Source organism: Archocentrus centrarchus, unplaced genomic scaffold, assembly GCF_007364275.1.
Source record: "Archocentrus centrarchus isolate MPI-CPG fArcCen1 unplaced genomic scaffold, fArcCen1 scaffold_105_ctg1, whole genome shotgun sequence".
Classification (NCBI taxonomy): domain Eukaryota; kingdom Metazoa; phylum Chordata; class Actinopteri; order Cichliformes; family Cichlidae; genus Archocentrus; species Archocentrus centrarchus.
Window position 1 is genome coordinate 205,013 of NW_022060150.1, and position 70,504 is coordinate 275,516.

Here is a 70,504-nt window from a genome sequence, read left to right on the forward strand (position 1 = left end):
ATATCCTGTCCTCTTTTCCTGCCTGCTTTGGATTTCTCTTTGATGGACTTTGTGTTTCCTCATTTTGGACTTTTGCATTTGGCCCAATAAACGCTCCTTTTTCTCACTTCCTTCCTGCCTCTGGATCTGCACCTGGCTCCTCTCTAAATGCACTGATTTATTGCATTGTTGTCACTTCCATTATTATAAAGTGTGTGTTGGCTTTTCAAAGCACAATGTGACCTTTGTCTCTGACAGAAATGCATTTGTGCAGGGCTGCTGCCTTTAAATGAAAACATCTCCCTGTAGCTGTCAGCTTCTACCACAGCTCTGATTAGAAAACTGTGATCAGTTTGTTCTTCTTTGGATCAAGCTAGGCTAACAGTTTCCTGCTTCCAGTGTTTGTAGGAAGCAAGGATCAATATGTCCTCGGCCTCTCTGTGCACACATTCATCTGATCTGAATCAGGCTCAGAGGGAAAAATGAGTTTTCCCAAAATCCTGCACTGTTAAATATCCTGAGATATCTACAACTTGTTCCTGGAGACGTTCTCTTTGGAGACCCCCTACATTAATATCCCTTATTGTTCACTTCCAAGAGTGTTTTTGTTGTGAGCAAAGGAAAAATGTTCCTGCATGTGTGATTGTTGATGTCACATGTGCATGAAACAAACAGGAAGTGAGTGAAGGACACAGGAAATGCTTCCAGCTCTTCCTCCTCTGTCAGACATCCTCTCCATACCTGAGAGTGTCCAGTCTCCAGCGTGGATCCTTCAGTGCGGCCGACAGCAGCTTCATTCCTGAGTCTCCTGGATGATTGTAGCTCAGGTCCAGCTCTCTCAGATGGGAGGGGTTGGAGCTCAGAGCTGAGGCCAGAGACGTACAGCCTTCCTCTGTGATCAGACAGCCTGACAGACTGCAGACACACAAAACAACAATCCATCTGTGAGCAATCATTTCCTGTTTGTCACATACAATAACATCTATCCATTTCCATCCATTCAATTTCATGGAGCTTTATTTACACATTAAATGCGTGATGTATAAATGTAACTTTTCTGGATTATATGCAAAAATGATCATTCTATCGATCTAATAAGGCCTGATTTAGAGTTCTGCATTGATCCTTTGTGTATAACTGAAAATCCTCTCTGAACCAAACCTGACACCTAAATAAATGTAACTACACGTCCAAAAAAACTGATTACTGCTTTCTGGTTATGTCTTAGGCCCCATCACTCAATTAACAAGTGGGAGCGGCATTTAGTGGTTAGTATTAGCTTACTAATTAGCATTAGCGTTAGTGCTGGGGTGAGAAATATTTCTTGCTAGAACCCTGAAGTTACCATGGCCACCACCAATGGTAACAGCAGAGAAGTAAGTAAGTTGTTTCTCCGCCATTAGTACATTGAGCTAGTGGTGGGCAGATTGATCCTGATATCGATAATATGGATGCCAACGTTGGTATTGGTATTGATCAATATCAGTGTAATGAGATCGATACTTTGGCTTCAGTTTCTTTCCTGTATGCAGTGCTGCGGTTTCATCAAAGATGCGAGCTGACTGTCTAAGTGTCGCTCCTGTCACAGCACAGAGCACTTTGCTCCTCCCCTCCCCACAGTGTTTTGTTATACTGTCATGTGATGCATAACATATTTTATTTGGGAAAAAAAAGGATTTTGCTATGAAACATTTAAATCAAATTTAAATGTAAATTTGTAGAAAATTAGTGAATGAAGGAACATTTTTTATTAATTTTTTTTATTATACTTTCTGAAAAATCTACCTGGAAAAAAGTTTGCATTTGTTCTTGAGTGATGATTTTGTACACTTAATTTATGAAAAAAAATTCCAGACATCAATGTATGGGGAAAATTGTTTTATTCTATTGTTTCAGAACAATAACTTTTATTTTGATAAAGTATTTTCTACTTGCATATAAACTTTGCCCAATTCTATTCTGGGTTTTAACTAATTAATGATCCAAAGGAAAAAAATCTCTAACCAGTTAAACTTCATGGAAATTCTTCATAATTATTAAAAAGTATTGGTATCAGTATCGGTGATAATGGCCCTGTGTTTACTTGGCATAGGATCGATACCAAATCTTGAAGTGTTGCACACAACTACATTGAGCAGCATACACCAGGAGTGATTGACAGTGCTAAGACCCTCCTCCTGGCTCTGACTGGTTGTTTTTGACTGGGAGCTTTTCAGAATCAGAATCAGAATCAGAATCTTTATTGTCATTGTACACAGAAGTTGCACAACGAAATTTAAAATGCATTCCTTTCTAGGTGCCTCAGACAATAAATAATAAAATAATAAAAATATGAGTGATAAAAATGATTACTAAAATACAGTGCACAATAGTAAATTAAGACGAATCTAGCCCCAATACACACACCAACGCACGCACACAGTCAGCACTACCACCCCACATCACTGTCCAAACCACACAGAGTTCAGTTCAATGATAGCCCTGGCATAAAAGCTGTTCCTCAGTCTGTTTGTTCTGGCCTTCATTGTCCTGAAACGTCTGCCTGATGGCAGTAGCTGAAACAAGGAGTGTCCAGGGTGTGAGGGGTCCTGGAGGATGTTCTGTGCCCTCCTCTGGCAGCGGGCATTGAACAGTTCCTGGAGGGAGGGCAGGGGACAGCCTATGATCTTTTGAGCCGTGTTGATGATTCGCTGGAGTGTTTTCCTGTCTGCTGCTGTGCAGCTGTTGAACCACACGCACAGACAGTAGGTCAGGATGCTCTCTACACAGCAACGGTAGAAGGACACCAGCAGATTCTGGGTCAGATAGTTGCTCCTAAGAACCCTCAGGAAATGCAGTCTCTGTTGGGCCTTCCTGACAATGCTGGTCGTATTGATACTCCAGGTCAAATCATCCTGCAGATGTACTCCCAGGAACCTAAAATCTGAAACCAGCTCCACTTCATCCCCCTCGATGAACAGAGGTTGAATGACATGTGTTGTCCTCCTAAAGTCTACTACCATCTCCTTTGTCTTAGTGGTGTTCAGGATCAAGTTATTCTCACTGCACCACCTTGACAGCCGCTGCACCTCGTCCCGGTATGCTGACTCATCCCCGCCTGATATGAGCCCCACCACAGTGGTGTCATCCGCAAACTTAATGATGCAGTTACTGGCATGTATGGAGGTGCAGTCATGTGTGTAGAGGGTGAAGAGTAGGGGACTCAGCACACAGCCCTGTGGAGAGCCGGTGCTGAGGCTGATGGCTGAAGAGAGGTGGGGACCTACTCTTACCCTCTGGGAACGGTCTGTCAGGAAGTCCTTGATCCAAAGACAGGTGGAGCGTGGTATCCCCAGATCTGACAGTTTAGTCACCAGTCTGCCAGGAAGGATGGTGTTAAACGCCGAGCTGAAGTCCACAAAGAGCAGCCGAGCGTAGTTCCCCCCCTGCTCCAGGTGAGAGAAGGCAGAGTGGAGGGCCGTGGCAATGGCGTCCTCTGTGGACCGGTTGGCTCTGTAGGCAAACTGGTGGGGGTCTAGTCTGGGAGAGAGACTGGAGATGACGTGAGCCCGGACAAGCTTTTCAAAGCACTTCATAACAATTGGTGTTAGTGCTACTGGCCTGTAGTCATTCAAACCTCTGATAGTGTTCTTCTTGGGGATGGGGACGATAATGGAGGACTTCAGGCAGGAAGGGACAGCAGCCTGGCTCAGGGACTGGTTAAAAATGCTGGTAAAAATACCAGCCAGCTGAGCCGCACAGACCTTCAGTATCCGTCCAGAGACACCATCGGGCCCCACAGCTTTCCTGGGGTTCACAGTTTCCAGCATACGCCTCACCTCTTGCTCTTGCAGCCTGAGGATGCTGCTGCTGCCTGCTGAGGGATGTTGGATGGCTGTCTCTGATTGCTGTACCTCAAAGCGTGCAAAGAAGCTGTTCAGCTCCTCTGCCAGATTGATGTTACGCTGATCAACTAACAGGCTGGGTTTGTAGTTCAAAATATGCCGAACCCCTTGCCACACCTGCCTGAAGTCGTGGCTCTGGAAACAGTCCTCAATCCTCCTCTTATACACAGCCTTGGCCTCCCTGATGCCCCTCTTCAGGTTGGCTCTGGCAGCGCTGTAAAGCGCCCCATCACCAGCTCTGAAGGCGATGTTCCTCTCTCTGAGTAAGCTCTGCACCTTTCCATTCATCCATGGCTTTCTATTTGGAAAAACCCGGATATTCTTGTCCACAGTTACAGTGTCGGTGCAGAACTTGATGTAGTCCAGAACAGCCGAGGTGTACTGCTCCAGGTCCTGGTGCTTGAATACGTCCCAGTCAGTTGTTTCAAAGCAGTCCTGCAGCTGTTGAGAGGCACCTTCAGGCCAGGTCTGAACAGTCTTAGATGTAGAAAGAGCAGTTTTGCTGAGGGGGGTGTATGCTGGAATCATAAGCAGGGACAGATGGTCTGACTGGCCCAGATGTGGCAGTGGCACAGCCCTGAAACCCAGCTTGATGTTAGAGTAGACTTTATCCAGTGTGCTGTTCCCTCTTGTAGGGCATTTAACATGCTGATGGAACTTGGGTAGAACAGTCTTTAAATCGACATGGTTAAAGTCTCCTGCAATGATGTGTACAGCCTCAGGATATCTGCTCTGTTGACTGCAAACCGTGTCATGTAAGAGACTAACAGCCGAGTTAGCATTAGCATCAGGGGGAAGATAAACAACAGTGATCAAAACAGCTGTAAACTCACGGGGCAGATAGATGGGCCTGCATTTAACAGTCATGTACTCCAGGTCCGGAGAGCAGTGGCTGTTCACAGTCATACTGTCTGTACACCAGCTGTTGTTTACATACAAGCACACACCCCCTCCTCTGCTCTTACCGGAGGTCCGCATTCTGTCATGCCGGTGCGTTGTCCTGCCGGCTAGCTCGATGGCTGCATCAGGAATGGATGAATGAAGCCAGGTCTCAGTGAAGAGCAAAACGCAGCAGTCCTTCACGGTCCTGTTTGTAGCCACCAGCAGTCTCAACTCATCCATTTTATTCGGGAGTGATCTTACATTGGCGAGGAAAACACTGGGTAACGGAGGTCTATGAGGCCGTTTACGTAGCCTCTCCAAAACGCCAGCTCTGCCGCCTCTTTTCTGCCTCCTTTCTCTGCGCCGTCTCCGTCTGCGACCCCCCCTCACAGGGATGATGAACCACAAAGAGCCAGGTGGTCTGGCGATGTCCACCGGGATGTTGTGAGAGTGGAGGAAGTCAGCCATAACCGCCTGCTCACTTTGTGCTCCTATATGTAGGAGTTCGTGCCGTCTGTATGTTATAATGTCCGCCCGACATAATGGTGATGTGTTGAGCCACAGTTGAAGCACACATAACAACATACACAATTTCACAGAGCACCAAAAAGGAGAGCACTGAGCCGCTGCGACTATGCGCGCCGCCATCTTGAATGAGCTTTTCAGGGAGGAGGTGGAGGAGCTCCATATTTTTCGCAGATTATCGGTCTCATACTGTTTGACATGGTGACAGTTTTAACAAATATGTAAAAACCAGATTTTTTATAAAAGTTACATCCTGCAGCTTTAATCTGTATAAGATTAAAGGCTTTAGTTCTTACTGTTGATGAGTGTTTGCCATTTTTTCAGTTTTACACATTTAGCTATGTGGTTTTGAAAAAGCACCCATTTTTACAAAGGTTGTTGGTTTAAAAACAACACAACTTTATGCATAGTTTATGAAAGGCAGAGAAAAGTTAAGACTATTGTGATGAACTATGAATAATTGTTTTACATTCTGTGATAAATGATGGAAGTCACCCAGGAGTATTAAATAAAGATGGTTATATTTATTTGAGCTGTGAGTTTTTAATATCAGGGTAATTTTATGGGAATGCGGATCTTTCAGATCAATTTGAGAAGTGATTTTGATCATGTTTCACATTTTATTGTGTCATGTAGTGTCAGGCACTGGTCTTGGTCTTGTCTCGGTCTCGCCCCCCCTCGGTCTTGGTCTCGACTGGTCTCGGACCCTAAAAGTCTTGGTCTTGTCTCGGTCTCGATACCCTCTGGTCTTGGTCTTGTCTCGATCTCGGGTTAGGTGGTCTTGACTACAACACTACCTCAACCTGATAAAAACACCTTTGGGATGGATTAGAGCGATGAGTGTGAGCTGGGCCTTCTCTGCAACATCAGTGTCTGACCTCACAGATGTGTGAATGGTCAGAAATTCCCATAAACACTCCTAAACCTGTGGAAAGCCTTAATAGAAGAGTTGCAGCTGTGGGCTGACATCATATTAAACCCTATGCATTGATAATGGCATGTTACTCAAGTTCATATGTGTGTGAAGGCAGACGAGTGAATACATTTGGAAATATAGTGTATCATTCAGATTTTGAATGATCATCAGAAAAAAAAAAAAAGAATCCTGACCTGAGAATTTCCAGTTCACAGTGTGGACTCTTCACTCCAACAGACAGGAGCCTCACTCCTGAGTCCTTCAGTTCATTTTTACTCAGGTCCAGCTCTCTCAGACTAGAGGACTGAGAGCTGAGAACTGAGGCCAGAGCTTCACAGCTTCTCTCTGTGAGATCACAGCCACTCAGTCTGAAAAATCATAAACAAGACCATTAATACAGGTATTAAAGTGTGTTCATGATGCAGTGAGGAGTAACTATTTTACAATATTTAACCTTGTTTTCAAAGGAATACTCAGTGCCTTCTGTAAACAGGCTAGAAATGTAGGTAACACTTTATAAAAATCACACACTGCTAAGCATTAGTAAGGTATTAGTAAATAATTAATCTATAAAGTATTACTCCTTCTTAGTATGAGATTTATAAGCACACACACAGACACACACAGTTTATTCTTCATTAATAACCTCATAACATGTTTAGTGACAGTATTTTTATGGTTTCTAAATGATGGTGAACTCAGCTGGAATGAGAAAAGTGAAAACTTTGAATGACTGGATTGAGGGGCTGTTGGGATTTATTTTTATCACCCAATACTGACATTTAAAGTTATTATTCTTACTTCTGTTTATTTGAGACTAAACTGCTTTCTACACTGTAATAAATGCATATTGTGTGTCTAAAAGTAGCAGGAAGATTTGAGGCCTGTTTGAATTGCTCTTATTTGTGTTCAGGGCCCCAGAAGCTCTGCTACCCCTCCCTAACAGTCTGCTGTGGCCAAGCAGGCCCTCTCAGATCATACTCAAAGCATACTCATCTTCTGCTTTAGCCCCGTGATGAACCTGTTGCTCATTCAAATTCATGCTTAGGGGTCTCAGCTCATAAAACTGCCCTTTTTGGGTTCGTGTATAGGACACCAGTCATCCTGTTTGCCCATTTTTTGATTTATACTGGATATAGGGATAAATCTGTCCAGTGGACATAGCCATAGGCTAACTTGCTGATGTAGCACAGCCAAAGATTTTGGAAATGCAAATCAAGAAAGTATAAATCTGTCCATGCAACAAGTCCGGGGACAAAATGGGCCCCACTTTCTCCCTCATATCTGGTCAGTATAAGTGTGGGCAGTGTAAATCCTTCTCCAAGAGTACCATAGGATGGCCTCAAGGAGGTCGTTACTGTCAATTATTGTGATGAATTTGTCTTACTGTCTTGTTGATGGATTGAAAATGCCCCGGGATGTTTGTGCCTTTTCAGACTATGACAGTGGAATTAATGACAGTTTTTAATGAATGTTTGTAAATCGCTGACTGTGCACAAAACCCTAGACAAAGAAAGGGAAAGAGTATAAATACCACGGTTAGAAGAGGAGAGAGGAGAGAAGATGTAGCGACTGTCTTTGTCCGTGTTGTCCGTTTTTCCAGCAACTACTAAGGCACAACCCCCCGGGAGGGCTTCTTGCTTTTACTTTTTGTTTTTTGTCCTTTGTTTTTTGTGTTTGTATATTTCTAAGTACTAGTAACTTTTTGCAACAGAGCTTGCTCATCGCCATGGATCATTTGGACAGTTTGATTTTATTTGGACTCATACTTAATCTCTGCACGGGAGAGAGTGATGAGGAAGCCGGGGCATGATCAACAGGTTCTTTCTTCTTTTCTGTTTCTCTGTGTGTGTATCTCAGTCTTCACTATGCTACTGTCTGTCTTTTTAACTATTTGTGTGCCACTAAGATGTCTAATAAACAGCCTGCATCAGAACCTGCTCAACCCTGTGATTTGTTGGTAACTATGGTTTTAATTGGGTTTTAATTTGTGGTCAAAAAGGAACATGGAGACCCCTAAAATGTATCCTACAGGGCGCCTGGCCACGGTGACCTGACTTCTTTATTTAATTCAGGAGCACTTTGGAAATGAACCTGATTCGATGGTGGCTTATTTGACTAAAGCTAGCTAACTGGCTACAGAGGAAACGGGAACTTGAGGATCAAACTAAAGAAATTACAAACTCTTACACCCCAGTATATTATCAGTTTAATGTGGTAGAACATTTACTAAGTTCACACCTGTTTGTGATGCTGTGTGGAACATTCATTATTGTCTTGTTGCATTATTCATGTTTTATTTTCAGTGAAGAAGCTTCAGCATATTTAAGCTAAGTTCCCTCCAGCTGCTCAGTGCGTATTTTTCTCTCTTCCTACAAACTTAAACGCAGAGTTATGTTTCCATTTTGAGGTCAATATTTGTATGTTCTTCATCACTTTGTGTTGTTTTTCTGTTGTGAAGACAGGTGAAACTAGTGTGTGTGTGTGTGTGTGTGTGTGTGTGTGTGTGTGTGTGTGTGTGTGTGTGTGTGTGTGTGTGTGTGTGTGTGTGTGTGTGTGTGTGTGTCGAGGTCCTGCTGACTTTTCAGTTTCATTTGTAAATATTTTCTAACTCCTAGATGGTCCTCACTACAGATGACATCACACAAAATGCTTAACTAACAACTAGTAACATCCTGAAATAGCCATCAAATAAAATATGAAATAAGGATTTATAAAACCTGTATTAAACTCACAGACAACTAGCTCTTACATAATCTTAATATGTGTAAATGTGCATCTAAATACTTTTGTTAATCATTTGCTTAGACTTCCTAAATGATAGCAGGAAGCTTTACCAGCTGCTAAATAACTAGCTTGTACTTCATGTAACCATTTATTTAGAAATGGTCAGTCCAACATTTATATATGAGCTTTGTAATTATATAAAATATTTGGGGCAACATTTGAACCACATATTTATGTTTATAAATAACATAATAAGGTGGAATATGGCTTTATAAAAGGTTGATACATTTACAAATACCTTCCTGATACCCAATTAATAGTGTGTAATTATTATTAAATGGTCACCAAAATGTAGTAATTAACTGTGACTTAGAAATAATGAAACATGCTAAGATAGAACACTAACAGGATAAAGCTGAACTTCATTAGGTAAATATTGAATTGGGTACTTTTACCAAAAGAGAAAACATAAAATGTTTTTTGATGTGACCTGAGATTTTCCAGTTTACAATGTGGACTCTTCCCTCCAGCAGACAGAAGCTTCACTCCTGCATCCTCCAGGTTGTTGTTACTCAGGTCCAGCTCTCTCAGACTAGAGGACTGGGAGCTGAGAACTGAGGACAGAACTTTACAGCTTCTCTTTGAAAGGTTACAGCCACTCAGTCTGAAAAAGTATAAATACAAAGATCGATAATGTTACTGTGTGTTCATGATGCAATGAGAGCTTACTAGATTTTAGTTTGTGAAGGAATCCTCAATGACTTCTGTTAAACGGTTTTAAAAATTTACCCATATACTCTAACTTGGAGGTAATTTAAATTACAAATATACAGGAATAAAAATGGTAAATTATACTTTTATTATATAATTTTTAATTAAAAAGACAAAGCCACTTGATCTGACCTGAGAGCTTCCAGTGTACAATGTGGACTCTTCCCTCCAGCAGACAGAAGCTTCAGTCCTGAATCCTGCAGGCTGTTGTTACTCAGGTCCAGCTCTCTCAGACTAGAGGACTGGGAGCTGAGAACTGAGGACAGAGCTTCACAGCTTCTCTCTGATAGGTTACAGAAATTCAGTCTGGAAAAAAATATTTGTGATAAAAATGTCACGTTTGAACTTAGACAATAAAAATATATACAGTACTGCTGCAAAGAAAATCAGAAACAATTGCTGTGATTTTTAAAACAAATGCAAATATACATAAAATACAGTACATTAGGGCTGCAACTATTGATTATTTTAACAATCAAGTATTCTATCGATTATTCCATCAATTACCTGAGTAATTTACAAATTACAAATTTACAAATCCGACCTTTTTTGTATTATTATTTTTTAAAAATGTTTTTAAATGCCTGGATCAATTTTACATAAGTCAACAGTCTCTCACACAACAAAATCAAAATCTATTAGTTGTCCCACATAGAAGACTAAGGACCGGGGGGGCAGAGCTTTTCAGGCAGTGGTGCCAAAGCTCTGGAACTGTTTACCACTCCAGCTACAGTGTATCACAAAAGTGAGTACACCGTCACATGTCTGCATATATTTATGAAGTATATCTCTAAATGGGACAACACTGACAAAATGACACTTTGACACAATGAACAGTCGTCTGTGTGCAGCTTATATAACAGTCTTCATGTACAGCAACAATTCGTCTTTAAGATCCTCACAGAGTTCTTTGCCATGTTGGAACTTTAGTGACCAGTATGAGAGAGTGTGAGAGCTGTACTACAAAACTGAACACACCTGTTCCCTATGCACACCTGAGACCTAGTAACACTAATGGTAAATGGTAAATGGACTAGTTCTTATATGGCGCTTTTCTACTCAGTATGAGCACTCAAAGCGCTTATACAACACATTTTACATTCACCCATGCACTCCCATTCATACAAGCACTTCCATGTTTACTAAGCTAAGTGCTTTTAATTAGCTAACATTCACACACATTCATACTCCGACGGGACGGTCGGAGAGCAACTTGGGGTTAAGTATCTTGCCCAAGGATACATTGGCATGTAGCCCGGAGTAGCCAGGAATCGAACCACTGACCTTCCGATCAGTAGGTGACCTGCTCTACCTACTGAGCTACAGCCACCGCAACGAGTCACTAACGAGACACATGACATTTTGGAGGGGAAATGACAAGCAGTGCTCAATTTGGACATTTATAGGTGTAGTCTCTTAGGGGTGTACTCACTTTTGTTGCTGCTGGTTTAGACATTAATGGCTGTATATGGAGTTATTTTGAGGGAAGAATAAATTGACAGTGTTATATAAGCTGCACACAGACTACTGTTCATTGTGTCAAAGTGTCATTTTGTCAGTGTTGTCCCATGAACAGATATACTTAAATATCTGCAGAAATGTGAGGGGTGTACTCACTTTTGTGATACACTGTATGTTAAAAACTGGGGGCTGCGTGAGCGTAATCTTGTAATGCTTTATATTCACAAGCATTCTCCTAAATACGTTTCTACTTAAGTAGTAGTAATTATGGACTTGGAGGAATTGTTCTCTACAAACACCACACTCATAGGCAAGTGCACAGAATGATATAAATTGGCTATTTTGAAAAAGATGGTCAAGTTGAGTGACAGCTTTTTGTCAGGATATATTCCTGGACCTGGAAACAGAATCATGGCTGAACAGCTCAAGGAAAGTGAACTTGTGAGAGGGTGCTGAAGGATCAGACCTTCATACTTAAAAATACTGGAAGTACTTGGTGGTGATGGCTGAAGTTTTCTGTAGAGGCTTCATCAAGAGAGATAATACTCCACTAAGAACACTGATTATGAAATTTATCAAGCAGAGGAATAAAGTGAAGGTAATGTATACTGAGTGGGTGGAGAAGACACATTTTTGTTTTGTGAATCAACAAGTGATAATTTTTTTTTTTTTTAGATCTGATAAAAGAACCCACAGCAGTGAGAACTCAATGGAGAACATCAGAGTAACAGAGCACTAGATCATTCCACATGCTTTTGGTAGGAACTAAATGTCATTGATTTTTATTCTTTTTATTTGTGTTTGAATTTATTTGGAGGAGCTAATAATTATCAGCTATGTGTCCACCACAGACTGGATCTGGATGGTACTTTAATAAGAGTTTAAATGGGAAATGTCTGAGAAATGTGATGACTGTCTCTATTACACATAAAGAGTATCACATGATTGCGAGCACCCACAATGATTTGATTCAATACATTTACTCACAGAGCTTTGTTGGAGGCTTTGACCACTGGCAGCAGCCTCAGCAGAGCCTCCTCTGAAGCAGAGTATTTCTGCAGGTCAAACACATCCAGATCTTCTTCTGATGACAGTAAGATGAAGACCAGAGCTGACCACTGAGCAGGAGACAGTTTATCTGTGGAGAGACTTCCTGATCTCAGGGACTGTTGGATCTCCTCCACTAGAGAACCATCATTCAGTTCATTCAGACAGTGGAACAGATTGATGCTTTTCTCTGCAGACCGATTCTTACTGAGCTTCTCCTTGATGTAATGGACTGTTTCCTGATTGGTCTGTGAGCTACTTCCTGTCTGTGTCAGCAGGCCTCGTAGGAGACTCTGATTGGTCTGCAGTGAAAGACCCAGGAGGAAGCGGAGGAACAAGTCCAGGTGTCCATTTGGACTCTGTAAGGCCTTGTTCACAGCACTCTGATGGAGAGCTTGTAGCTTTGGTTTATTAAACAATTTAGACCTCTTGGAGGTTGTTTGTTCTTCCAGCAGATTGAGTCCAGACTTGATGAAGGTCAGATGGACATGAAGAGCAGCCAGAAACTCCTGAACACTCAGATGGACGAAGCAGAACACCTTGTCCTGGTACAGCCCTCTCTCCTCTTTAAAGATCTGTGTGAACACTCCTGAGTACACTGAGGCTGCTCTGATATCGATGCCACACTCTGTCAGGTCTGATTCATAGAAGATCAGGTTTCCTTTCTGCAGCTGATCCAAAGCCAGTTTTCCCAGAGACTCAATCATCTTCCTGCTCTTTTTACTCCAGTGTGGATCTGTCTCAGCTCCTCCATCATACTTGACCTTCTTCACTTTGGCCTGAACCACCAGGAAGTGGATGTACATCTCAGTCAGGGTCTTGGGCAGCTCTCCTCCCTCTCTGGTCTTCAGCACATCCTCCAGAACTGTAGCAGTGATCCAGCAGAAGACTGGGATGTGGCACATGATGTGGAGGCTTCGTGATGTCTTGATGTGGGAGATGATCCTGCTGGCCTGCTCCTCATCTCTGAATCTCTTCCTGAAGTACTCCTCCTTCTGAGGGTCAGTGAACCCTCTGACCTCGGTCACCCTGTTAACACACTGAGGAGGGATCTGATTGGCTGCTGCAGGTCGTGTGGTTATCCAGAGGTGAGCAGAGGGAAGCAGGTTCCCCCTGATGAGGTTTGTCAGCAGCACATCCACTGAGGTGGACTTTCTAGGGTCAGTCAGGATTGTAGTTTTGTGGAAGTCCAGAGGAAGTCGACACTCATCCAGACCATCAAAGATGAACACAACCTGGAAGTGTTCAAAGCTGCAGATTCCTGCTTCTTTGGTTTCAGTGAAGAAGTGATGAACAAGTTCCACCAAGCTGAACTTTTCCTCTTTCAACACATTCAGCTCTCTGAAAGTCAATGGAAACATGAACTGGATGTCCTGGTTGGCTTTGTCTTCAGCCCAGTCGAGGGTGTATTTCTGTGTTAGGACTGTTTTCCCAATGCCAGCCACTCCCTTTGTCAGCACTGTTCTGATTGGTTCATCTCTTCCAGGTGAGCCTTTAAAGATGTCTTCTTGTCTGATTGTTGTTTCTGCTCTGTCTGGTTTCCTGGATGCTGTTTCAATCTGTCTGACCTCATGTTCCTCATTGACCTCTGCAGCCCCTCCCTCTGTGATGTAGAGCTCTGTGTAGATCTGATTCAGGAGGGTTGGGTTTCCTGCTTTAGCGATGCCCTCAAACACACACTGGAACTTCTTCTTCAGAGCAGATTTAAGTTCACGTCCACAAACTGCAGCACGACGTTCTGAATGAATAAAGAACATCGGTTAATGTTTTACCAAATAGATGTGACTATTTCATCTCCATAAAGAATGCCTGTTTGAATCCATGCTGTTTAATCTCTTTAAACTTCAGTAAATGTCTCATTCATCCAGCAGCTTCAATCTTTAGAGAAATCCTCTTACTGCTCTGCAGACGCTCAGCCAGCTCCTCCTGCTTCATTCTCCTCAGGAAGTCCACTGTGATCTTCACTAATGCCTCTCTGCTGCTCCTCCTCTGCTCTTCATCCTCCCTCTCTAAGCATTCTGGGTAATCTGGACTCAGGATCTTCTGGATCTTCTTCAGCTCATCCTTCACAAAAGTGATGATGTTGTCCTCCAGCAGCTGGAACAGAAAACTTTATGAATGAGCCAATCAGACTGAAATCATGGAGCCAAACATCAGATCCATGTTGGACACACTGACAGTCCACTGGTCTCCAAAGAGCAGCATGGAGATGACTGTGAGCAGAATAGATGTAACAGTAGTTGTTGTACATGTACAGACCATAAATATGGAGTCCAGCTGTGTTTGATGCTGCTGGGCAGACTGACCACTGGGACCCTCTGAGCTCTGCTGGTCCACTCTGTGGAGGAACCATCAAGAATGAGTTCAAGCACAGGGTAAAGATGCAGTCAGTGATATTTGGACAGAAACAGTGACTCAGTGACTCCCTGTAGCTGTAAATGTTCTTCATCCAGCTGATCCCACTGAGAACCAACAGCTCAGCTTAGTGTGCTGCTTTGAGTCTCAGAGCTCTGCTGAGCATCAACAACTTCTGAGCCAAAAGCTTCAAAATCTCATGTTGGAAACCTGATGTTTTACAGACAGAACCTCGAGCACTTGATGGAATACCTTTGACATAAAGCTGAATTCCAATCAGGATCATTGGGAGCAAAAGCCCAGTTATGAATGAGGAAAAGCCCAAATGAAGTGCTAACAGGTCCTCTTTAGGATCAACAGCTGGAAATCATTTAGTTTACCATCAAGGTCACTGCCAGGATCAGACTTCTCCCCTCCTGTGACCAAACCAACCAATCAGGAGATTTCACATCCCTGTATTAAAGCATTACCACTCACAAAGGTTTCATTGGATAAGAGCAACACAAAATGTGACCTGGATCAGACTGTGAGCTGCTACAAAGCCACTGAGGGTCAATAGTTGAAACTGTGAGTCAGGACTCTCAGAGGAGCGTGGCATCTCCTCTTCATCAGCAGTAGGAGTTGGTACTGTACACAATCAGGTCCACAGGTCAGGCTTCCTGCTTTTTACCTAAACTGGCTCAGTCAGCTACAACGTGGCTTCTTCCAATAACAACAATTCATTTGGTTTTCCAGCTCTTCCAGAAGGATCAGCTCCTGGAGCTGCTCTTTAGTCTCCACTTTCTGGGAACTACAGCTGCACCATTATGGCCAAAATGATAACCACCATTATTTTGTTCAGTACTGAGATCAGGATTATTTGCTATAATATACATGATCGGACCAAAACCTAACACACAATTGATCCCACAGGGCGCTGCTTTCACTTTTATAGATACAGTCACTAATTACAGCAGCTGGTCCATGACAGGACCCTGGGGGATCCTCGCCTGGTCCATGACTATAATCAGGACCCACTTCAATGACGTCCTCAGTGCAGCCACAGGCTCATTTATTTCCTGCCTGCCTTCATGCCTTTAAATTTGCCCTGACCTTCAATAATGATCATGAATCAGTGGTTAGCACTGTCACCTCCAAAGAACAATGATTTCCAGAGAGGAGAACATATCTTTGGTCTGGAGGGTTTTTCCTGCAGCCTTTGTTTCTCTCTGTGTTTAGTGGACACACGTCTTCCACAGAAGATTGATGGTCACTTTTAGAGACACCATGAAAATGCTGCCTGTACTTTTCTGCCACAAACTCATAAAGTGGTGAGACAGCAGCTTCAACAACACTGTGAGAGTCTGAGCTCTGCTCTAAGCTCAGTGATCAATGAGCCTCCAGAGCTTTACCATCTAGAGCTCAGAGTAAGAGTGAGGTGCAGCTCTTTGGATCCTCCAGCTCTGTCCTTTCACTCTGCTGCAGCTCTCTCTCCTCCTTCAGTGGCTGAGTCACCTGATCCACAGAGCCAATCAGACTCTTCAGCCAGTATCTCCTGTTCAACCAGAGCATTCATGATTTGAACTCTCAGTTCTTCTTTCCTCCAATGAGCCTGAACACCAGCACCATACTGGTGTCAGCATCTGTCACAGACCTGTCCAAATCAGACACCATGACCACAACTCAAAGAAACACTCACCTTATTCAGTCACAGTCGCACACAGACACACTAGCCTACCAAACAAGGCAATGCAGCGTGCTAACAAGAGATGCTACCAAGCTACAAGAAGATGAGAACCTGCAGGAAACTGAATGATGTGAAGCTGCAGCTGTAGCAGGAGTAGGCCTCAACACAACTACAGCTAACAACACCAACCAGGACTCACAACTGCACACAAACCAGAACACAATCAGTACAACTTAACCCTTCAAGAAGCACACAACATGCAGGCTGCACAGTTACAGACTCACACAGACAGCAATGAGCATGAGCTACATTAGCTGTTGGCTAGCCTCACTCAGAGGTCATCATGTCCTCCCACATGCTCCCTCTGACAGATGATTGACATGTCTGCCCTCCTCCTCTACAACCTTCACAGTTTCCTGCTCTGCTTCCTCCTGAGACTCAGTTCACATCCAGCTGCTCTGAGTTGCTGCTATAACTGAGACTTCATTGCTGCATTAATGATGGTGAGCCTTTCTGGAACAGCAAACAGGCCCAACCACCTCCACCATGTTTCACAGAGAGACAAACTCTGGATTCTTTCTGCTCAGTTCATCCTCACTTCCTGTCATGTGACTCGTCCACATGACATTTAGCTGTAGGCGGTGTTTTTGGAGTGCAGCCCTGCCATGAACACCACTGCTGCTCAGTGTTCTCCTGATGGTGGTCTCAGTAACACTCCCCAATATGATCCAGGCCTTTAGCTGCTGAGACGTTACCCTGTGTGACCCCCCCAGACTCTTTAACAGCTCACTCTCAAAGATGGCACACAAAGACATGAGAATAAGAGACAGAGCAGCTCTGATCTTTCAATAAAAACAGGCTCCCACAGATATGAGCATCGCTCTGCTCAAACACTAATGACTGAGTCTAAGATTGTTTCCTTCTTTGGTTTCTTTCAATCAAACTTCAGGACTTGTGGAACAATCTGAGGATGTTTCAGCTCATATTTATCAGGAACACAGAAACATGTGAAGGAGCTCATCACAGTTCTCTTACTCTGTTGGTCCATCACTGAAGACTGGAGGTCTATCTTTGGACCGGTCACTCCTCATGGACGGACAGCTGGATCCTGCAGGCTCTGCTCTGTCCTCCTCTTCCTCCTGAGTCAGTCTGAGAGGGAAACCACAAACACTCAGTGAGTTCACATTAACAGCAGGAACTGAGTTACAGTCTCTTTGTCCACTGAGCTGATCTCTGAGCTGGAAACTAGAAACCAGGTCACCATGATCCACATCAGGGATCAGAGAAACCTGATTCCACCTGCTGACTCTGACATTTCAGAGCTCACAATAACAAACACAAAGAGCAGGAAATCTTCTCAGGATATTAGAAACCCTCTGAGTGTGATGCAGTCAGCTCAGTGCAAACTCCAACCTCACTGTCAAACTATCCTCAAGCTCTTTGATGGACACTCACACACTTTAGGATCACATGATGCTCCCACATGATCTGTGTCTGCGTGGAACATGTGACCTGCTGCAGCTGTGATTGGCTGACCGTCCTCCAATCACATCAGAGCGTGTGGAAGAAGAAGAAGAAGAGCAACAAGAACATTTCCTGCACAGATTCATGTTGGTGAAATGATGAACAGGCATCAGTGCGGCCACCTGCATCCTTCTTTAGTGTTGGAGCCTCAGCAGGTAAACTCACAGGTGCTTTGTGTGCCAACAACAACACAACAGCAGACTGCTGTGTGCTGTTAGAGAACAACAACAAAGAAATGATTTTACAGAGCAAATATTCAGCTCAGTCTTTACTTCCTGTTTGTTGGGAACGCCTCCTGAAGTCCAGCACAGCCGTCCCTGATTTCATATGAATCCTTTGAAATCATCATCACAGTTTATTGGAGGAAAACTGGCACCAAAAACTCCTCGTAGCTTCATAAATGAACAGGCAGGTACGAAGCTGAACTCTCAATCACATTCATTCATTCATGTTCACTCACGCTGCTGTTTACACACATTTAAACCAGATTCACATCTGTTTCTACTATTGTAATGTTCACATTGGAAGGTTAATGTCTCCATTTAATGAGCGGCTCAATCTCACATGTTTCTGTTCTCAGATCTGTGGATTTTCTGCACCATTAATATTTGTGATGTGAAGTGTTTCCTTACCAAGCAAAGCCCCTCAGAGGCGTCTCACACACTTCCTGTTAGAGTCCAACACTTCCTGCACAGAGTGTTTGGACTCTGAGCCTTAAACTGACTGATGTCTGCTGAGACTGACAGGTGGTGGGACCGCCCACCTGGAACAGGTTTCACTTCCTGTTTGCTGAAGTGGATTTTCAGCTCTTTAGAAACCAAAGGCTTGTTTTTCAGAGACAGTTTCAATGGGATTGAAGGAACGACGTGTTTGCACTGCAGTTTCTATCCAACAACATCAAGCAGTTAAATCAAAGAGTTCATGTTACTGACAGCTCACCTCTCTGCAGCAGACGCACGCTGACCTTTAAACTCAATGGGTCGACCTGCAGACCGGTCACTCTTTAAGGACACACAGCTGGGTCCAGGTCCAGGTCCAGGTCCAGGTCCAGGTCCAGGTGGGTTCCTGTGAATAATGATGCAGCAGTGATGTGAGTGCTGAGCTGTGACATGGAGAAGAGTCATGGACAGTTAGAGATGGTCATCTCACCTCTGAGCTTTGGTCTGGCTCTCATGTTCCCCACACAGAGTGGTTTTAGAGGGAGGGACTCCCTCCTCTCTGTCCTCACACTGATCCATGCTGCTCAATTCACATCAGCTCACACACACTTTCTACCTTCACCTGCAGAGGAAACACAAATCATTGATGCTCACATCAACTGACAGCTGCAGAGGTCATGTCTGATGTGTTGGACTAACATCCACTCCATGTGAGACACAGCTTTCATCAGTTCACTACAAAAAGTGTCCCAGAGAGCCGATTTCAGCCTCCAAATGCCTCCATTCCTGGAGTAGTGATGTTACGTCTTGTACCAAAGCCCTGAGGCCTGTACCGAGCCAAAGGGTCCAAATGAAGCCTGTGTCGAGGCCCGTATAGTATCGTTAGCAGCAGAATCAGAAGCCCCTGGACCAATCAGAGCTTCACTTTCTGCTTCTTCACTCTTTTCTAGGGCTCTGAAAGTTATACCAGAAAGAAAGAATCACCTCCACCCAAGCACTTCCACACCACACACTGTCTCTATACTGTACTGTATATAGTTATGATGTATATGTGTGTAATTTTGTATATAGTGTTTTCTATTTTATTTTACTTCATCCTTCTCTGTACTTTAGCTGCTGTAATATCCAAATGTCCCCGTTGTGGAATCATTAAAGTTGATCTTGTATTTTATTAATACACCACGATCATCATAGATTTATTTAATCTGGCTTTAAACTGCCTCCAATGGAGATTTTTTAGAGCCTGTCATGTCTGTCAGTTTTACATATTTGCTTTTACAAGAAGAGCTCTATAAGTTTTCTATAGGCTATTCCTGTTAATTGTAGTTTTATTTATTCCAATGGAAGTTAAAATGTGCAGATGAACTGTTAATATGAAAAGTTATCTTATCCAATTACTTGATTAATTGATGGAGTAATTGATAGAAAACTGATCGATTAAAGAGCTCGATTTTATATATATATATATTTGTGTGTGTGCTTTTTACGTGATTTCTGCAAACCCATTAGTGGAAGGAAACGGCACTCTGGGACACATTAAATGATATATAAGTGTAACTCTTCTGGATTATATGCAGAAATTATCATCCATCAATCTAATAAAGCCTGATTTAGAGTTCTGCGTCGGTCCTACGGACATAACCGACACGCACCTCGAGAAATGGAACTACACGTCCACAAAGACTCAGATCTGAAAAACTGCACTAAGAACCTGATTGAACCTGTTGATCTCTGCAACAAATACAAAGTTAGATCTCATGAAGCAATCCTCTGTTCTTCTCTATGTTACAAAGTCCTGTATATTCTATGGCTGCAGCTACATCAGGGGTGCCCAAACTCCCAACCCGCGGGAGTTCACCTTCCCCTCCAATTAAGAGGAGGAGCCAAATATCAAAGAAGTAACTTAAAGGGCCAAATTGTCTGATATTTATGCGGCCCGCGGGCCGGGAGTTTGAGACCGCTGTTCTATATGATTGTATCTGATTATCTTGTAATGATCGTATTGTTGACAGAAAGTATTGTAAAGCTTTCACAGTTCAATCAAAATGAAAAGTGTGCGTCAGCATCAAGTTTGATCAACATCAGAATGACTGTGATTTATTTCCTTGAAGCTTTATTGAAGCAGACACGTTATTCTGAACTAAATCTTCTTCCAGCAGCGGCTGTAAAAGTCAAAGAAGAGACTCACACTGCTGAGCTGGGACTCTTCTTCTTCCTCTACAGTCACACACTCAGAGACAGGACAACAACAACAATGTTGTGTTACACTCACCCCGCCTCAGCTCCTCTTTCCTCCTCCTGCTCTCTGAAGGAAAGTGGAGGCTCAGCTAACGGCCTGCTGCAACCTTTCTGTCACAGACTCGCTGTGGGCTCTCTGCGGTCTAAAGGGGGTCCCCCTCGGTGCCGAAGCTGCGGAGAGCTGCGTGGACACACAACACGGTGACGGCTTTCCGGGAAAACTCCACAAACTCTACAAACTCTACGGAGAAAGGCGCTAAGTTTCCAACACTAACAGACTGACTTTAATGGAGAGACGACGGTTTTCCTCCAGGAAATGAAACCATTCCAGAAACAAAGAGGAAAGTTCCTAAAGACAAACTGTTAAAGGAGGAAACAAAGCAAACTTACAGTTTCTGCAAACAGAAGAAGAAGAAGAAGCTCCACTCCACACCTGGACACTAAACACGGACACACAGGTGAGCTGCTTCCTGGAAGGAGGCGGGGCTCCACCTGCAGAGTGTGATAGAGCCACACCTTCATGTGTTCGCTCAGACTGGCTCAGAGTGAAGTTCACTTGTTGACCTGAGTGTTCAGACTTCCTGTACCTGCAGGAGGAGGAGCAGGGATCAGTGCGGGTGGAAGCTCCACGCAGACGTTTCCACTCTGTGTGGAGCTCCCGGAGCGCAGCTGTTTCCAAACGCTGCTCCGAAACCTGCTCCGACACACCTGCATCACGTGACCGTGGCTAAGCGAGGCTTTAGCGCGGTTCACTCCTGCTGTTTCCAGGCGGCCGAGGCGCCACGATTCATTTGTTTCTCCTTCTTTAATGAACCTGTCATTGTGGGCGGGGCCTTGTAATTACTGAATCAATGTTTTTATTGATTACAGGCGGACACGCGCACGTATAACTGATTATTACTGTGGACGGTGAAGAACGAAGGAGGCGATCCGTTCACAAACAGGAGAAAGATCTTCAACGACCTGAGCGCACACAGGGACAGCTGACTGTGGGGCTGAAACCCTCCATCCTCCACTTGTTTCTGACCTCTATTTATTTCAGAGCCATCAGGGGAACTTCCCCCAGTCTGACCTGCATCCACCCTCCGCTCAGTGTCCTCCTCAGTCATGCTGATCACCACGATCGCTGCAGAAGCCTAAACCCAATCATTAAACTGAGCTCGCACTGCAGTATTTACCGGTGACGTGGCTGTTTCAGGTTTTCATCAACAAACTGCATGAATGTGTGTAACTTATAGTTGAAGCGTATCAGTAGGATTCAGCTTCAGGGGGCGCAGTGACTGACTGGACGGGCCTGAACGGTGAAACCCGTCCATCAGCTGACGCTGCAACCTGTGACCCGCAAACTGCCCAGCAGGAGGATTCCTACTGAAGACCAATATTTGTAATCAAGAAAAACCGCGTCTATGTGATCTGTTTCTGAATTCTCAGGACAAATGAGTTTTTCTGTTTGATTCCCACTGAGGTTTCTGTGGAAATGTCCCATAAACAGCAGGACAAAGGCTGCAGGTTCAAATCCTCACAGTCAAACATCACGCTCATGTCACAGACACACGTCCACACAGGTACAGGTCACAGGTCAGGAAAGTTTCTCCATGTTTCAGAGGTCTCTCAGTGGAGGACGGCGTGTTTCCTCACATTCAGAAAGTACTGGTCAGTGTGAAGATGTGAAAATGACTGTTGTGAATTAAGCCATTAAAACTTAATAAATGTCAGCATTTTTTTTAACAAAAGGAAAATATTTAGTTTTTTCTTCATCTAAATATGTATTTTTGAATGAATAGAGCATAAAGCCTAACGCCACGCCAGCTTCTAGCTTTGTTTCACTGTGTGTGGAACAAACCTGATGACACAGAAAGCTGAAACCAACCAAACACGTCCAAACTTTTCTGTTTTTCCAGACTGGAAACAATGAACCAACTGAGCCCAAAGACAGCTGTGTGTGGTTATCACAATAAACAACATTTTTCTCAGTATTTTATAAATTGGTTTGTGTGTTAGTGAATTAATAAAAACTGTAACAGACTCATAAATGTTAACAGAGTGAACAGACTGAGTTTGAAAAGTGTCTGATTTATATTTAAGGACTCTGCCGGTACCAGATAATCAGTATTGATCAATGTTCATTTGTGATTATTTGTATTGACTGTATCTTGTGTGCTGATGGTCAGTAACATAGATGTCAATCTTTACAGTAGTATACCTGCTCTAAAACAGCAGGCCTTGGACAGAAGACTGGACTGACCTACTGAGCACAGACCGAGTGTCCACAGAGGGGGGGGGGGTCTTCTGGTCTTGTTGATGAAATAGAATCACAAAGGGACACAAAACAAGCAACAAGCACTTTTATCTCTGAACAGTTTCTTTGTGTTTGGCCTGACTTCCATTGAACAGGGTTCGGATCAGGTTCTGCACTTATGGAGGTATAAATGTGTTTGAGGCTCATTAGACTTCACTCTGACATTAAAGTCAGAAATCACTAAGAATCCTTTATTACAACCAACAACATGTATCAGTTCAACTATTGAACTCATCTAAATGTGCCATTAAAAGCACTCAGACTCTAAATGCTTTGAACTCAGGATTGACTGACAAAGGTTTGTAATTCAGAACAACAAAGAAGAAGAAGTGAGCCTTCATTCAGGCTGAAAACAGTCTGAAAGGAACAACAAAGATACAAAAGCTCAAAGAGGGAAACACAGGAGAGCCACACTCTGACCGACTAACAATGATCCACAAACACAGAAGGAGCAAACTCAGATCCACTGAAGAAGATCCACACTGAAGAATCCAACACAATAACAGAATGACAGCAACAGAGTGATCATCACAACACACGGAAACACTCCAAACTCAATAAGTCCAAAGAGATTTCTGAGCTTCCTGCTGGACTCGAGTCGTCGGCTCCATATGCAGATGTTATGAAGACGTACAGGCTTTAAAAGCTGCTGTTCATGGTGTCTGTGAACATCTACATTTCCATCTAGCTGACTTTGTTCAGAGTCAAACTGAGCTGGAGCTGCTTTGTTGTTTCTTTGTCACTTCAGTCAAACCTGAATGTCGACTTCTTTGGAACAAACTGCTTTGATCTGATCGTTCCAGCAGTTTCCAGTTAAAGGGAAGAACAAAGTTCATCAGTGATAACTGATTCCTGATCAGTGAGTGCAGTTTCATAGAGCTGACTCTGAGGCTGAAATCCTGGAAGGATCCACAGGATCAGCTGTTTGTGTTCATGTGAGCGTCACTGTGAAGCAGTTTGATGGAGCGCTGATGAACACACACATCATTGTCTCTCTGTCTGACTCACACCTGAACAATGAGGCTGTGCAGCACGGCTGCGTCACACCTGCCCTGCAGCTAAACCGCTCGCATCACTTTGAGTCCAAATGGAAACGCGGTCACACGATGAAGGAGGCGAACGCGCCGAGACGAGCGTCTTCCTCGTCTGCACCTGTCAGTGTGGAACTAACTCCTCCTTCTTCTCAGGTCTGTGAGCAGCAGCTGAAACTGACCAATGAATGAAGGTTTGCACACACGTGACACTGAACTCACAATAACTGTGTGTAGCTGTGAGGGACCGACTACAGCAGCACAGATCCATCCTACAGGATCACTGCAGACTGACAGCAACACTCAGAGGGAACCAGCAGGGGGCGCTGCTCAGACTCCAGTCTGAGGCTCATTCTTTGATGACAATCAAACAGCAACACAAGTGGATTCAATGATCCATCGAGGAAATATGAACTTAATAACCTGACTGCAATCACACACATTACAGCTAACATTACTGCCATTTTATTTTGAAAGGACCGACAGGAAACAGCAGCACACTGCTGTGTGTGACTTTAATGGAGAGACGACGGTTTTGTTCCAGGAAATAAAAACACAACACAGTTTGTTTCCTGAAGAAATCCATCAAACATCAGCTGCTCATCAAACTGTTTGATTGCAGTCAATCAATAATCTATAATCATGTGGATTTGTCTTCAAACACAAGAGGGATCCAAAGTTTGTCCTGAAATCAGAGCTGAACATCTGCTCCAAACATTCCAGAAACAAAGAGGAAAGTTCCTGAAGACAAACTGTTAAAGGAGGAAACAAAGCAAAAATCATTTAGGCAGATATGTCTGATTATCTTAGAATATCTGGGAATGTCAAAGCTCATCCTGACCCAGATCAGACATGTTTGAATCAAGAACAAAATGGTCTTGGTTTCTTACATTTAAATGTAGCTATATGTTAAAAATAAGAGTCAGGCAAATATGCTGCTCTCAAGATCAGTAATCAAACAGTAGGAGTTTCTGGCTCTGGATCTTGTGTTCATAAACTCACTTAAATGAACATTAGTCAGCTGCCATCTGCTGATTGTGCTGCTCTCTCCTCTATAATAGAGCTTTAGCTGATCAGTGTTTAACTAAATCAGAATCTAGGAGACTTTGATTGGAACTGGTTCCAACCAGTTTCTGATGGTTTCAGAGCATGTTGTGATTCTCTGAATCTTTTTCAGCTCGTTAACAGTCCAACTCGTCCAAAAATCCAGAAAATCACTTGTTGACCTTATTCTAACAAATGTCCCTCACAAATATTCAATTGTTTCTGTGTTTGCAACAACATCAGTGAACACTGTGTCAATGGCACCATTAGAAATACCAAATTACAGAAACACAAGCCGCGTATAATAACTGAGTGTGACAGGAAACATTTCTGGGAGCAAGCTTTCCTGTGTGATCTGTTTTATTGGGACAGGATTCATCTTATAGCAGATGTTAATAGTGTGTGGAATTGATTTTATGAGAGTTTTAGAAACATTGCAGATAAGCTTTCTGTAATAAAGTACAGAAGAAAAGGTGAGGATAGCCCATGGTTTACTCCTGACCTCTCAAACCTCCTTCATAGTTGGAATCAGGCAAAAGCAAGAAAAACTAAGGACAATGCAGACCGGCTGGTATTTAGACAGCTTCGTAACGGCTGCACTGCCAAATTAAGAAAAGCTAAGGCTGATCATTTCCTAGCTCAAACAACAATCTTAACAACCCATCTAAATTTTGGAAAAGAATTAATACTCTTTCTGAATATAGTCCTAGCTTGGAGCTTCCTCCATGTGTTGTTAAGGATTCCCAAACAATCACAGACAAAGTTGACATGCTAGATTGTTTTAATGAGCATTTTAAAAATTCTGGGACACTGTTTGACGAACAACACCTAACTCAGAGTTCATCTACTCTCAGCTCTGACTGTCCTGCTCTAACAAATGATCAGGTTACTTTTTCCCCTGTCTGTGGATCTGAGCTACATAAAGCCCTGCAGCTCTTGGATGTTAGACAATCAGCTGGCCCAGACCAGTTAGAGCCCTACTTCTTAAAGCTCTCTGCAGACTTTATTGCCCTTCCCCATACTCATATTTTTAATCTCTCACTTGTCACAAATGATATTCCACAGGTTTGGAAATCTGCCTGTTTTCCCCTCCACAAGGGTGGTGACCCTACTGTTGTAAATAATTACAGGCCAATCTCCAAATTGCCAGTTTTAGCTAAGACTTTGGAATCCTTTATTAGTGAGCAAATTAAGGATTTTATGAATCTTAAAAATGTTTTATCTTAACTTCAATCACCATTTAGAAAAATGCACAGTACAACAACAGCTGCCCTTAAAGTTCTGAACGATTTTATCAGTGCAATTGATAATAAACAGGACTGTGCTGCTCTTTTTATAGACCTTTCTTAAGCATTTGATACTGTTGACCACGTTCTCTTAAAACAGAGGTTTGTAGAAGTGGGTTTGTCAGAGCAGACATTAAATTGGTTTCAAAACTATCTCACAAACAGGACTCAGTGTGCGCACGTTGAGGGTCTAACTTCAATTTCAGCCACTTTAACCAACGGAGTACCACAGGGGTCAGTCCTAGGTCCACTCCTTTTTATTCTCTATATTAACAACATTACACAGAATGTAGAGAACGCAGATTTCCACCTTTATGCTGATGACTGTGTCATATTCAGCTCTGCACCTACTGAAGCACAAACACTGTCCCAAATACAGCTGGCTTTAGACACTGTACAAGAAAATCTTTACAATTTAAAACTTGTTTCAAATGTGGACAAAACAAAAGTCATGTTGTTTTCTAACACCAACTCCAAATCTAAATCTGTGAGCCTGCCCCAGATATCTAAATCTCAGGGTACCCAAAACCAATGTGTATCAGAGTACAGATATCTAGGGATCTTAATAGATACATCTCTGTCATTTACTCCTCATATTCAACAGTTCATCAAAAGACTAAAGTTGAAGCTGTTTTTTTTTTTATTTTAGAATGAAATCAAAAAATTGGTCTCTGCAACATTTCTTCCTGTGCTTGACTCTGAGATGTTCTGTACATGCTTCATCAAAGAGTCTACATGTTCTTGATACTGTGTATCATGGAGCATTAAGATTGATCTGAAACTCTAAGGCTCTTACTCATCATTGTTTGCTGTAGGACGGTGTGGCATGGCCCTCCCTTAAGGTTGGCAGATTCAAACATTGGTGTGTTCTTAAATAAGTGTGTACTAGCTCTGCTTCCCTCCTACCTTCAGAGCCACTTGCAACAGAACAGATCAGGTCCTTACACTCTGAGGTCTCAGGATGGTTTGTTGTTGTCTGTTCCTAAGGTCAGGACTGAGACAAGCAGAAAGCGTTCCTATTCATCGCTCCTTCATAATGGAAGGAAATTCAACCTCAAACTTCAGGACCTGGTCTCAATATGTGAGTTTAAGGCAATTTTAAATAACCTGCAAATGACCAGAATGAGCTGTAGATGTTTCATTTTTAATGACATGTTTTTGTCTCATTTATCCCGGTGACTTGTATGGCTGTTTTCTGTTCCTGTTTACATTTGTCAGGCCCAGGACACTCTGGAAAAAGAGATTTTGATCTCAATGTGTTTTTTTCCTGCATGGTTAAATAAAGGTTAAATAAAATAAAATAGAAAAATAAAAACTTACAGTTTCTGCAAACAGAGCCAAAGATGAAGAAGCTCCACTCCACACCTGGACACTAAACACTGACACACAGGTGAGCTGCTTCCTGGAAGGAGGCGGGGCTCCACCTGCAGAGTGTGAGAGAGCCACACCTTCATGTGTTCACTCCAAAAATATGTGGTCTGACTGCTCAGACTGGCTCAGAGTCGGAGTAAACAGAACAGGTGTGCTGATGAATGAGGGGATCAGGTGAGTGGAAACAGTGGGAACACACTGAGGCCCCCTACAGGGCAGGTGGGGAACAGCAGGGATCTGAAACCATCTGAGATGTTAGTGAGAACTTAGAAAAAAGGTCCTTCAGATGCTCTCAGTGATCAAAGTTGATGTCAAACAGAAGATAAATCCACTGATTGTTTGTAAAGTTCATCTGCTGCTCACATGAATCCTGTGATCAAAGCTTGATTTGATTGAAGCTTCTTCAAAGCACATTTGAACATGTTGAGCTCATCAATGAAAGTGCAGACTGAGAGTGGATCACATGATCTTGAAGGAGGGTCAGACATGTTCAGTATTGTCACACAGGTCTAGATTGTCCCTGATATCATAGCTGCTCAAACACTGATGATCATATTTGAAGAATTATTACTGATGGCAGCAAAGTTTGAATGGAGCTCTCTGTCTGGGCTGATTTGTCGCCCTCTGGAGGTGCAAACACAAACTGCACGATGTCACTTTAATGAACACAGCTGACACGAAGTGTTTTGAAACGAGCGACACGTCGCAGCATCCAGTTTGTCCCAGTAAAACGAGTTCCTGCAGCAGTGGATAAACTGTGTGCTGCTCACAGTTAGCAGAGACACATCTGGAATCAACATCAGCCATTCAAAGCTCTTCTTCTTCTTTGCTCCTCCACTTGTCCACTTTCCTCCATTTCCAAAGGACACACTGCACACCATGCTGAGATGGTCCAAGTCTGCAGCTCATATCTCTGTGATGATCACCTTGTTGCTGCACAAAGACTATTTGATGTGTGTCAAACTGTGTTATCTTTGGCATTTTTCATGGACCGACCAAAGAAATGGGAACAAATGATGTGTGTGTGTAACAGCTGCTGGTAACAAAGTGTCTAAAGCTTCAGATGTTTTCAGCGCTCTGGTTTGTTTAAAGCTGGATCAGCATCACGTCTTCATTCAGCTGCTGACTCTTGAGGGAACATTTAGCATCTTTAGTGAGTTTAGTGGAAATGTGCCTCACAAAGATGACATGCTGCTAATGAGGATTCAAATGCAGCTCTGATAGAAACACTGTCACTTTGTCTAATGTGAGAAACAGCTTCAAGTTCCTGAAGAAGAAATGACGATGATTTAGTGTGAATGCAGCTTCAAATGGAGGCTCTGCTCTTTATGTTGCTGTCAGAGGTCAGGCTGTGAGTGTGTTACAGCTGTCAGCACACAGACACACAAGCACAGCTTCATGTTTCTATCAGCAGATTCATGTGGACTCGCCTTCATTTGCATCAACAACCTTTCTGTTTGTTTCTTTTTGCCATTTTTGCTCCATTGTTTTGGTTTTTGCTCCTTTGGTTTCAGTGAGTTTGGTGTTTCTTTGCTTTCTCATTGGGAACATTTGCACCTTTGATTTGGCGCCTCCTTCAGTCAGATTCATTATCAGGGGAGCAGCTGCTGGACAGCTCCCAGGCTTCAGGGTGTGGATCCAAATAGAGAGGTTGCAGGTTCAAATCCAGCTTTCAGCTTCTTGTTTGTAGAAAGGCCCTTTTTAATAGCCGCTGTCACTCACACAGTCACACCTCCACAATGATGTGGTGGATGCTGGTGGTGCAGAGCAGCTGAATACCTCAGTAGGCTCAGTGAGAAACTCCAAATGGAAGGTTGCAGGTTCCCTTCCAGCTTCTGCTGATCAGTGTTCTTATCATGATCAATGAGCTCTGCTCCATCTTTCTGCTGCTCTTTCTCTCCTCATCCTGCACCTTCATGTCTCCTGTCCTCTGATGGAAAACCACCAGCTGCCTTCTTGTTGCTGCCTTCAGTTGGATCAGCAACAATGACAAAGGTGAGACGACTCAGGAAACTGTTGCTGCTTTAAATGCTCTTACAGACTGCAGTCTGATTGGAGCCTTTAAATGGACCTGATTTCTGCTCCATTCAATCAGAGGCTTAAAGCAGCACTTGGAGACAGAACTCCAATATGATCCTATCAGCATGGATGTGATCTCCATGCTGCTGCTCATAGAGCACACTGTGTTTGGACTCAGTCCAACAATCTGCTGTCAGATCTTGTTTCCAGTCTGTCAGAGAGCTGTGGGAGCAGAGATGGGCTGTAGTTTGTGAGCAGCTGTTTCAATCTTTCCACACAATAAATAATGGGACTAAATCCATCCCAATGCCATCACAGTCAGTCACTCTTCATTGATGGACAGAGTTCATGTGGAGCAAACAGAGCAAAGTGATTCTTGTTCCATTGTTATATGTATAGTAGACTGTTGTGGCTTCCTGATGGAAATGATGGTTTGGATGAAGCTCTCATCATTGTGAACATTTGTGATGTTTCTCCAAAGCTCAAAGTTCTTTAATGATCACAGCTTTTTGTTCTTCAGCTGCTCCTCTAACTTTGATCTTTGATCCATGTTGATTGAATCTGGTTTTGTCTCCTTAGTATTGGTGCTGTCGTCTTCTGTTTAAAGTACTTACCATGACATTCATAGTAATGTGTATGTGGAGGACGTCCTCCTTCATTAAAGTTCAAGAAAAATTGTTTCTTCATTAAAAAGCTGTACTGAGTATTGCAGTCATTCACAGTGTGTATTGCTCTGGTATATGTAACAGTATCATATTCATCTATTGTGTCAAACAGGAGCACAGATGTGTATCTTCATTCATTTGCAGGATTTTGTTGCTTTTGGGCTCCGTTGCCTGGGAGACAGTTGATGCAGAGGCTGCTCAGAAGGCTCCAGGAAGCTCTGCAACATCAGCCTTTGGATTGAGATCATTTCCACTTTGTTTGGAGCCATGAAATGAGACTTATTCAGTCTTTACAAATGGATTTGAACTGCAACACAAGATGTTGTTGTTGTTGCCTCATCAGATTTATTCAGACTTCTTCATCTGCAGGAACAGGAGAGAGCTCAAACTTCCACTAATATAGAGCTTCTTCACACTGTTACAGGACAGTCCAAACTGATTTGTAGAGACGCTCTTGAATAGCTCACCAACATGCAGCTGTCCATCCCCAGTATAGCCGAGCTGCTGGCTGTCAGCAGAAGAACAGTGTTTGGGTGGATGCGTGTGTAACCACCTAAGTTACTTATAGAGAAATCTCACCTCAGGATTTTCCTTCCAAGACTTAAGGTAAGGAAGCTTAATTGATTTGGGCCAGAAGGTTCGGCTACAGGAAGGAAGTGTGAAAAGAATGAGACTCGAACACAGGTTATGGTTTTGAAAAGTTGTCGGCTTGTGTATTTTAAAGAAAATATATTGTAACAAATAAAATAAATTTTAAATAAAAGTTTCTCTTCGGTACCAGTAATATTATTTTACAATCACAGTCACTTTCAAAATTTTCCCGGGTGCACCCTTCTAAATTCACAACTTAGGCTTTAGTTCAAAACAAAACCATTCCAATAACAAATTTCACACTGCTTCGATCTCACCAGCTGTATGCAACAGAACCTTATTTTGGAGGGGTGTTTCCAATCTGTTCATACCAGGTCCGCTTCCTGCCTGTGGGAGTGTGCTGGGTCCGTAGAAGTCCTTAAAGCATCCAAAAGTCCAGGGGAACGTCAGTGTATGTGTGTGTGTGTGTGTGTGTGTGAAAGAGGACAGCAGGTGCAGAATGGTGTGGCAGAGATCCTTGTCGCAGCTGGCCTACCGCACTGTGCAGGGCAGCACGGGAAGAAGTTGTCTGGTTCGTCTGTGGGATTGGCTCGCCATCACATCACAAATAAAACAAAGCAAGAAAAAAAAACCTGACCTGTCAACGACAGCGTCATGAAGTACAATGAGATTTCATTAACCACAATTCACAATTTGTTAGCAAAAGTAACATTAACCATGTATACAATTTAAAATGAATTAGTGCAGAATGCAATAACCGTAGCATGGGTTTTAACTGTTTCTTCAGGCTCAAAAGATTAAATATTTACAATCTCAATCACATTCTTAATAAAAAACAGAACTTACTATTGTAAACCTTTTTCTTTGATAAATTTTAAAATACTTTACTCACACTGAACTCAAAAATTGCAAATAAGCCAGGAACAAGTAAAATAATTTGCTCACCGATCTCACGAGAGGACAGCGCAACACAAAATGGCGCCGCCTCCGACCTCTGACTCTCTACAACCAGAAATACAGAGGGAACCGATCGAGTTACATTCGTGAGCTCAGTGCATCACTCCAGCAGTTTATATGCACAAAATCATGCTTAGCATTGGTAACGTTGCTAACTACTTACTATATATCGCTTTTTGTGCTCTTTTTTCAATGAATCTCCGTCTCCCTTTTCCTTAACAGCTCGCTCAGCATCGGAGTCGCAGCCGGAAAGACAGAGGAAAGCCCGCCCCCCGCGAAGGCAGTGGTGGGCGGGGCAATGCGCCACTAGGCAGCAGCCCATTGGCTAAAGTGATGCATGTGTTTTTTTTCCTTTCAGCTACTGATTATAACAAAAATCGACCATAAATAAAACATAACTGTTAAACCAAAAGCATTTTTAGTGTTTATGAGGGTCAAGGGCATTTTTTATTAAAGCCCTATTTAAATGTGGGTTACATCCTCCCCACTTTGATGGTATGCACGTCCCTGTGCATTCGAATGGTTAAGCTGTTGCATAGAGTTTGCAATAGCTTCATTTAGGCTATTAAACACTGCATTAACAACATGCAGTAAGGGGTTACCTAATGTTGAATACTGCAACCTTTCTGGTCTCTGATGTGACCTTTGAGATCGACGAGGGACGTCTTGAGTTTCTTGAGAGCTAAGTGATGAACCAGATGAACTAGGTTGCTCAACAATAACTGTCTCCTGTTCACTGAGACACTCTGACAGTGTCACATTTCCATTTGGCAGAACTTGTTCACTAGTCTGCTGGTTTTCCTCCATGGGATCCTCAACTTGAATATCATTTTCCACAGATCCAGGTTCAGGTAAGCTTGCACCATCAGGTGAGTTTTCACATTCCTTGATCTTCTCCGTTTGTTTGTCTCTGTCTGTTGGATTGTCACATTCGGTAGGATTGTCACATTCGGTAGGATTGTCACATTCGGTAGGATTGTCTTGTCCGGTGTTAGGGAATTGTTCAGTTAAGTTGACATGTTCGGTGGGTACAACAAGAGTTGGCAACATTTCAGGTGGTTTGGCAGAAGGAAAAGAGGACACGGGTATCCAGGTAGGTATCGGTGAGTACTCTGATTCTGATTCATAGTCACTCTCATCCTCCTCGACAACAGTTTGCCTTGTCTTGCGCTTAGTCTGCGGCTTCTGGGAACTCCTTTCTGTTAGATCTGCGGTGGGTACAAAATTGCAAGGGAGAAGCAAGTCTCGGTGTAGTGTTCGGACTGGTCTCTCTTTCCCTTCCGGTTTACTGTATAGACCGGTAGTTCACCTGCTTTCTTCAGGACCACATGAACATCATTCTCCCATCTGTTTGCCAGCTTATGCTTTCCTCTCAGTCTGACATTACGAACGAGGACTCTGTCACCCACTTCGAGAGTTGAGTCAACCACTTGTTTGTCGAAGCGTGTTTTATTACGCTCAGCGTTCTTTTGTGCGTTTGAGGTTGCAATCTTAAAACTTTCCTCCAATCTATGCTTCAGATCACTGACATACTGTGAGTGTGACTTCTTCTGAGCATTAACAGGCAAGCCAAATACTAGGTCAATGGGAAGCTTTGGCTGCCTTCCAAACATGAGTTCATACGGTGAATAGCCTGTCACGTCATTCTTGGTACAGTTATATGCATGTACTAGAGGTTTTACATACTCTTTCCAATGCAACTTTTCATTGTCACTTAGAGTACCAAGCATTTGGAGAAGTGTCCTATTGAACCTTTCAACAGGATTGGCTCTGGGGTGATACGGTGTTGTGCGTATCTTTTTCATGCCAGTGATCCCGCATAGTTCACTTATTGTCTTTGATTCAAAATCTGGGCCTTGATCACTTAAGAGTTTGTCTGGGACACCATAATGAACAATAAAGTTCTCCCAGAGAGCTTTTGCAACAGTACGGGCGCGCTGGTTTGGTGTAGGGACAGCCACTGCAAACTTAGTGAAGTGATCAGTAATAACTAGTACATCTTTTGTGTTAGACTGGTCTGGTTCAATAGATAGATAATCCATACAGACTAACTCAAGGGGCCTATTTGCCTGAATGTTCACAAGAGGGGCTGCCCTTTCAGGTCTACACTTCCGGCGGACACAACGCTCACATGTACTGATCATTTTCTCAACTGATACCTGCATCTTTGGCCAATAAAACCTGGTCCGGACTAAATCGATAGTACGGTCAACTCCCAGGTGTTGGAAAACCATGGGTCTCAGCTCCTCAGGTAACACAAGTTGAAAGGAGATATCTGGACCATTTTGTCGTCTGCGATAGAGAACTCCGTTTTGAAGTTCAAAACGATTGAGTTCACGCAGTAGCAGAGGTAGCTCGGGTAGTTCTGTTCTAAGACTGGAAGGTGGAGTCTGACCAGTTTCTAACTGAGTGATTACAGCATCAAGAGCAGGGTCTAACCTCTGCTTCCATCTGAGTTCCTCCTCTGTAATAGGTGGAACAAGAGGAAGACCACCTGAGTATTCCTCCTCAAAAGTGTCAGGGACAGCAGTAGCATGTAGCGCTAAAGACTCAACTAGAGCGAAACTTGGACAGGTGTGTGACTCTGAACCATGGCTTACAGTTGTAACTGTGTGCCTGTCACAGATAGCCTGTATGATTTCTCTAGGGACTGTTTCAGTCTCATCACTACTAAGGTGAGTAAGAGCAAATTGTCGGATTCTTTCAGTTTCTTTCTGTGAAATGGGGTCATCGCCTGGACTGCCATGAGACCGACGAGATAATGCATCCGCATCTACGTTTTGCTTACCAGCCCTGTATTGGAGTTGGAATGAAAAAGTGGACAGACCTGACAGCCAACGGTAACTCGTCGCGTCTAGCTTTGCAGATGTTAAGATGTACGTCAGCGGATTACTGTCAGTCACTACCGTAAATGTTGTACCGTACAGGTAATCTGAGAACTTTTCAGTAACGGCCCACTTAAGGGCCAAGAATTCCAACTTGTGGGCTGGATATTTCATTTCGCTTTTTGAAAGTCCTCTGCTAGCGAATGCTATGGCCCTCAACTGTCCATCCTGAAGCTGGTACAAAGCTGCACCAAGGCCAATGGTACTAGCATCGGTATGGAGGATATACGGGAGTTTGGGGTCTGCAAAGCCCAACACTGGGGCTGAGGTAAGTTTGCAAATGATCTGTTCAAATGCTTCTTGGCACTTTGGAGTCCATCTCTGGCCAAACGGTTCTTTCGGGTTGTGGTATACAGAGCTTTGTTGCTTGGGGGACTTTGCCTTCCCCTTTTTTAATGGTGGATAACCAGCGGTTAGTTCATTCAACAGCCTTACAATGTTGGAGTAGCCCTGGATAAATCGCCGATAATACCCAGCAAAACCCAAAAACGACCTTAGCTCCTTAAGGGTGGTAGGAATGGGCCAGGTTGTTAGGGCTTTGATTTTCTCTGTATCTGTTTCAACACCACGCTCTGATACTATATGGCCGAGATACTTAACAGAGTTCTGGAAAAATTTACATTTCTCAGGTGCCAATTTCAACCCAAACTCTTTTAACCTCAACAAGACTCTTTTCAGGCGCTGCTCATGCTCTTCGAGGGATGACAAGAAAATAATGAGATCGTCAATAAAGACGAGGACTTCCTTGAGGTTCAGCGGACCCATACACCTCTCCATGAGTCTTTGAAATGTGGAGGGTGCATTGGTAATCCCTTGGGGCATCCTATTAAACTCCCAGAACCCCAAGGGACACACAAAGGCTGTTTTCTGTTTGTCTGACTCTGACATTTCGATCTGGTAGTATCCCGACTTGAGATCCAGGACCGAGAACCATTTTGATCCTGCCAGAGCCGAGAATGCTTCCTCCAGATTGGGGAGTGCGTATGCATCTTTTATGGTCTGGAGGTTTAGCCTCCTGTAATCGATGCATAAACGAACTGACCCATCCTTCTTTCTGACAACTACGATTGGAGATGCAAACGGGGATTCAGATTCCCGTATCACCCCTGCATCGAGTAGTTCTTGGAGGTGTTTTCTTACAGCCTCCACATCGTGGGGATGTATTGGTCGGGGTCTGGATTTGAATGGGGTCTCATCACTGAGCTTTATGTGATGCTGTACTTTGTCTGTGTGCCCAAAATCCAGCTCATGCTGTGAAAACACTTCAGGCATTGAATTGAGCAATTTTGTGACACGTTCTTTCCACTCAGCAGACAAATTACTTCCAAACTCAAAATGAATATTTCCAGATTGAGTAGGACCTTTTGGCTGATCTGCAGGGTTTGACACCTCTGTTTGCTCTTTATGAAGGATTCGGGTTACGGCATTAATGTCGGCTAGCACACGGCCTGAAGGGACAACAATGTCGTGATCTGTCTCATTTTTTACAACAACTGGCAGTTTACAAGGCTGCTTTGCTGGTAGGTTTACAAGACCAGTCAACACAAGCAGACCACTGGGTAAGGAAGAGTCTGATGACTGTTCAATAACCGCACACTTCTCTGTGCTGGCACTGGGAATGTACGCTGAGGCTTCCAAATCTGCTGTCTGTCCTGCTCCCACTATAGTTGGATGTTTAGCTTTATATCTTGCACACCCAAGACTGCAATTACTGAATGTTTTCTGGCGCATCTCAAGAATTTTGAGGAGTGCTCGATAACCATAAGGGACCGGCTGAAAGCTTGCTCTGGATTCATGAAAGTCAGTATAAAGCGTGTCTAAAGTGTTTGTGCCTATCAGCACTTGCTCTTGTGCTTCAGCTCGCAAAGGAGGAATGACTAATGCCAGAGTGTTGACACTGATGTCTGAACCCACAAATTCCTTTGGGAAAGTGATGGAGAGTTCTATATAGCCTAAATAAGGGACAGCTTGGCCATTAGCGCCCTCTACATCTAGGAGATCACCCAGTGGTTTTATAGGTAAGTCGGAGAGGTGCTGTTCATAAAACCTCTGAGGTACTGTCGTCACTTGCGATCCTGTATCTAAAAGACAGCTCACCTCTTTATCAGCAATAATGACAATAGCAGAGGTTCTGGATCCCACCAACCCCTTTGGAAGGTTAACAGACTGTGGTTTTGACTCAGCTTTCTTTAGAGAGACCTCTCGTGGTTTGGGACGAGAATTGTTTCCTGAAGCCCCCACTTGTCCCGCACTGGAGGCTGGGATCAGTTTAAATGGGATGCATCACTGGCTCTGTTTAAAAGTTCCCAACTGGCTTGTTTTTCTTTCAACAGTTTTCTCTTTGTCGCAACTAAGGACGGGTTTGGTTCATTTTCGCACGAAGAGGCAATGTGGCCATCCTCGCCACAGTGAAAGCAATACCAAGGACGGGGTTTTGCATTGGTTTTGGCAAGGCTCTGTGTGGCTGAAGCCTTCTTCCCCGTGGGACGGGCTTCGACTTTGGAATTAGTTGTCTGACACTTTGGTTTCCTATTTTCCGTTTTCCAACTGTTCAGCTGCGCACTCAAATCAGCTATTTGTTTCTGTAACACATCAAAGTCTGATTTATTGGTGCTCGCTGTTTGTGTGTTTGACATGACCCGCTGCTTTGGATTACTTGAAGCAGGTTTGTTCTGACCAAGGTGTTGTCTCATACGGCTGACTTTTGCCGCTTGCTTATCTTCTTCGGTTCGTAAAAGCAAAAGTAGTTCTGAAAAAGAAGGTGGACTCTCTTTTTTTTGTCCTAACTGGAGGTCGTTGATAAGACTGTCCTCCCAGCAGCCTCGAAGGAACTGCCTTAACAACTGCTTGTCAAACTCTGATGCCCTGACACCCCCACGCCGCATGGCTTTTGTCAGACCACCATGTAATCTGTGCAAATAGGCAGATGGTCCTTCCCCTTCATTCTGAAGTGTGTTCATAAATCGTGCAAAGAGCTCATCGCCATCTTCGACAGCTCCATAAGCAGAATCTAGCACTTTCAGGTACTCAGAGGGTTTGGCATGTGGGCCTAAATGCTTGGGAATGTCTGCAGCAGGCGGTAAAAGGCTGTCAAGTATTCTCTGTGTGCAGTTTAGGTCAGGAACCGCTGGGTCACTCATGAGAACTTCAACACTGGTGCGCCATGTATCATAATCTGCTTCATTTTGTGGGCGGGGAATGCGTCCGGAGAAGGCTCTACACCTACTTGGCATGGGTGAGTGTGGAGGCACTTCATTACTGCGCACTACGTGTTCAACCACAACTCGCTGAACACTTGGTGGATTAAGATCAAGTGTGGGATGGAGTTGTGTTGGTAAGTTAAGATCGGTCAGGTTTTGGTTTGAGGCTGGGGTCGGATCATCACATTGTGAAGAATCAGCAGGGGGTTTATTTGGGGAACAGTCACCCTGTGTATGTGAGCCTGTTTCACTGCTACTAGCCGGGGCAGAAACTGGCAGCTGAGAGGATTGAGAGGACACAGTTAGATTGGCTAACCCCTCTTTGAGCGCATCCTCCAGCGAGTGTCCACTCAGACTGGCCATCTCAGATAGATGTTTCATATATGTCCTAGTGACATTCCGCACATTTGCTTCGTACACCTCAGATAAACTCTTAATTTCAAATGTGATTTCAGGCTGAGCAGAGCAGTGGACAGTAAGTGGCAAAAGGGGATTTAAGGTATTCATGGCACTGACATGACTGAACTCAGCTATCATCTGCTGATGAAACTCAGAATGCGGATCATCGATACGGATGTGGCGGTTAACTGACCCGTGTTTTGAAAGGTAAGTTGCTACTTCTTCATCAAGTTCACTGTTGGTAAGTCCACTTATGATTACTGAGTTAGGGATTTTAACTGACTCTTTAACTACAATTTCCATTTTACCAGATTTTGGCTTGACTGTTTATTTCTGAAATGTTTAACAAAATGAGTCTCATGCAGTTCACAATATCTCCCCCTGGCTGGCTCGCCAATTGTAACCACCTAAGTTACTTATAGAGAAATCTCACCTCAGGATTTTCCTTCCAAGACTTAAGGTAAGGAAGCTTAATTGATTTGGGCCAGAAGGTTCGGCTACAGGAAGGAAGTGTGAAAAGAATGAGACTCGAATGCAGGTTATGGTTTTGAAAAGTTGTCGGCTTGTGTATTTTAAAGAAAATATATTGTAACAAATAAAATAAATTTTAAATAAAAGTTTCTCTTCGGTACCAGTAATATTATTTTACAATCACAGTCACTTTCAAAATTTTCCCGGGTGCACCCTTCTAAATTCACAACTTAGGCTTTAGTTCAAAACAAAACCATTCCAATAACAAATATCACACTGCTTCGATCTCACCAGCTGTATGCAACAGAACCTTATTTTGGAGGGGTGTTTCCAATCTGTCCATACCAGGTCCGCCTCCTGCCTGTGGGAGTGTGCTGAGTCCGTAGAAGTCCTTAAAGCGTCCAAAAGTCCAGGGGAACGTCAGTGTATGTGTGTGTGTGTGTGTGTGTGTGTGTGTGTAAGAGGACAGCAGGTGCAGAATGGTGTGGCAGAGATCCTTGTCGCAGCTGGCCTACCGCACTGTGCAGGGCAGCACGGGAAGAAGTTGTCTGGCTCGTCTGTGGGATTGGCTCGCCATCACATCACAAACAAAACAAAGCAAGAAAAAAAAACCTGACCTGTCAACGACAGCGTCATGAAGTACAATGAGTTTTCATTAACCACAATTCACAATTTGTTAGCAAAAGTAACATTAACCATGTATACAATTTAAAATGAATTAGTGCAGAATGCAATAACCGTAGCATGGGTTTTAACTGTTTCCTCAGGCTCAAAAGATTAAATATTTACAATCTCAATCACATTCTTAATAAAAAACAGAACTTACTATTGTAAACCTTTTTCTTTGATAAATTTTAAAATACTTTACTCACACTGAACTCAAAAATTGCAAATAAGCCAGGAACAAGTAAAATAATTTGCTCACCGATCTCACGAGAGGACAGCGCAACACAAAATGGCGCCGCCTCCGACCTCTGACTCTCTACAACCAGAAATACAGAGGGAACCGATCGAGTTACATTCGTGAGCTCAATGCATCACTCCAGCAGTTTATATGCACAAAATCATGCTTAGCATCGGTAACGTTGCTAACTACTTACTATATATCGCTTTTTGTGCTCTTTTTTCAATGAATCTCCGTCTCCCTTTTCTTTAACAGCTCGCTCAGCATCGGAGTCGCAGCCGGAAAGACAGAGGAAAGCCCGCCCCCCGCGAAGGCAGTGGTGGGCGGGGCAATGCGCCACTAGGCAGCAGCCCATTGGCTAAAGCGATGCATGTGTTTTTTTTCCTTTCAGCTACTGATTATAACAAAAATCGACCATAAATAAAACATAACTGTTAAACCAAAAGCATTTTTAGTGTTTATGAGGGTCAAGGGCATTTTTTATTAAAGCCCTATTTAAATGTGGGTTACACGTGAGTTTGGACTCTCAGTGAGGAGATCATACAGTGGTCTCACAGATGAGGAGCTGGACAGCCTTGTTGGCTGGGTTAAAGTGAGGATGCCACACAGAGGCTATAGAATGATGAAGGGAGAGCTGCAGGCAGTGGGACAGCGTGCCAGGTGGGGGCAGGTTTCAGCATCTCTGCACAGGGTGGATGCTGCAGGGATTCTGGAGACAATGACTCATTTAGGCCGTGCTGCTAGAAGAACACACTCTGTCAAAGGTCCCACTTGTCACGTCCACAGAACGAAAAGACACAAGGAGGGTGAGCGTTAACAGGTTTATTAACAATAGAATGTGCGAAGGGAAGTGAGCAGGGGCGAGAGTTGTTGAGGGAGAGGAGAGGCTGCCTCCGACGAGGAATACGAGTGACGGTGGTCCCAAGGGTCCGCAGGAGCGGGGGGGCAAGACGGTGGCGGCGATGGAGCGCGGGCAGGAATCCACAGCTGACCTGAGGCGAGAGACGAGGAGTGAGATAAGACAAATGGAACAGGTAAGTCATTAGCCTGATACTGAGCCGACACTGACTCCACTCACTGTTCATGTGGATACAAACCACAAACCTATCAGGGAACCTTGTGTATAGTGTATGTTTATGTGCTTTATATATCCACCATGTTCAGTGTACAATGTTCTGCTCTGAGTTTCCTACTTTTACAGGTAATGTCATTAGATTATAGTGGCCAAAATAGCCAGAAAAATTCATGTGTTTCATTACAGAAAGACCAATTACTAAAAATTGGAACAAACAAAAACTTGTTGGGACCCATTTCATATTTTTTTCTGCTGTCAACATGATCAAATAAAGGTGCTGATGGCTAACATTACAGCTCTATTGAAGGGGGCACAGTTAATGCAGTTTATTTGATTGTGCTTTGAGCAGCACATGATCAATACCTTTATTATATATAGTGTAAGTCAAAGGCATTGATACAGTGTCCATGGATACATTGATCTACAGGCACGGGGAAATCTGGGTTTGATTTGGGGTGAAGTGTAATTGAAAAAGTTGATGATCTTTCTGAAAAGCTTTTTCTTTTCTCAGATATGACATTGTTCTCTTTGCTGGGACTGACGGTTATTCAGCAAAGCTCAACATTTCACACCTTTTTCCCAAGTTTAGGAACGCCTCAGTCCATTACATTTACAGATAGATTTGAACCTGATTCCATTACTTTTGGCAGATGTGACTGTGGATGTTACTGTGCTCTAGATCACAGGTAGCCAACACGGGGCCCGCGGGCACCTGTTCGCCCGCGTGGACCATGTGTGACGCCCGCAAGATGTTCTAGAAATAGCACTTAGTCATTTAAACATTGGAATTAATTGTGTGGTTGTTGTTTTTGAATAAATAACCTTTGCATTAATGTAGATTTGAAAATATTGAATATACAGTTTTAATTTGAGAAAATGTATAAATGAACACGGACCTTGTCGGGGGTCAAAGTTCAATATTGTGTGTAATCCAAGCTGCCATCTTTCAGTGAGCAGAGGTAAGAACAGTGGCGTAGCTCCGATGGGGAGCTAGGTGTGGTTTTTACCCCAAAGAAAAATGTGGCAGCAAAGCCAAAGAAAGTTTCTCCTTTTCACTGTGACTGGGAGGAAGAGCTCTTTTTCACCACAGTGAAGGAAAAGTGCGGAGGTCTTATTTGACTGTGGCCACGGCAAAGCGGCACAATGTGGAGAGACACTTCAGTACATGTCACGCAAGCTTCCACGCTAACTACCCACCTGGCAGCGCTACGGGCAGAAAAAGGCCGTGAGTTAAAGGCAGCTTTGAGCAGACAGCAGTCTTTTTTACCAGGCCGCTGAGAAAGTCCCAAAAAGCAGCTGAAGCTTCATTTAGAGCTGCACATTTTTGATCAAGAACAAGAAAGCCTATTCCGATGGGAGGTGCTGAAAGGAGGATGATGATGATTCAAACACTCTCTTCAGAGACGAGAAGAACGGTCCCGATGCCATCTCCACGCTCTCCGATGTCCAACTGGGGGCCAGTGCGATGGTTAGAAGAGTGTCGGCGATGTCCGAGAGGTTGACAGAGCAGCTGGACCAGGATCTAATGAAGTGCAGGCGGTTCAGCATCCAGTGTGATCAGTCTGTGGATAACAGCAGTACATCCCAGCTGATCATGTTTATCCGGATGGTGTTTGATGATTTCTCTCCAAAAGAAGACCTCCTGACACTCCTGAAGACAACAACGCAGAGAGCTGACGTCTATAACGCAGTGAAAAGTGTTTTTGTGGACAAAAAGCTTCCAGTAGAAAAGCTACAGACGGTCCCGCCATGACAGGCCGACATGCAGGCTTCACTGCACAATGCAAAAGAGACACAGACTTCCCCAAATGTCTACATGATCACTGCGTCATCCAACAGCAGGCGATATGTTTAAAAGCCCCCCCGTCATGAAGATCATAAAGAGCATCGCTCCAAAGCCAAACAGCACAGGATCTTCAAGCTGCTATAGGAGGAACTTCCAGCTGAATATGGTGACCTGCTGCTACACACAGGAATCCGATGGCTCAGCAGGGACGAGTTTTACAGCGTTTTTGTCACTTTGGGCTGAAATCAAAGAGTTGATGGAAACCAAGGGGGAAGACACCTCCCTGCTCCAGGACACTGAGGGGATACTCGACCTTTAACTGATATCACTGGGAAGCTGAACCATTTGAACTGTGTGCTGCAAGGTAAAGGTCAGACTGCTGCTGACATGATAAGTGCTGTAAAAGCATTTCAAGCTCAGATGAACATTTTCTCTGTGCATTTCCAGAGAAAAAAGTCCTGCACTTTCCCCTCTGTGCAGTCAGTGCTCAGTGACCATGTTTGTGCATCTGGGGCTTTGACAAAGCTGCAGAGAGGAACTGAAGTCAGAAACAGACCTGGGCAAGAGTTTGAGAACAGCTTTAGGGACTCTGATCAGCTTGAGCCATGTGTGTCCTTCATTTCAGATCCTTTCATGCAAGTGGACATGACACGCACTGCTGAGCAGCTCAGTGCAACGTTGAACTTGATGCTGGACAGAGACTGAAATCCTAACGCTGCAAAATGAGCTCCAGCTCAAAGCCCATCAGGGTGCAGCAAACTTTTGGTGCCTTGTAGATCCAGAAAAGTCCACAGATGGATGCACAGCAGCTGTGAAAGATGCCTTTTTGGTTGAGCCTGTCTCTGTGAATCAGCTTTTTCTGACATGAACTTCATCAAGAACAAACAGAGAACACACCTTACTGATGCACATCTCCAACACTCACTCAGAGCTGCAGGGTCAGATTATCCCCCAGCTTACAGAACACTAGCAAACAGCATGCACTGCCAGGCTTCCCACTGACACACATTTACAAAGATGCTGTCAGTGAGACTGTAGTGCTGTTAAATATTGTGCAACAATGTGAAAAATCATTGGTTCCAAAACTGTAAGAGATGGAATCATTTGTTCAAATGCTTCTGATTTGGTGATTAGTACAAATGTGGTGATCAATGACAGAACTGATCATTTGTAGAAACATGAGACAGAGTTCATGATGTGTTTCAGATTTGATAAAGGTTTGATGTGATAGTTCATGATTTCCTCAAAATTGTTAGAGGTGTTAATTTGTCCAAAATAGAACTGCTTAAAATGCTGAATGTGTTCATACAAAACAGTCAAAGTTTGACAAAATGATCAGATGTGCTGACTGACCTGCAAATGCTCCAATTGATGAACAGAAATAAATGCTGCTGCATTTGAAAGATATTTTTGTCATGAATATTTCTTGTGAGGAATGAATAACACTAACATGATCAGTCTCTGCAGATGTGTTTTTATTATTGTCATTAATGAAGGTGAACTGTGTAACTTTGTTACTCTGTAAGTGTAGAGGCTAATCTATAGTTTCTTTCTGTCTTCTGTGCTTTCCATTTAACCTCTTCTTCTTTTGAATGACCAATACAGAGCCGGTTTTACGCGTGTGACAACATTCAGCCGCAGCACGGTAAAACTACCGTGTTGCTCCATTGGCCATCTTTATTCTTCTACATCTTCAGATACAAGAACATTTCTTCTTCATGGGCCTTACAACAGAATTGCGCCCTCTGTAGTTCAATCACATAAAATACATCTTCTTAACAGGTGTTCTCAAATCCAAATGTTACAAATGAAATACATTTCCTTTTAAACTTATACAAACATGAAACACAAAAGGAAACTAATATATGACATAAATCACTTATAAAATTATAAACTCTACAAAATGGTGCTTACAGTAAGTTCTGGATCAAAGTGGTGTTGCTCGGTACCCTTGAAGTAGCTCTCAGTGTCAGAAAGCTTGGTGAGCCCTGCTCTAGATAATGGACCTGCTGCTGCTAATGAGAACAAAGCATCAGCTGCGCTCGGCTTCTTTCTGAACTCTGTGGAAAAGTTTGGCTTTCCATTCCAGTGAGACAGCTTTCTGTTTGGATTTAGGGACTAAAAGGATTTGACTGTGTCTCTATTTCTGATCTGATGTTTCATCTCCCTCAGAGTTAGAGGAGACCAAGCAGGTGAAAATGTTGGGATGGCTCACTGTGTGTTCACTGTTGGTGGTTGTGGAAAAGCAGCTACATTTGAGGGAAATGTGTCCTAATCAGAGGTTAGTGACTGAAATCCTTCACTTGGAATTGTTTCCTATCAAAGATGGAGGAAATCATGAACTAGTCCTAAAATATGTGAATGTCCACTATTCAAATGATTTTCACTTGGAGAGCTGAGCTCTTGTGGCGTGACGTGTGGATGGCAGTAACAAGTACTGATTACGAGCTGCTTCACAGTCTTGAAGAGCGTCATCTACTCGGTCCCTCAGACAGCCCACACTTGTTCTGTGCCCAGTTTGTCTTTGTGCCTTCAGATGAACCTTGACCTCTTCACAGATGGCTGGGAGAACCATCCCCTGGTCCTGAACAAAGCTGACTCCTAATCAGCTTTGGTCCATTGGACTTTCCCACAATCCTGTGGCAGCAGCAGAGAATCTGGAGCTAAATGAAAATCTCAAATGTACCAAGCTTTGTTCTCAGGCTCTGGAAGCAAAGATTCAAACATAGATGAACAAGTATTTGTAGAAACCACTGCACATTCAGTGCTGTGCATGTAGAAATGATGGACCATCAAACTGATTATCAGCTGTGCTTCACTGATCTATAATCATGTGACTGAAAGCTTTTCCAACACAACGTGCATGTGCCTAATACAGGACTGCAAACTCAGGACATCTTGGACCCTGACAGTTTGGGAGGAGAGCCTGCTGTTGGAGTTGTTGGACCACCCATCCAGCGCCCCCTGGAGCCACATGGTATGGCTGCACTTAGAGAAGCTGTTGATCCTCTGAGTCCCTCTCAGGACAATGGAAACACCTTTACCTGGCTGCACTTACCTGTGCAACACTGCATTCATAACCTGAGCACAATAACATAGTAGAACAGATGTTGGCAGTTAATGGTTTTTAAGGTTCAGTTCAAATGTTGAAGGTTTCAAATGATACTTCCTGCCTGATCCTTTATCAATTCAAATGTCCATTATTAGAAACATGTTTTTCATGTTTAGTGTTTTCATCAATTCTGTCATTGTTATAATAAAGAGGGAGCAGCCTCTAGTTCTCTTAATATTGATGTTTCTCACTAACCAAATGTCAGGTCACACCAGTCGAAGCAATATTGATCAGTAAAATCAAAGTCAGTTTGAATCTTGGAATATTCCTGCATGCACTGATGTAGTGTGGCTGCTGCTGTGTTCAATAATAACTTGCATGGCATCAAAAGGGTTCAAAATGTAACACATTGTTATGTTTAATGTTTTTATATTAGTGAGAAATTCTACAGTTCAACAGAAATGGAAGAAATGCCATGTTTGTGAGGGTGGAGATATTTCCTGATAGCCTTTAAAGCAGGGATCAATTCTGTTATTGAACAGTAATCATTAATTTTGACATGAATGACTCAGTCCTGTATGTGGCTGCTGGCAGTGACAGAAATCCTCCAAATTCCTCTGCATGCTGCTGCATAGATGAAACAAATGTTGAGTCTCCTTTATGATCACGTTAGGAAAGTATGGATTTAGTGTGAATACATGTACTCATTAAAATGTCTGTGCAAAGAAAAATCAGCATTTTCTCTTTGGAAATAAAAATCAAATGTGCATCACCATTTTTGAATGAGCTTTTCACATTTATTAAACAATAGTGTTCTGCATATATCAAACAAGCACAATGAAGCAAAGAAGGCCCCAGTATCAGGGATTTGAAACCATTTATTCAACATTCTTCAGAACATTTAGACAAAGAACAGAAATGACAAATAATTGTTGTTGTATTTTCCTCCTGAAATGGATTTTGGATCATCCAATGACTGCTCACCTGTGACAGGTGCAACATGAGTCCAAATGAAGCAGCAGAGGCTTCAGATTGGACCAACATCACCATCCTGATGGCTGCTGTCATCACATCCCTGAACTCAGTGTATGGATTCATATGTGCCACAGGGAAAGTTCTTGTATGTGTGCAGGCACTAACAAGAGGGCAGCAAATGTGCTGAGCAGGATTTTTCTCCTTACACAGGTGCTCAAAGGTGACATTTCTTTTCAAATGTGCCCTCTGATGGAAGAAGGGCTTCATGCCTTTGTCCAGTTAACCACTGCATGAGTGTTGGGACAGACATTGTTGGGGGCTCACTTTGACTCCAGCGTCCTCCTCCATCTTCAGCTTGTAGCTCTTCTTGTGGCACAGGCCCACATACTTGTTGAGCTTCCTCCTGACCTGGACCATGAAGAACAGGGCACATACCATTATGTTGAAGTCCAGCTCTGCCCAGTCCATCCCCAAAGCCACTAAACCAATCCTGTGGACCTGTTCTGTCCACAGAGCTTTGGCTCTCTGCTTTAAGGAGAGCTGTGCTTCTCCAAGTGTGTCCCAGCTGAACAGCAGGCTGCTTGTTGGTGAACATCTGACCTCAGCAGCAGGTCCTCGTTGCCATTTGGCCACAGCGCCCCCTAATGTGTGGCTGCAGGATTAACACGAGGCAGCTTTTTGAATGAGGTGAGGGAGACTTTGACCAAAGAAGGAGACAGGAACAGCTCTCCTTCATCAACAAGTCCAAAGGTCAGTGGATTCAATCAATAACTACTGACTTTTTTTAGGAGAATGAGGAATTGATTGGAATCTCCAAAAACCAGAATCAAACTAAGCAGGGAGCACGTGTTCTCAGTTTTCTCCCCCAGGTTCCTTTTCTATTGTTATCATATTAAAATCACTAAAATGCCCTGATATACGAGTCAGAGTTTGACTGCTGCTGTATTTGATTTATTGGTTAATATTGATAGAAGTCAACGAGCTGATACAATCACCAAAAACTGATGTGAGATTTCTTTTTCCAAAACAACTCTGGGATTTTTGACAGCCTTTAGCATTCCTACAATAACAGAACATTCCTTTTTATTTTGTTAGGTTTGTCCAGACTTCACAAAACACTGAAACAGCTTTAAATTCTGCTCATTCATTCATCTTTAACACCACACTCTTTCTGCTCAGCTGGCTCAAACAATATTAGCACATCAATACATTTGAATTATTGTTGGAGCACAAGCATAACACTGAAAGCATCAACATGGAAATGAGTGAAAAGTCCACAATGAAATGTTCTGGGTCCAAACCTGAACACATCTGACCATAAAGAAGACTATGGACTATTACAAATACTAAAAACCTTTGTTTTGGTGCAATTCCTCTCATTTTAGTTTGAATTCAAAGAAGTCAAATCAAGTGTTGAGGCCATTTTTATGGCCCCAGATTTTGTGTCTGGTCCTCAGATCAATGACAAGCTGAAACCTGGGATTTGAAGGTGCTGCAGGAAGTCCTGGAGGAAGTTGATGATGGCGTTCTCTCTGTCATGCCGTTGGCTTCCCTCTCACTGAGGTCAGGAATTAGGATAGCCATTATATAATCAGCATCCGGATAAAGATGGAGACCAAAAACAGCACAAAGGTTCATAAGTAGTTGTCTTTTTCTTTTCTTTAAAGACAATCTAGAGATTTTTGTGTGTTTCTGAAACAACTGAAGCAAAATGATGAAAGAATAGTCCCAAAAATGATTGTGATTCAGCTCTGTCATGATATCATCTGCTGTTTCAAAAAGTCAAGTTACTGGCGCCAGATAAAGAAGCATCGAGCACTCTGACTGCATCATCATCATCCTCTTTAGGAGCAAACAGCTCTGAGCAGAGATTTTGGTGCCTTCTAATCAGCTCCACAAGCTTGTAGACCTTCATGCCATTGAGTATCTGCTGCAGCACAGGAGTTAGCCGCACTGTGGCATGAAGAAGACTGGAAAAGAAAAGAGTTTCTAATGATTTGACAAAGACCACAGAGAGAAATGCAGAATGAAGGATTGTGCAGCTTTCAAATATGAAGGCATATTTCCATCACTTCATACCATTTCATTATTATTGTAAATGCTGTGTTTGTAACCAGGAGCAAATGTGGCCTTGACCTTGTCATTGCCACACTTTGCATGAACACTCATTAAGTGTCCGTTGTTGACAAGTTTCACCAAAATGTGAGCAATAAAATAAGAGGAGCAGCACTTCTTCTGAACTGAGGATGGACCAATCTGTGGTTTGGACAGATGAGAAGAGAAGGTTGGAAATAGAAAAAATAAATGTCTACAATTGATGAAAGCATTTGATGAAACCACGCTACCTTATGATACTGTCCTTTCTGTCAGACGTCAGCAGCCCTGTGGAAGCACAACTCACAATCTCTGCTGTGAGCTCTGTCACATCACCTGCTGCCTCCACCTAAAACGAGCACAGACTTATAAAAAAGCACACAACAATAAGATGGTCAGAAAAGATTTCAGATCAACTCTCCCTTTCTGTCAGTAAAGCAGAGTCAAGATCATCCACATCTTCTTTGTTCACCTTCAGACTGTCAGAGTCTCCTGATGCAACAAACTGATAACAGCAGTTTGTGAGGAAACGTGGTGGTGGAGCTCCCTGAGCGAGGCTGACACAAAACACTTGTGCTGCAGTTCTACATGTCATCAGCACACCAACAACACTGTAAATGTGATGTTACACTGATAAAGTGCAGACTTTAGGACCTTTGTGAAGAACTACAGACCTGTAGGAACCATGTTCTAGCTCACTGATGGAGGAGACAGGACTCTTTCCTTTCTTGCCCTCAAACAGTCTCTTCTCAGTGCTGCATCATTTCTAATTAAAGTACATGACAATATGCTGCAGCAGGTTCATGATATCAATGATAACATTCAGTGGTCTTTGGCACCTGAGAAACTCCTGCATGACATTAGCGGTCAAAACCTCTTTGCTTAGTGCAGCAGGATCACTTCCTGCCTCTCCAATAAAGGTGACATGCAGTTTGTTGAGGGGAGCCCTTCTTTGTCTTTGCCACTGAGTGAAGCCTCTCTGAACAACATCATCCTGCTGATGCACATCTTAAAGTCTTTGCTTTGACCTCACTGACTTGCACTGGAGGACATCAATGTCACTGTTAAAAACAGCCAATGAAAACAGTTCCCTAACTTACATGCAAATGACATCACAATGAAACAAACCATCAACCAAATCACCTCCATCAATCAGCCAGACTTCTCTCATCTTCTTCCTCATGGATCATTTAGTTGTCAGGATCAATCCTGGGACCAGAGTCAGTATTGGAATGAAGACGTCCTCCATCCTCGGGCCTGACAATCTACAATAATATCACATTAATATCTAAAATGCAGGACAAACACAAACAGGAAGGTTTCAGCAAACAAACCAAAAAATGCTGGATACCATCAAAACAAATGTTCAAGATCTTTGATTGTTTTCCATTTTGAACATATGAACATTTTATAATGACTTGTTCAAGTGAAACAGACATTGCTGCATCAACAAAGGGACACATTCTTAATGAACAAAGACAGTAACATGATGCTGAACACTGCTTCAAAATGACACACACCAACCTCCACACAGGCTGGCACGCTGAGCATGTTCCACTTGAGGATGATCTGCTGTCCATAACTGTGGCTGTTCATCCCCCTTACACAGCACATTCAAGCTGCACGCTGCAAACACAAAGATCCTCCTCTGTAGTTGTTGTTGTCTTCACAGCAGCACACACAGCAGAGCACATTCACAACAAGTGGAGGAAGAAATGTTTGAGGGCGTGAACTGAAAGGCTGTTTTTTCTTGTTATCAGGAGACGTTTGGAGGGAACGGTTGCTGCCGCCTCAGTTCTGGTTGTGCTTCAGTGAAGCTCGGTCTGAGAAGCTGCTGTTGGTGTTTAACACAAAGAGAAAAGCTCACTTCTTTGAGCTGATCACAGTTACAAAATTGGGACTTTAAGCAGCTTTGACAGGCTTTGATCTTCTGATCATCTCACTATATCTGAGCTGCTGGACTTCATCTCAAGCTTCTGGGTCCTGATGCTGCGTTTCCACTGAGCAGTGACACTTTGATTAGGACACATTTGGAATGAAGATCCCAGATTTGCCAAAGATGAGTTATTGTGTTTGTTGTGCTGCAGCTTCACAGCAGATGGAAGGAAAGTCAAAGAGCCACTAATGCGGCCGCTGTGCCGACCGCACACGGAGGATCTCTGCAGACGGTCGTGTTCCTCGTCTTCCTCGTCAGCCGCTGCTTCAGGTCTCGCGGACACTATCAGACAGCAGCAGCTGTGTTATTGAGCCATGAAGCATCTGTGACCTTGTTGAAGCTGTTCAGGAAGAAGCTCTGAGATTAATGAGCCCGTTTCCCACAGAGACCTGGAGACAGAAGCAGCACAAACATGAAGATACAATACTCGTCTTTAAGGCTCCTTCAAACTGCATCTTCTTCAACCCTGGGGGGGCACAGAGGTTCAGTCCTGTTACCATGGTTTCTAACAGGACTGCAGGAGGCAGCAGGCAGGTAGAAAGTGGATGCAGGTGTTCAGAGGGCCTGCTGTATGCTTCTGTGGTGAGGTCACTTTACTGATCAGTACTATACTTATTAAAGCAGAAGCACACAGAGCAGCAGGGATCAGATGCTGATTGGTGCAGGAACACGCTCACCTGTGGAGGGCGCTGCATGCTGCTGTGTTCTCCTGTCTCAGCCTTTGGTTGAAGCTGCTGCCTGTTTGGACAGTCTGATGCTCAGATCCTGCCCGTGTGAGGAAAAGCTCGCAGACACACAGCAGTGATTAGTTCCAGATGTTCTCCTGTTTCAAAGCGCCAAGCTTCTCAAAGGGCGGCCCGCGGACCAGCGCCGGTCCTCGGGAACATTTTACGAGGCCCGTGAGAGCAACGAGGAGCGCTCTAAAAACAACAGAGAGCAACTGTTGATGAGAGGAAAAGTTTTGATGTGAGCCAAAAATAAAGACGTGCCAACAAACAGAAGCTCGTCAGTCCAACGAGCTTCAGCCTGTAATTGATGTTTTTTCAAAGCTGCAACACCATCAAGGATCTGTGAGCTGCAGCTACACAACAATCACTTTCCATCAGTTTCCAAAGCCTGATGGAAGGATAGGATATGTATTCCTGGATGTGTGGGACAGCTGATCTGACAGAGTTCACACGCACACATCTGCACTCACAAAGACGACACGTGTTAAAGCCTGTTGGTGCTTTTGTTGGATCATCTCCACTATATCACTGTTATCTAGGAGGTCCTTCAAGATACACACCTGTGTGTGTGTGTGTGTGTGTGTGTGTGTGTGTGTGTGTGTCGGCAGCATAGACTGGAGAAATGCCCCTTTAGTTCAAGTTAGCTAAACTATTAAAATCCACCAATAGGCTCAGAGTATGACATCACAAACTGTTAACGATCTGGCACTAATTAATTTGGTTCTGAGAGTCTTTGAGCTGCACGCGAGCACTGACTGGGACGTTTAAGGAGGCGGAGGAGACAGAAGAGCTGGATGTTAACCAAAGTTAAAAAACTACATGATAATGATAATGCCAATCACACCAACAGTCATCAAGGCAGTCTACACTGTAAGATTAAGAAGCCACAACATTATAGAGAAAAGCCCAAAAGTATGGTGTAATATCACAGCTTCACTGCAGGAAACCTACACAACATTGTGGAGATCCAGAAACTTTGTTGTTATATGTATGCAGATATGTTTGTCCACACTGGGGCTGAGATGAGGACATATATTAAAGTGTCACACGTCAGCCTGTTAGCAGTCAGCTTAAGGAAATGGTTTAAAGTCCTCCATGAAAGCAGTGCCTGCAGACTCTTTATATTCCCTGTTTCCACTCTTGGATTTGTTAGTGTGGGAGAAAACTTTGGGCAGGCCCACATCTCATGAGACAACCTCCTGAAATCTGATGCTGAGCACGCTGACACCAGCCTGTGGCCACTGTGTGGACCCACAGTAAGATTATGGGTGTGGACACAGTGGGCCGGGGTGGGCGGGGCACTCTGATCACCTGTGTGTCTAAGACAAGCCTGTTGAACCCCTCCCACTAACCTCTGTACACACACACACTGTGACAGCTTGCATCTAAGTTCACCCTGACTGGCTTTTAGCATCAGCTGGTGGGGAGGCAGGTGAAGGGACTGAAGTGAGACCTTAAGGATGGACACCTTCAGACCAAAGTGGACCTCAGAACAACAGTTTCTCTTCTTCTGCTGCTGTTTCTGGGCCTCTGCAGCGCTCATTATGACCATGGAAGAAATGATTGACTAAAACTAGAACAGCTTGGAAACACTGCATTTAATGAAGGGCACGTCTCCCACATCACTGGGGCCTCTCTTTATCAATAACAGAGCGTTAAATGCATGGAAATGAAAATATAAAGTGTTTTTTCTGTCTCGTTTTCACAGGATGCTGCTGCTAATAATGGGAAGTGCCCAAATATGGTTTCACCTTTGACCTTCTCTCATTATCAGGGTCAGATTTCTATGTTCAGTAAAGGAAATGACTTTTTTGGAGACAAACAGCAGTTTCTTACTTTGACACTTGGATGAAAAGTCATTCTTTCATTTATTTTAATAGGATCTTCAGATTTTCTGCTCCAAGGAGATGTGTTCATTCCAAGAACTAGAAATGCCATGAAGGGCTTAAATGGGCAATATTCCTGTCTGTGGCCAAAGTCTGCTCCCACCGGGAATGTTGAATCCCTTTGTTCTAAGTGGGAATGATGGTGGGTTTAATTGTAGCCAATGTCACCACATGTTAACATTCTTTCAGCCACTGAAACAACAGCATCACTGATGAAGTTATTCACAACTGCAGGAGATGCTGAGAAGACCACGATTTTAGATGGACGGCTTCATCACAGTGACCTGCATTTGTTTGATTCCACGTACAGCAGAGGAGGCGTACCTGAGCACTGAACCCAGAGCTGGGTGACTTATTTACTGCAGCGCTTCAGTGTTTGAAGGGAGGGGTCAGCGTAGGACCCTCAAGACCCTCCAGATAACTGCATCTGCAATAAGAGAACTGCAGTAAATATCTTCTTGTTGATTTCAGTCCTTTGAGCATAAGGACACACACACTAAACCAAAGCTGTTCCAAAGCTCCTTTTCTTAGTTTTCCTTGCTCCTAAGTTCTGACTCAACTCTGTGAATTTTGTCCACATTTGCTCACACATCAGCTTGAAGCTGGATTTCAGCACCGGTCATAATACAGTAACAGCTGCACAAATGATCTGTGGCTGCATTTTCTGGAGATACACCCTAGAGTTCTCGTTTTCAGGTAGGTCAGGTGACCTACAACCTACTTGCAGCCATTGGCCCATTTTCTAAAGAGCAATGCATGCACACAGGTAACTGCTGCAACATGCAGCCATCAGGAGCAGACTTTTTAAATCCACCATGCTTTCCCTTCTTTGGTCACAGAGCTGCCCTGGTACATGTGTCCCTCTCCTCTGTGATGGTAACTCTCCTTGTTTACAGGTTAGTTTGAAAGAAAACAACAAAGTGGAGCTTCAAACAGCTGTTTTGGCCTGTTGGAATAAAGTGTCCTTATCAGAGAGCCACAGCAGAGAACCCAGTCGTACTAACAGCCAATGAGCACACAGACCGGAGAGTTCATGTAAATTTCACTGCATGTTCTATATTATTGATTTTGCGTTCTTCTGCTGTCTCCATGTTCAGCTGCGCCTCTTTGGTGGCTCGGAGACGAGCGGGTGGTGTCACTGCAGAGGTGTGGCTGTGTAATCCACGGCATCGTCCAGCACCGGCTGCTGCACCCACTTGGTTTTTACCACGAGCACACTCACAGTGACGTGACCACAATATCAGAGTCAACTGAGACAACATCCACCAAGGTCAACATCTCACAGCATCATTTAGGATTAATCACTAAGAAACTTTGAATCATTTTAAAACATTTCCCACAGCTTTTTGAAACAACTTTGACAAGATGGACACAAATAATGTGAACAGTGCACATGATCACTCATCTATAACACACTGTGGAAGGTCAGGCTGAACAACAATGCAGCCTTAAGTCAAATACACTAAATCTAATTTAAATCATTTTCTGCTCATTACAATTGTGTAAATGTTCAGAAATGCCTTTGGAATGACTCCAGAATGGGAAACCTGAACTCCCATCCCTGATCCCACTGTTCCCATTGACCAGACTCAAGCATGTGTGACACTGACACTCTCAGGGTCAACAGGCTCTACCAGTGCTGAAACTACATGGCATCAAAATATAGAAAGCATAATAATAAACCACTGTGACTGCCACTATCTTTGCTGAGGTCATCAACAAAGTAGGTTTTAATATTGTATTTTATCAACATAGTAAAAAAGGCTGTTTTTGAACCTTTCCAGCTATTTGATTTTGGCCTTTTTTACTTCCTGTTGAAGATGAATCAAAATGATGGCAAAATCTCAATTATTAGAGCCACGAGGAATTTTTAAATCAACTTCTATAAGGTGGTCAGATTTATAATCTCTGCATATTATAGAGCTGGTCTGGGCGCTTCAGAAGGAAATGTTGCATACCTATCATTTTACCGATGGGATATGAGGCATGAGGAGGATCTTTATCCACAATCTGATGCTCAGTTTGACTAAATTCAAAGTTTCTAGCCGAGGTTGTGAGTGACGTTTTTAAAAGCATCAGCTGCACAGTTAGAATCAAAGATAATTGAGCTGATTTATCTTCCATAAACTCGTAGAGGCATATTTGCAGTCACACTGTGTCAGAGATGCTGTGATTGGGCAGAGACTCACCTGTAAAGAGTACATTTTTTTATGTTCAGAAATAATGAATCAAATGTGAGACACATGATAAAAATCATTTCAAATGAAAGCTGCAGCAGTGATCGGGCCCTCGTATCTCGGTGCACACTCGAGGCGTTCCAGAAGATTCCTGCAGTCATTTAGACGTCTGATCCCTGGATGATGATTGGCTGTTGTACCAACAAGGTACTTATTAGATCCTGTGCCCACTATATGGCATTGGAGAACACCCACTAATTATATGTCATGCTGCTGTTTCTAATGTATGGAAGCCTAAATGAAACTTTCATGGACATCAGATGAGCTTTATTGCCTACAGCTGATTTCCTCTGGGCACTAGATGGCGCTGTGACAATCATTAAACATGTGTTCAGGGGCGGAGCCTTATGACTCGTGAGGAGTTTGAGCCAGATTTGTTATGAGTGAATCATAACAAACCAACATTTGATGGCAAATGATCCAAATTTTCCAAGACGCCATGGAGACGTCTGGCCGAGGTCTGTCCCAACTGATGCTATAAAATTCCTCTGATATTTGAAATTTACACCTGGAAATGGCAAAAACGTCCCAAAATCAGCCATTGAACTCCAAATGTTGGGCTTCTAGTCAGGTTTAGGTCTCCAAGAGGATTTTTGTGTTTCTTGGTATGTTACATACGTGTACCAAATTTCATACAGTGTTTAACAAATTTATTAGATCACCTGTCATAAAAATACTAATACTTTATAGTATATCTGTCAAATGCTTGTTTCAAACTGGACTGATCTTTATGGCAGCATTTGAGACAGCACACTGGACTTCTTTGAGAAGTCAGAAATTAATGAACCATAACATTCAAAAGCTCATTTTTCTATTCAGGAAGTAAAAGCCTATAATTTGTCATCTTAATCAATAATAATAATAATAATATGCTTCACTATTTTTCTGCTTTTTTGTAAAAGTGTCAATTTGAAAATTAATCGATAACAACAATATTGTATTTTAGCATTAAAAAGATCATTTGGATTAAAGAGCTTACACTATTGATGGATGTACCATTACAGAAACATAACAATGATTTTGGTCATCAAGAATACTCTTAATTTATTATTGTTCTTATATAAAAGTGGGTCTAAAGTCGCAGATAGCTAAAATTTCCAGAAACTGAACCAAAAAACACAAAATGAAACAAAGAACCATGTCCTGGTGTTTGCCAGAATCTTTTGTATACAGTGAATCGCTACAGTGAGGTGGAAAAATAATAATTTATGTCTGAGATGAGACAAAATAATAAAGTACAACATTTTAATATTCCAAACATGCATTTACTTCTTCACTTCCACACACACATGCTCGGCCTTGTCACTCCATTACCGTTTGAGTCCGTTACCGTGCACTAATGAAGCGGCAGATTTGTGCTGGAACTAAAACCTGAGCTGAAATTAGGCAGGAAAACATTCCAGACTGCTTCCATTACCTTCACCCGGAGACGATCAGCGGGAGCAGGAGAAACACGAAGTTCAGGAACTCTGAGAAGTTAGGAAACACGCAGGAAGACGTCCACAGACCAGCATCACTGATACTGAATCCTGCGGCCGACAGCTACGCTTCAACAACGCTGCGTTCAGGGGCACCTCGGAAACTCCCAAATCTTCCCACAAACATCTGGAAGGAGGCTGAAAAGAGATTTGTGTCTCCTGTTTTTGAAGGAGGGTCAAACATGTTCAGTATTGTCACACAGGTCTAGATGGTCCCTGATATCATAGCTGCTCAAACACTGATGATCATATTTGAAGAATTATTACTGATGGCAGCAAAGTTTGAATGGAGCTCTCTGTCTGTGCTGATTTGCCGCCCTCTGGAGGTGCAAACACAACTGCACGATGTCGCTTTAATGAACACAGCTGACATGACGTGTTTTGAAATGAGCGACACGTCGCAGCATCCAGTTTGTCCCAGTAAAACGAGCTCCTGCAGCAGTGGATAAACTGTGTGCTGCTCACAGTTAGCAGAGACACATCTGGAATCAACATCAGCCATTCAAAGCTCTTCTTCTTCTTTGCTCCTCCACTTGTCCACTTTCCTCCATTTCCAAATGACACACTGCACACCATGCTGAGATGGTCCAAGTCTGCAGCTCATATCTCTGTGATGATCACCTTGTTGCTGCACAAATACTATTTGATGTGTGTCAAACTGTGTTACCTTTGGCTTTTTTCATGGATCGACCAAAGAAATGGGAACAATGATGTGTGTGTGTAACAGCTGCTGGTAACAAAGTGTCTAAAGCTTCAGATGTTTTCAGCGCTCTGGTTTGTTTAAAGCTGGATCAGCATCACGTCTTCATTCAGCTGCTGACTCCTGATGGAACATTTAGCATCTTTAGTGAGTTTAGTGGAAATGTGCCTCACAAAGATGACATGCTGCTATAATGAGAATTCAAATGCAGCTCTGATAGAAACACTGTCACTTTGTCTAATGTGAGAAACAGCTTCAAGTTCCTGAAGAAGAAATGATGATGATTTAGTGTGAATGCAGCTTCAAATGGAGGCTCTACTCTTTATGTTGCTGTCAGAGGTGTGAGTGTGTTACAGCTGTCAGCACACAGACACACAAGCACAGCTTCATGTTTCTATCAGCAGATTCATGTGGACTCGCCTTCATTTGCATCAACATCCTTTCTGTTTGTTTCTTTTTGCCATTTTTGCTCCATTGTTTTGGTTTTTGCTCCTTTGGTTTCAGTGAGTTTGGCGTTTCTTTGCTTTCTCATTGGGAACATTTGCACCTTTGATTTGGTGGAAAAGAGGAGGCCCCCACCAGGCCCTGCCCAGTGAGCCCGGGCGTGGCACTGACAGCAGCCATGCTACCCACAAACCCACACAAAGATGATTCTGCATTTTACAAGATTTTTTTATTTGAAAAACCACAAATCACCCTCAATGAAGACTTCAAGGAGATGTTAGTGACATTGGAGCTGCACATCAACATCTGATCAATATGAAAACGTGTTTGTGAGAAAGAGACAGACATGTACAGACTGAACTATCTGTTCAACAGTCAGAGTGTTTCTCTAACAGGAGGACGCTCTTTACACTCAGCTCAGCTCTTTACACTCAGCTCAGCTCTTACACTCAGCTCAGCACACACACTGAGGAAGCAGATGAATAAAGCAAAAACCCAGGATAAAGAGGTTCAGTGAATGTGGTTTGAAGGTGTGGAGGTGGATCAGAGTGTCAGAGGAGACTCTGTAGAAGGACAGAGTGCCAGCAGGACAGTCCACATACACTGCTACTCTGTTAGAGACAGAGGAGGAAGGAGGAGGAGGAGGAGGAGATGGGGTGTGTGTCTGTTATTGTGCCAAACAGACCGAGGACCACCATCAGAACAGTCCAGACTCCAGGACTGATCATTCCATCCAAACAAACAGTCTCTGTCTCCTTTCCTGCTGTAACTCACTGATATATAAACATTTCCTCTCCACTCGACCTCCCAGTAATAGCGACCAGTTAGACTATTTCTACACAGCAGCTGAGGACAAACATCAAACCTGTCTGGATGATCAGGATATGACTGAACCTCCTCCACACGTGTCACCTTCCTGTTGTTGTCAGACAGTTGTAGGTTTGTGTTCACTGTGTTTGTGTTGATTGTGAGTTGACAGGAATCTGATGGAGAGAACAAACACAATCCAGCTGCAGTTATTGATCCATCATCTGTTCATTGATTGACACTTTGATGATGACTCCTGACATCAGAGATGTGAATGAGTGATGTGACAGTTTGAAGATTCAATTCAATTTTATTTATATAGCACCAAATCACAACAAACTGTCGCCTCAAGGCGCTTTGTATTGTGGGTAAAGACCCTACAATAATACAGAGAAAACCCAACAGTCAGAACGACCCCCTATGAGCAGCACTTGGCGACAGTGGGAAGGAAAAACTCCCTTTTAACAGGAAGAAACCTCCAGCAGAACCAGGCTCAGGGAGGGGGGCATCTGCTGTGACCGGTTGGGCTGAGGGGAGAGAAAGACATGCTGTGGAAGAGAGCCAGAGATTAATATCAATTAATGATTAAATGCAGAGTGGAGTATAAACACAGTAAAAAGAGGAGAATGAAGAAGAAACACTCAGTACATTATGGGAACCCCCCCAGCAGCCTAGACCTATAGCAGCAAACTAAGGGGTGGTTCAGGGCCACCTGATCCAGCCCTAACTATAAGCTTGATCATAAAGGAAAGTTTTAAGCCTAATCTTAAAAATAGAGAGGGTGTCTGTCTCCTGAATCCAAGCTGGAAGCTGGTTCCACAGAAGAGGCGCCTGAAAGCTGAAGGCTCTGCCTCCCATTCTACTCTTAAGTATCCTAGGAACCACAAGTAAGCCAGCAGTCTGAGAGAGAAGTGCTCTGTTGGGGTGATATGGTACTATGAGGTCTTTGAGATAAGATGGTGCCTGATTATTCAAGACCTTGTATGTGAGGAGAAGAATTTTAAATTCTATTCTAGATTTAACAGGGAGCCAATGAAGAGAAGCCAATATGGGAGAAATCTGCTCTCTCTTTCTAGTCCCTGTCAGTACTCTAGCTGCAGCATTTTGGATCAGCTGAAGGCTTTTCAGAAGCTTTTAGGACAGCCTGATAATAATGAATTACAATAATCCAGCCTAGAAGTAATAAATGCATGAATTAGCTTTTCAGCATCACTCTGAGAAAGGATGTTTCTAATTTTAGAAATATTGCACAAATGCAGAAAAGCGGTCCTACATATTTGTTTAATATGTGCATTGAAGGACATATCCTGGTCAGAAATGACACCAAGATTTCTCACAGTGTTACTGGAGGCCAAAGTAATGCCATCCAGCGTAAGTATCTGGTTAGACACCATGTTTCTAAGATTTGTGGGGCCGAGAACAAGAATTTCAGTTTTATCTGAATTTAGAGCAGGAAATTAGAGGTCATCCAGGCCTTAATGTCTTTAAGACATTCCTGCAGTTTAATTAATTGATGTGTGTCATCTGGCTTCATTGATAGGTAAAGCTGAGTATCATCTGCATAACAATGAAAATCGATGCAGTGCTTTCTAATAATACTGCCTAAGGGAAGCATGTATAATGTAAATAAAATTGGTCCTAGCACAGAACCCTGTGGAACTCCATAATTAACCTTAGTGTGTGAAGAAGACTCCCCATTTACATGAACAAATTGGAGTCTATGAGATAAATATGATTCAAACCACTGCAGTGCAGTACCTTTAATACCTATAGTATGCTCTAATCTCTCTAATAAAATATATGGTCAACAGTATCAAAACTGCACTGAGGTAACAGGACAAGAACAGAGATGAGTCCACTGTCAGAGGCTCTAAGAAGATCATTGGTAACCTTCACTAATGCTGTTTCTGTACTGTGATGAATTCTGAAACCTGACTGAAACTCTTCAAATAAACCGTTCCTCTGCAGATGATCAGTTAGCTGTTTTACAACTACTCTTTCAAGAATCTTTGAGAGAAAAGGAAGGTTGGAGATTGGCCTATAATTAGCTAAGACAGCTGGGTCAGTGATGGCTTTTGGGTCAGTGATGGCAATTGGAGCGAAAGAGTCTAAACAAATACCAGCAGTGCTGAAAGCAGCCAAACATGAAGGTCAATCTTTGAGATGGTTATGAATAATTTTTTTCTCTAATGTCTAAAATTTTATTTGTAAAGAAATCCATGAAGTCACTACTAGTTAAAGTGAAAGGAATACTCGGCTCTACAGAGCTCTGACTCTTTGTCAGCCTGGCTACAGTGCTGAAAACAAACCTGGTTGTTCTTATTTTCTTCAATTAATGATGAATAGTACGATTTCCTAGCTCAAGATGGTTGAATGTGTGCTGCTTTGTTTTCATCAATCACATTAAAAACACACTTACACTTCCTCAGACCTGGTCTCAACCATCGGACTCCAGCAGGCTCCGCCCTGAAAGGAGGGGGGGTCAGAGGTTATTTCCTGTCTTCCTCTGAGTGTCTGCGTCTCTGTTTTCTACATGTTTTTGTTCTGGCTCGGCCGCACAGCTAATTTCCCTTTAGGGCCAATGAAAGTGAAGCTGCGAGCACCATGAGGGATGACTGGATCATTGAACTGTTCTCAGATCAGCATCAAAACCCTGCAGCTGCAGGTCTGACCCGGCTACAGGCAGAGGCAGTGATGGCCAGTGGGAGCCTGTTTGAACACTTTGGAGTTCATTCTTGAAGCTTTCAGTCTGGATGTTGTGTGATGAGAAAGAAAGCATTCAAATGCAGCACTGGGCTCATCAACCTTCTTCTCCATCATTAAGTAGAGGAAAAGAAGTGACAGAGTCACAGCTGTGCTTCAGAGGCACACACACACTTGAAGATGTCTGATGTTTGAATATGAAAAGTATAGGAAAATGATTCATCAATCAAGGAGATAAGATCCCGTGGATTAGTCTACAGTAGGGTTTAATCCCAGGACCCGGGATTCCCGGGAAATGCGATCAGAACCACTTCCCGTTTCCCGGGAAACGGGAAAAGACGGGAAACCGAGAAAAAAATATGGCTGCCCTGAACAATAAAGAAATATCTGTTTAACCTCGAGTGTTTCTTTTCCTCGTTTGCAGATGCTTACTAACAATCATGAATTAGGATACAGGCCTAATGTGTGAAAAAAGCATCATCAAATAGATACTTTAACATATTTCGTTTTTAAAATGGAGTTGAGTAAAATGTATATTTTTTAGGCTATAAGGATTGGCCAGTTTTTCACAAGACGATTCACAACGAATCTACTTTAACCCTCAGACATGGCGTTGTAAATTTGCTGTTGCCAGAATGGCAATGACCAAGACGTAGTGCATTACTCAAGGCCCTGTGTTATGTCATATTATACTGTAGTACGGTAGTTAACTTTTCAATGACTATTACAGCGTTCCACTGGTGGAACGGTGTGCATTGTGGATATAGTGCAACAGATGTCGCCACAACAGCGCAAGTGGCTGAGCCTTTATCAGTGCTGTGTGGAGATGAACCGTATTGTTTTGCACCAGCAATTGTAAAATAGCTTGGTATAATTCCATGTACAATGCAGGAATATTCGAATTATATTTGTTAAGGGAGTGTTGAGGAGCGAAACAACACCGCATAGCTCGAGCACTCGAATGCCGAGATGTAGCTTTTATTTCATTAATCAAGCCAATGTTTCCCCCTACTGGGCATAACAGAACATAGCTGGAAAGCTACCTCTACAATATCAGAATAGGTTAAGCCCGACACAGGCTACAGAAGGCCTAATTAAAATTAAAAAAAAAAAAAAAAAAACTTTTTCCCGGGATTCCTGGGAAATGGCTCGTCTTTTCCCGGGATTTGATTCATGTCATTTTCGGGAAAAATATTAAACCCTAGTCTAGCACCATCAGATGTTTTCCTCCTCGGCCTATGTTTCTCTCTTTATACAGTCATTAAGCAAACAAAAGTCAAGAGGATTTAACACAAGAGCTTAACTGATCTTAGAACTTTCATCAGTGCTTCACAGGATCTTCCAGTTAAACATTGTTTTCACAGTGGAACATTTCAATAATTTAACATCAATTCAAAATAACTCTTTTAGAGGAATTTGCAACCTTTGCTGCTTTTCGAGGCCAGGTCGCAGGGGCAGCAGCCTAAGCACCGAAGCACCGAAGCCCAGGCTTTCCTCTCCCAAGCCACCTCCACGAGCTCATCCCAAGGGACCCCAAGTTGTTCCCAGGGCAGCCGAGAGATATAATCTCTCCAGTGTGTCCTGGGTCTACTCAAGGGCCTCCTACTGGTGAGAACACTCACCCAAGAGGTGCCCAGGAGGCATCCAAGTCAGATGCCCGAGCCACCTCAACTGGCTCCTCTCGATGTGGAGGAGCAGCAGCAGCTCTACTCTGAGCCCCTCCCAAATGGCTGCACTCCTCACCTTATTCTCATGCATATAAGAGAGACACCAGCCAATCCTACACCCACAGGAAATTAGTCCAACTTAATGCCAGCTAAATGGACCATGCTCTCAGGGCAGTTGTACAGGGACTGAATGGCCCGCAGCAATGGGCCAGACACCCCATGCTTGTGCAAGACCTCCCACAGGATACCCTGTCAAATATCTTCTCCAAGTCCAAAAAGCCTCTAGAGTCCCACAGGCTAACCGAGCCCGATGGGACTCCTTCTTTAGCTTGATGGTGCCCTTCACCTCCGGTGTCCACCATTTGGTTCGGGGGTTTCCACCATCTTCCAGCATCTTCCCCTGCCACCTGACCCAACTCACCACCAGGTGCTGACAGCTCAGCTCCCCTATCCGAGTGTCGAGAACATACGGCCGCAGATCTGGTGATACAATTACAAAATTGATCATTGACCTGAAACCTAGGGTGTCTTGGTGCCAGGTGCACTTATGGACAGCCTTATGTTCAAACGGTGTTCATTATGGCCCCTAAGGGTCTTACTGTCATTGCCCATTTGAGCGTTGAAGTCTCCCAGCAAGACAATGAGGTAACCGGATGGAGCACCCTCGAGCACCCCACCCAGTGACTCCAAATAGGGTGGGTACTCTGAACTGTCATTCAGCACATAAGTACAAATAATAGTCAGGACCCATTCCCCTGCCCAAAGGCGCAGGGAAACAACCCACTCATCCTCCAACTCCAACATAAAGGCAGCAAGCCGGGGGAATACAAGAATAGCCACCCCAGCTTGCCGCCTCTGACTGAGGGCAACTCAGACTGGAATAGAGACCAGCCCCTCTTGATGAGATGAGATGCGTTGAAGTGAGCCCAAATATATCTAGCTGGTATCTCTCAACCTCACTCACAAGCTCAAGCTCCTTCGCCACCAGAGAGGTGACATTCCATGTCCCAATAGTCAGTCTCGGTTTGCCAGCCCCCACGGCCACCACCACACTGCATCCAACCGCTATGATGCCTCCTGAGGGTGGTGGGCCTACAGGAAGGTGGGCCCATGTCATCTCTTTGGGCTGCACCTGGCCGGGCACCACGGGCTAATGCCCGGCCACCAGATGCTCTCCCTTGAGTTCCCTCCCCAGGCCTCATTCCAGGGTGGGGCCCCGGTAACCCTGTACTGGGCAGGGTAATCAGTTCCCTTGTTGGGCTTTCCATGGAGGTTTTCTGAACCACTCTGTGTCTGATCCCTCACTGGGGAAAATTTTGTCAAGGGATACCCTACCAGGGATCACTGGGACACACAAACCCCTCCACAATGATAAGGTGGCAATTCACGCAGGAGTCCCAGAATAAATGAATTATTATTTTCTGCACTTCCCTGATCAGTGCTCCTGGAGGTTCCACTACAGTGCACAGTGCCAGAGTACAGAGGCAACCTTGGTATTGGCAACTATGGTCCTCCCCATTTAGGACAACTCGGACTGCACCCTAGCCCACGGAGACAATCAGGGACTGATCTTTTCAGCTAGACCCTCCCAATTCCTCTCCTGGAAACCAGCACTTCCCTAGAACACTTAAGGCCCTTGCTGTTCCATGCCAGCCCAGGTAAAGCCAGTTCCTCCTTCTTAGACCACCTGCCTAACATGAGACCTCCAGAATTTAACCAGTTACCCTTTGCAGAAACACCTGTTCATATATTTCTGGTGTCTGCGTGAGAACATCAATGTCAGTTTGACTAGTCTCAAAAACAGCAGCAGAGTAACCAAAGGGGAAGAGAGAGCAGAGAAGACACAGAGAATAGGAAAGAGGAGCCAAAGAGGAAGGAAGAGCAGAGGAGCTCAAGAATAGGGAGTAGAGGAGATGCAGAGAACAGAGAAGAGGAAAAGGAGACAAAGAGGAGAGAGCAGAGGAGACAAAGAGGTGACAAAAGGTGAGGCAGAGACAATGAAGAGGAGAGTGCAGAGATAACAAAGAGGAGAGAATAGATTAGATGAAGAGGAGGGAGTATAGAAGATAAAGAATGCAGCAGGAACGGTGAAGAAGAGGTGACCATCCAAAGAGGTGACCGGAAACGCTGCAGCATGGCTCTCACAGATGATGCTTCATCAACATGTTACAGTTTCCCTGAAGCTTTTCTTCCTGCTGCTTACAAGAAAAACAGGAACAACGCTGAACAACTCAAACTGCACTCAGTGATTATTTCAGGATCATTGTGTGACTTCAAGCTTTAGCTCATACACAGTCTTTGACATTTCACATTAATTTTTATCTCAAAAGTAGGAAAGAACTTTAAGAATGATTCAGTTAATTAGTGAAAATCCCAAAGATTTTAGGGCTGGGCTCTGCCCCAATATTTTAGAGCCTAGCAATGGACCTGGTCAGAAGCTTCCAGAAACAGGTAAGGGTTTCAGAGCGGGCCTATACAGGCTGTGGATCAGTACCCCTACCACCGTTCCTTCATAAGACGCAAATGTGTGATCCCTAATCCAAGAAAAAGTGACAGCAGTAACAGCAACAGTATTCAGTAATCAGTAACCAGTAAGAAAATCTAATGGAGTTCGCAGCAGAAAGGGAAAGGGAGCTGGGAATTTTTTCCCCACATTGAGCCACCACAACTGTTCTTAATGTCTATACTTTTTTCCACCTCTGGTCATCAGTGGAAATAACTGAAACCTGACCTTAGAACTTCCAGTGTACAGTGTGGACTCTCCACTGCAGCAGACAGAAGCTTCATGCTTGAATCCTGCAGGTTGTTGTTACTCAGGTCCAGCTCTCTCAGACTAGAGGACTGGGAGTTGAGAACTGAGGACAGAGTTTCACAGCTTCTCACTGAGAGGTTACAGACCCTCAATCTGAAAAATAATGAATACAAACAACACTGTTAAAGTATATTCACCCACCCACCCACCCACCACTTTAATCATACTCTGGATCTTGTCCTAACATATGGCATAGAAACTGAAGACTTAACAGTATTCCCTGAAAGCCCCCTCCTGTCTGATCATTTCTTAGTAACATTTACATTTACTTTAATGGATTACACAGCAGTGGGGAATAAGTTTTATTACAGTAGAAGTCTTTCTGAAAGTGCTGTAACTAAGTTTAAGGATCTAATTCCTTCATTGTTATGCTCTTCAGTGCCAACACAGTGAAGAGCAGCTACCTAAACTCTGCTCCCAGTGAGGTCGATTATCTCGTCAATAGTTTTACATCCTCACTGCGTATAACTTTGGATACTGTGGCTCCTCTGAAAAGGAAAGCTTCAAATCAGAAGTGCCTGACTCCGTGGTATAATTCACAAACGCACAGCTTAAAGCAGATAACCCGAAAGCTGGAGAGGGAATGGCATCTCACTAAATTAGAAGATGCTCATTTAGCCTGGAAAAAGAGTTTGTTGCTCTATAAAAAAGCCCCGTAAAGCTAGGACATCTTACTATTCATCATTAATTGAAGAAAATAAGAACAACCCCAGGTTTTTTTCAGCACTGTAGCCAGGCTGACAAAGAGTCAGAGCTCTGTAGAGCCGAGTATTCCTTTCACTTAACTAGTAGTGACTTCATGGATTTCTTTACAAATAAAATTTTAGACATTAGAGAAAAAATTATTCATAACCATCTCAAAGATTATTCTTCATGTTCGGCTGCTTTCAGCACTGCTGGTATTTGTTTAGACTCTTTTGCTCCAGTTGATCTTTCAGAGTTAACTTCAATAGTTACTTCCTCCAAACCAGCAACATGTTTGTTAGATCCCATTCCTACTAGACTGTTCAAAGAAGTCTTTCCAATATTTGATGCTTCAATCTTAAAAATGATCAATCAGTCTTTATTAGTTGGCTATGTACCACAGACCTTCAAGGTGGCTGTAATTAAACCTCTACTTAAAAAGCCATCACTTGACCCAGCTGTCTTAGCTAATTATAGGCCAATCTCCAACCTTCCTTTTCTCTCAAAGATTCTTGAAAGAGTAGTTGTAAAACAGCTAACTGATCATCTGCAGAGGAACGGTTTATTTGAAGAGTTTCAGTCAGGTTTCAGAATTCATCACAGTACAGAAACAGCTTTAGTGAAGGTTACAAATGCTCTTCTTAGAGCCTCTGACAGTGGACTCATCTCTGTTCTGGTCCTGTTGGACCTCAGTGCAGCTTTTGATACTGTTGACCATAACATTTTATTAGAGATTAGAGCTTGCTATAGGTATTAAAGGTACTGCACTGCAGTGGTTTGAATCATATTTATCTCATAGACTCCAATTTGTTCATGTAAATGGGGAGTCTTCTTCACACACTAAGGTTAATTATGGAGTTCCACAGGGTTCTGTGCTAGGACCAATTTTATTTACATTATACATGCTTCCCTTAGGCAGTATTATTAGAAAGCACTGCATCGATTTTCATTGTTATGCAGATGATACTCAGCTTTACCTATCAATGAAGCCAGATGACGCACATCAATTAGTTAAACTGCAGGAATGTCTTAAAGACATTAAGGCCTGGATGGCCTCTAATTTCCTGCTTCTAAATTCAGATAAAACTGAAATTCTTGTTCTCGGCCCCACAAATCTTAGAAACATGGTGTCTAACCAGATACTTACTCTGGATGGCATTACTTTGGCCTCCAGTAACACTGTGAGAAATCTTGGAGTCATTTTTGACCAGGATATGTCCTTCAATGCACATATTAAACAAATATGTAGGACCGCTTTTCTGCATTTGTGCAATATTTCTAAAATTAGAAACATCCTTTCTCAGAGTGATGCTGAAAAGCTCATTCATGCATTTATTACTTCTAGGCTGGATTATTGTAATTCATTATTATCAGGCTGTCCTAAAAGCTCCCTGAAAAGCCTTCAGCTGATCCAAAATGCTGCAGCTAGAGTCCTGACAGGGACTAGAAAGAGAGAGCAGATTTCTCCCATATTGGCTTCTCTTCATTGGCTCCTGTTAAATCTAGAATAGAATTTAAAATTCTTCTCCTCACATACAAGGTCTTGAATAATCAGGCTCCATCTTATCTCAAAGACCTCATAGTACCATATCACCCCAACAGAGCACTTCGCTCTCAGACTGCTGGCTTACTTGTGGTTCCTAGGATACTTAAGAGTAGAATGGGAGGCAGAGCCTTCAGCTTTCAGGCGCCTCTTCTGTGGAACCAGCTCCCAGCTTGGATTCAGGAGACAGACACCCTCTCTATTTTTAAGATTAGGCTTAAAACTTTCCTTTATGATCAAGCTTATAGTTAGGGCTGGATCAGGTGACCCTGAACCACCCCTTAGTTATGCTGCTATAGGTCTAGGCTGCTGGGGGGGTTCACATAATGCACTGAGTGTTTCTTCTTCATTCTCCTCTTTTTACTGTGTTTATACTCCACTCTGCATTTAATCATTAATTGATATTAATCTCTGGCTCTCTTCCACAGCATGTCTTTCTCTCCCCTCAGCCCAACTGGTCACGGCAGATGACTGCCCCTCCCTGAGCCTGGTTCTGCTGGAGGTTTCTTCCTGTTAAAAGGGAGTTTTTCCTTTCCACTGTCGCCAAGTGCTTGCTCATAGGGGTCGTTTTGACTGTTGGGTTTTCTCTGTATTATTGTAGGGTCTTTACCCACAATACAAAGCGCCTTGAGGCGACAGTTTGTTGTGATTTGGCGCTATATAAATAAAATTGAATTGAATTGAATTCATGATGGCTTGAGAAGCTACTAGGTTTAGCAATACTTATCTTGTTTCATGACTATCTGGAATCCTTATAGTCTTATATTATACAAGTAAAAAACGTGGTAGTTTTCTTGTGAATTGACTGAAATATCAAAAGTACAAATACATGTGGATTTTTTCTAAGTTTGCTATAATTCTTATTGGTTATTTTTGCTACTGGAAATAGGAATGTAATTTGATTGACCTGAGAATTTCCAGTTTACAATGTGGACTCTTCAGTCCTGTAGACAGAAGCTTCACTCCTGAATCCTGCAAGTTGTTGTTACTCAGGTCCAGCTCTCTCAGACTAGAGGACTGGGAGCTGAGAACTGAGGACAGAGCTTCACAGCTTGTCAGTGAGAGGTTACAACCACTCAGTCTGAAAAGGAAAAAAAAAGATGTTTTTGATCAGATGAGATCATTTTAAAGACAGTTTTCCTGGTTTAGTACCCAATAGCACACATATACAATAATGCGTAACAGTAATTATAAAATGGAGGAGCTTGATAAAACACAATCCAGCAATTTAAAAGATGACATATTCCTCTTTTGTAGGTCAATATTTTTATTTTGGAATTTGATAGTTCAAAATAATCCTGCTACATCTCTCATCGGACCTTGGTCACCCCCTCAGTTTATCAAAATTAGCTAAAATGCTGAAACTGCAGTTGTCAGAAAGTACCAAAGGTACTGCAGTGAGTAAAATGTTATACCATTGGATCTCTGGTTATGGTAGCCATTCAGAAAGACTTGTTTTCTACTGCTCTGCTAGAGTTTCTAACAGATGCTGCTGAAAAACTTCATGTCTGGCAAGATGTGTCCCAGTGTGTAACATACAAAGAGCAAAATCACACCTCGTGCTAAATTTTGATGAATTCAGATGGGGTATGAGTTACACTGGTTAATGATGGGAAAGTGGTTACAATGGGAGCTCATCTATCTGATGTACTCTTGATGCTTTATTACTTCCTTTTCTGGGAGCTCTGGTTTCTCTGGATATCAGAAAAGTTAATACTGCCTATCTGGGCCAAGAGCACTCTCCATCCATCCATCCATCCATTTTCTTCCGCTTATCCGGGGCGGGTCGCGGGGGCAGAAGCCTAAGCAGAAAGCCCAGGCTTCCCTCTCCCCAGCCACCTCCTCCAGCTCATCCGGAGGGACCCCAAGGCGTTCCCAGGCCAGCCGAGATACATAATCTCTCCAGCGTGTCCTGGGTCTACCACGGGGCCTCTTCCTGGTGGGACATGCCCGGAACACCTCACCCAGGAGGCGGCCAGGAGGCATCTAATCAGATGCCCGAGCCACCTCAACTGGCTCCTTTCGATGTGGAGGAGCAGCGGCTCTACTCTGAGCCCCTCCTGGATGGCCGCACTCCTCACCTTATCTCTAAGGCAGAGGCCAGCCACCCTTCGAAGGAAACTCATTTCTGCCGCTTGTAT

At 43.3% G+C, this 70,504-nt stretch overlaps 3 long non-coding RNA genes and 1 pseudogene across 3 annotated transcripts; 1 reads left to right on the forward strand and 3 right to left on the reverse strand.

Annotated features, from left to right (window-relative positions):
* Positions 1 to 18,954: 18,954 nt before the first annotated feature.
* LOC115775326 (uncharacterized) lies at positions 18,955 to 21,084 on the reverse strand. Its single transcript, XR_004019293.1, has 3 exons — positions 21,025 to 21,084; positions 20,669 to 20,815; positions 18,955 to 19,018 (listed from the first exon to the last, which is right to left on the reverse strand). It is a non-coding gene; the product is annotated as an uncharacterized LOC115775326 (long non-coding RNA).
* Positions 21,085 to 30,907: 9,823 nt separating this feature from the next.
* Positions 30,908 to 32,172, reverse strand: LOC115775327 (uncharacterized). The gene is made up of 3 exons (XR_004019294.1): positions 32,061 to 32,172; positions 31,886 to 31,942; positions 30,908 to 31,577 (listed from the first exon to the last, which is right to left on the reverse strand). It is a non-coding gene; the product is annotated as an uncharacterized LOC115775327 (long non-coding RNA).
* A 6,773-nt stretch (positions 32,173 to 38,945) lies between these two features.
* On the reverse strand, positions 38,946 to 40,000 carry LOC115775328 (uncharacterized). Its single transcript, XR_004019295.1, has 3 exons — positions 39,953 to 40,000; positions 39,778 to 39,834; positions 38,946 to 39,469 (listed from the first exon to the last, which is right to left on the reverse strand). It is a non-coding gene; the product is annotated as an uncharacterized LOC115775328 (long non-coding RNA).
* Positions 40,001 to 52,233: 12,233 nt separating this feature from the next.
* LOC115775325 (low choriolytic enzyme-like) lies at positions 52,234 to 54,931 on the forward strand (annotated as a pseudogene).
* The last annotated feature ends 15,573 nt before the right edge of the window (positions 54,932 to 70,504 follow it).